Here is a 63,445-nt window from a genome sequence, read left to right on the forward strand (position 1 = left end):
TAAGTTTATCGATATACTAACAAAACATTATGTACACCTAGCGGCAGGTAACTTGGTCACGAAAATCAGAAAAGCAATCAAATTAATAGTTTACCTTTGATGGGCTTTGGATGTTTTCACTCACGGGACTCCCAGTTAGACAGCAAATGTTCCTTTTGTTCCATAAAGATATTTTTTTTATCCAAATACCTCAGTTTGATGCGTTATGCCTAGGAATCCACTGGAAATAGCGGTCACGACAACGCAGACAAAAATTCCAAATTATATCGATAATATTGACAGAAACATGGCAAACGTTTTTTATAATCAATCCTCAAGGTGTTTTTCAAATATCTATTCGATAATACACTGCTCAAAAAAATAAAGGGAACACTAAAATAACACATCCTAGATCTGAATGAATGAAATATTCTTATTACGTAGTTTTTTCTTTACATAGTTGAATGTGCTGACAATTTGTGTGATTTTGTTATCAATGGAAATCAAATGTATCAACCCATGGAGGTCTGGATTTGGAGTCACACTCAAAATTAAAGTGAAAACCACACTACAGGCTGATCCAACTTTGATGTAATGTCCTTAAAACAAGTCAAAATGAGGCTCAGTAGTGTGTGTGGCCTCCACGTGCCTGTATGACCTCCCTACAACGCCTGGGCATGCTCCTGATGAGGTGGCGGATGGTCTCCTGAGGGATCTCCTCCCAGACCTGGACTAAAGCATCCGCCAACTCCTGGACAGTCTGTGGTGCAACGTGGCGTTGGTGGATGGAGCGAGACATGATGTCCTAGATGTGCTCAATTGGATTCAGGTCTGGGGAACGGGCGGGCCAGTGGCGAATTTGCCAATCTTGGTGTTCTCTGGCAAATGCCAAACATCCTGCACGGTGTTGGGCTGTAAGCACAACCCCCACCTGTGGACGTCGGGCCCTCATACCACCCTCATGGAGTCTGTTTCTGACCGTTTGAGCAGACACATGCACATTTGTGGCCTGCTGGAGGTCATTTTGCAGGGCTCTGGCAGTGCTCCTGCTGCTCCTCCTTGCACAAAGGCGGAGGTAGCGGTCCTGCTGCTGGGTTGTTTCCCTCCTACGGCCTCCTCCACATCTCCTGATGTACTGGCCTGTCTCCTGGTAGTGCCTCCATGCTCTGGACACTACGCTGACAGACACAGCAAACCTTCTTGCCACAGCTCGCATTGATGTTCCATCCTGCATGAGCTGCACTACCTGAGCCACTTGTGTGGGTTGTAATACTCCATCTCATGCTACCACTAGAGTGAAATCACCGCCGGCATTCAAAAGTGACCAAAACATCAGCCAGGAAGCATAGGAACTGAGAAGTGGTCTGTGGTCCCCACCTGCAGAACCACTCCTTTATTGGGGGTGTCTTGCTAATTGCCTATAATTTCCACCTGTTGTCTATTCCATTTGCACAACAGCATGTGAAATGTATTGTCAATCAGTGTTGCTTCCTAGGTGGACAGTTTGATTTCACAGAAGTGTGATTGACTTGGAGTTACATTGTGTTGTTTAAGTGTTCCCTTTATTTTTTTGAGCAGTGTATATCAACCGGGACAGTTGGGTTTTCACTAGGACCAGGAGTAAAAATGGCTACCTCTCTGTTTAGCTCAAAAATCACACAGAGCCAACAACTGACCACTTATGCAATGTGGACGTTTACGCTCATTCTTCAAAATAAAGGCCCAAAACTAGGTCTAAAGGCTGTAGACACCTTAGGGAAGCCACAGAAAAAGGAATCTGGTTGATATCCCTTTCAATGGGCAATAGGGATGCATAGAATGACAGGGGTTTCAAAATAAGAGTCACTTCCTGATTTGATTTTTCTCAGGATTTCGCCTGCAGTATCAGTTCTGTTATACTCACAGACAATATTTTTTACAGTTTTGGAAACTTCAGAGTGTTTTCTATCCTAAGCTGTCAATTATATGCATATTCTAGCATCTGGTCCTGAGAAATAGGCAGTTTACTTTGGGAATGTTATTTTTCCAAAAATAGTGCCCCCTAGCTTCAAGAGCACACACATCCCTGGGTCGCTCCTCTTTTCAGGTTAGGAGTTAGGTTAAGGATAGGGTTAGGTAAAGGGTTAGCTAATGCTAAGCTGTTGCAAAGTAGTTAAAATGCTAAAATTTTCCATGATGACTAGCAACCTTTGGCTTGCTAGATGTTCGTTTTTGTACCGCGACCAAACCCCCTACTTTCACACTTGCCTTAAGTAACCATCTGTCTTATGTAATATACCAAACATAACACACCATACTAATTTGAGTGTCCTGATCTTACTATGTTACGTCTAGTCTATGAGACCAGGCTGAACTTGTTGGTACTGCTGCATGAGTGAAGGGTGTCATGCGCTGACGTCACATTTTTATGTACGTCTTGGGCATCCACGTTGGGGAACGTGCGCGCAGCTGAGTTTTCTGTATTCGACAGGAAAAGATGGCAGCGTCCATGTGCCGAGTCGGGAGCTCTGTGGGTCGAGCCCTCGCCAAATCCCGTAGCGTAAGTATTCAGCAACATATTGGTATTTCAGGGGTCTGTAAGAATAATTGGGTTGTTGGTTGGGATCTGCATTTCCTTTCCTTCAACTTTTACCGAGAAGCAGGCCTCTGTAGTTCGTTAGCTAGTAGTGCTAGCTATCTTATTGGTATGTAGCTAACACTGGTAACGTTATGTAACCAGAGCACAGTGATGGCTAGGCGGTTAGCATTAGCTTGGAGTTAGCGCAAGGTCAACTCACTGTCAGCGAAAGCGCAATGTCTCACTGTAAAAAACCGTGACATGAGTGGGCATTTTGACATCCATGTTTAACACTTTAGTCAACCTCTATCTGCGTTGCCTTATTCGCTTTTTAAAACTAACAAGGTCATTTTGACCATACTTCCGCGTTCTATTTGCCCTAACGTTAGCTAGCTAGGTAACTGGTTAGCTACCTACCTCTGTCTTGTCCAACTGGATGCGTAGCTATGTTAAATTGAACTCGCTACATAGTTAGTCGTTAATTGTGTGACCTCAGTTAACTTGAAAGTGTGTTTCCTTTGAGTCGTTTGACTTCAAACTGTGGTGTTGGGCTGCTTGGCTAGCTGGTGAAGTGTTGTTGATGGACCCTCAGTAAAGATAAAAATAGCCCCTCCTTACCTCCAACTTATTAGCTAGCTAAGGTCAACTGGTGGTATGTGTGAATTGGTGGCTGTCACTGTTGTTGTGTGGGATCAACAGTCAGCAGATCACCCCACAACCACTCTCTCTCCTTTTCTTGGTCATGATATCAAATCAAAGTTTATTGGTCACATACACAGTTTTGTAAAGGACACCAGCAGTATGATCTCTATTATTGAAGATCTTGATCATCTCCCTGATCCTCTCCCAGTACAGGGATGCAAACTAGTCACATTTCGGCGAAATTCGCCGTTTTTGAATCCTACGTGATTCGTGTAGATCCGATGAAAAAAGTTTGGGAGAGGCGGGGTGTTTGGATCACTACTGGCTGTAAACAAACAGGTGACACGCGTTTGGAGCAGTGCTGGCTGCTGTATCCAAGGCTCAGCCAATCGTTTACAAAACAGAATGCAGTGCAGCACGCGACTGAAGAGAGAAGAGAAAACCGATTTACTAGTTACAGCCTCAGCGCGCGCTCTGGAAAGGCAACTTGCCAGTTACAGCAGCGCGTCCCCTGAACGATAACGAAGAGGTAACGTTAGGTGAGAAGCCTGACAACGGAGACGGGGGTGAGAAGGTGATGAAGCGTACTTCATGATTCGGAAAGTTTGAGGGGAGGGAGAAAGTATTAGCATTGTTAACTGTCTTGTTAGCTAGATCGAATTCTCCGTAGCCAGCCAGAGAAATGCTGAGCAACATTAGCCAACTTATCTGATCAAATAATTTAGTGTGAAAATTTGCTTGCTAATAGTCAGACAGCAAACATTAGCTATCAAACGTTACAACACCAGATGAGCTAACATTAGTAACCTAACCAATTCGCTATTATACGACTCTAAATCTCCCCCTGTCAGAATTATCCCCACATTCGCCGCCTTCATTGCTGCGACTTGCATGATGGTTGAGATTTCTGCTCTTCACTCCGTTGTCAGTTTAGCCTACATTTCACTGAACTTAGTAGCAGAAAGCATTTTTGTCTGCAGTTTTCGTTATTTATTTCAATATGGCGCCCTGTGCGAACCCCCCTGCAACGCCCGCGTCCGCCCCGGGAAAGATGCTGCCCATACCTGATACTGATTTGTATTAGTCTATACATACATCTACACACATACATTAATGATTCATTTTGGTTTCCTAGCGTGAAGTTTGTTATATAGAAAGTATTTGTCTCTGATGTGTGCCACAGAACGTATTTGACTCTAGCCACAAAATTAAGGAAATTAGAACGGTGGGAGTATTCTGACAGGGGGAGTTTTTCGACACAGCACCGTTTTGCAAATTATAACGTGTTAGTTGCTTACTGGACCCTGGCAATCTGTGTTAAATGTTAACTAGCTAACGAACTAACCACTATGTTAACTCATGTTTTCCCTCTATAGTATGTGGTTATTTTTCAGAATGAGAGAATTAAGATTAAAATGAGGTGTTAAACAAGTGAATTCAGGGATCAAGTGTAGCTGGAGATGGGCCTAGCTTAAACTGGATGCCTATAGGGGTGAAAGGAACACCACACACTTTCTATCTTTCTCACTTTTGCTGGCACATTGCTTGTACATGTCTACGGGCAGAAAGTGTACAATGTAATAATATGTAGTTGAAATACATGATTTTTGTTGTGTTGAACTTCACAGTAATGTGTGTCAGGGGGGGATTATATATTTTACTCAGTGAGTGTTATTTTTGCACACATGCAGCCTTGTGTACTTGATCGTTGTCTATAGTAGCCACTATAATAGAGCAAAAAATAGAATGCCTGTTTGTTTTATTCTATTTCCACTTTAACTTCTTTGGGTTAGGGGGCAGTATTCGGAAGTTTGGATGAATGAAGTGCCCAAAGTAAACTGCCTGTTACTCAGGCATATAATTGGTAGTATTGGATAGAAAACACTCAAAAGTTTCCAAAACTGTTAAAAATAATGTCTGTGAGTATAACAGAACTGATATGGCAGGCGAAAACCCGAGGACAAAACATCCAGAAATGTTTGTTTTTTTCAGCTCACCTCTTATTACAATGGCTGGAAATGGGAATATAAAAGTTTCATGAATGTTTAATATTACGATTTCTGTAATTTGAATTTGGCGCTCTGCAATTTCACCAGATGTTGGCCAGGGGGACGGTAGCGCCCAATGATCCGTAAGAAGTTTAATGTTTTTTTCCCCAAGTGCAATATTTGTGTGTGGTCACAAGCGTTATATTATAAAGGCTGTCAAGGCTAACTGCAATATTAGTATATTGGGTTTTTTTGCAGTAAAGTCTAGGCAACAAATAACATTGGTTTGCTTTCTTTACATTTTTTTTAGCTGTGAGTTAGGTTCACATTAACCACTTTATTTTATATAGAGACTGATCATGTAGATCATATTCTTTGTTTAATTCGTTAACCTGCATTTCCCCCTAGCAGGGATTTATTTGCATGTTTCAGTGCACACAAAAAAAAGTGTCACCTTTTTGGGCCCTCACCAGTTTATATCCCTGCATGTGACGCGAGCCTAACAGACAAGCAAAACTACCTATATGCATGCGCTGACCAACTGGCAAGTGACTTCACTGACATTTTCAACCTCTCCCTGTCCGAGTCTGTAATACCAACATCATTCAAGCAGACCTTCATAGTCCCTGTGCCCAAGAACACTATGGTAACCTGCTTAAATAACTACCAACCCGTAGCACTCACATATGTAGCCATGATGTGCTTTGAAAGCTTGGTCATGGCTCATAACACCATTATCCTAGAAATCCTAGACCCACTCCAATTTGCTTACCGCCCTAACAGATCCACAGACAATGCCATCTCTATTAGAGGTCGACCGATTATGATTTTTCAACGCCGATACCGATTAATCGTCCAATTTATTTTTAATAATGACAATTACAACAATACTGAATGAATTAAGCTATTTTGAAAACGCAATTAAGGGAATTAACTGGAACGATCTCTTGTCCTATACAGACGTGGAAGCTGATAGTCAAGTTTTTCTATCCACAATCCAGACTACAATAAAAGGTTTCCTAAAGAAAATCAAATCCAAACCTGGCCAAAAGAGCACTCTTCCTTGGCTAAATGGAGAAATCTGGAAATTGATGAAAGAACAAGATTATACTCTAAAAATAGCCCTAAGATCCAAATTAGAGCATGACAGACGTAGGTTTACCATGTTGAGAAATAAGGTGATGAAAGAAATCAGACAGGCCAAGGCAAACTTTTTTTATTAACATAATTGGTGAAGCAAAGGGAAATTCTAAACTGATCTGGGAGAATCTAAAAAAGGGAAAGACCATATTAAGGGAAAGACCATAGTAACACTGCAAAAAGACTAGGAATCATGGTGAATAACAATCTAACACCGGATGCAGTCGAAATAGCAATAGCCTTCAATTCCTACTTTATTGACTCTGTCAGGGTACTGACACAACCCCTCCACTGGTTTCTTGGGCTCAGTGCTAGTAAATGATGCAAAACCTAAGGGAGGTTTCTGAGTCAAAGGTGAACAAGGTGATTAGCTCACTAAAGAACTCTAAAGCCAAAGATGTGTTTGGGCTGGACTCTACCTTTCTTAAAACTACAAAGAGTCACTCATTGGCCCAATTACTAAGGTCACCAACACATCTATTGGTCTCGGGGTGTTTCCAAGGGTATGGAAGTCGGCCATAACGCCATGAAACGCTATTAGCGCGCACCCCGCTAACTAGCTAGCCATTTCACATCTGTTACACCAGCCTAATCTCGGGAGTTGATAGGATTGAAGTCATAAACAGCAGAGCTGCTGGCAAAACGCACGAAAGTGCTGTTTGAATGAATGCTTATGAGCCTGCTGCTGCCTACCATCGCTCAGTCAGACTGCTCTATCTTATCATAGACTTAGTTATAACATAATAACACACAGAAATAAGAGCCCTAGGTCAGTAATATGGTCGAATCCGGAAACTGTAATTTCGAAAACAAGACGTTTATTCTTTCAGTGAAATACGGAACCGTTATGTATTTTATCTAACGCGTGGCATCCATAAGTCTAAATATTCCTGTTACATTGCACAACATTCAATAATTACGTAAAATTCTGGCAAATTAGGCGGCCCAAACTGTTGCATATGCACTGACTGCGTGCAATGAACGCAAGAGAAGTGACATGATTTCACCTGGTTAATATTGCCTGCTAACCTGAATTTCCTTTTAGCTAAATATGCAGGTTTAAAAATATATACTTCTGTGTATTGATTTTAAGAAAGGCATTGATGTTTATAGTTAGGTACACACTGGAGCAACGATACGCACTGCATCGATTATATGCAACACAGGACACGCTAGATAATATCTAGTAATATCATCAACCATGTGTAGTTAACTAGTGATTATGATTGATTGTTTTTTATAAGATAAGTTTAATGCTAGCTAGCAACTTACCTTGGCTTCTACTGCATTCGCGTAACAGGCAGGCTCCTCGTGGAGTGCAATGTAATCAGGTGGATAGAGCGTTGGACTAGTTAACTGTAAGGTTGCAAGATTGAATCCCCCGAGCTGACAAGGTAAAAATCTGTCGTTCTGCCCCTGAACAAGGCAGTTAACCCACCGTTCCTAGGCCGTCAATGAAAATAAGAATGTCTTCTTAACTGACTTGCCTAGTTAAAAAGATTAAATAAAGGTGTAAAAAATATTTAAAAATCGGCCAAATGGGTGTCCATAAATACCGATTTCCGATTGTTATGAAAGGGCTGATGTCAAGTTAATTAATTGGCCATTCCAGTTAATCGGTCAACTTCTAATCTCTATTGCACTCCACGCTGTTCATTCCCGTCCGGACAAAAGGAACACCTATGTGAGAATGCTATTCATTGACTACAGCTCAGTGTTCAACACCATAGTGCCCTCAAAGCTCATCAATAAGCTTAGGACCCTGGGACTAAACACCTCCCTCTGCAGCTGGATCCTGGACTTCCTAACGGGCCGCCCCCAGGTGGTAAGGGTAGGTAACAACACATTCAACATGCTGATCCTCAACACAGGGGCCCTTCAGGGGTGCGTGCTCAGTCTCCTCCTGTACTCCCTGTTCACTCATGATGGCACGGCCAATGCCAATGACACGACGGTGGTAGGCCTGATCACCGACAATGAGCCAGCCTATAGGGAGGAGGTCAGACACCTGGCTGTGTGGTGCCAGGAGAACAATCTCTCCCTCAATGTGATCAAGACAAAGATGATTGTGGACTACTGAAAAGGACCAAGTACGCCCCCATTCTCATCGACGGGGCTGTAGTGGAGCAGGTTGAGAGCTTAAAGTTCCTTGATGTCCACATCACCAACAAACTAACATGGTCCAAGCACACCAAGATAGTCGTGAAGATGGCACGACAAAAACTCTTCCCCCTCAGGAGACTGAAAAGATTTATGGGTCCTCAGATCCTCAAAAAGTTCAACAGCTTTACCGTTGAGAGCATCATGACAAGTTGCAGCACTGTCTGGTATGGCAACTGCTCGGACTACAGAGGATAGTGCGTACGGCCCAGTTTTTAAATGTTATTTTATTTCACCTTTAATTAACCAGGTAGGCCAGTTGAGAACAAGTTCTCATTTACAACTGTGACCTGGCCAAGATAACGCAAAGCAGTGCGACAAAACAACAGAGTTACACATAAACAAACGTACAGTCAATAACACAATAGAGAAATATATGTACAGTGTGTGCAAATGTAGAAGAGTAGGGGGGTAAGGCAATAAATAGGCCATGGAGGTGAAATAATTACAATTTAGCATTAACACTGGAGTGTTATGATGTGCAGATGTTGATGTGCAAGTGGAGATGCTGGGGTGCAAAAGAGCAAGAGGACAAGTAACAATATGGGGATGAGGTAGTTGGGTGTGCTATTTACAGATTGGCTGTGTACAGGTACAGTGATCAGTAAGCTCCTCTGACAGCTGATGCTTAAAATTAGAAAGGGAGATAGGGAGACTCCAGCTTCAGTGATTTTTGCAATTCGTTTCAGTCATTGGCAGCAGAGAACTGGAAGGAAAGGTGGCCAAATGGAGTGTTGGCTTTGGGGGTGACCTGTGAAATATACCTGCTGCAGCGCGTGCTACAAGTGGGTGTTGCTATAGTGACCAGTGAGCTGAGATAAGGCGGGGCTTTACCTAGCATAGACTTATAGATCACCTGGAGCCAGTGGGTTTGGCAACAAATATGTAGTGAGGGACAGCCAACGAGCACACAGGTTGCAGTGGTGGGTAGTACATGGGGCTTTGGTGACAAAACGGATGGCACTGTGTTGGAGGCTATTTTGTAAATGACATCGCCGAAGTCAAGGATCGGTAGGATAGTCAATTTTACGAGGCTATGTTTGGCAGCATGAGTGAAGGAGGCTTTGTTGTGAAATAGGAAGCTGATTTTAGATGTAATTTTGGATTGGAGATGCGTAATGTGAGTCTGGAAGGAGAGTGTACAGTCTAACCAGACACCTAGGTATTTGTAGTTGTCCGCATATTTTAAGTCAGTACCGTCCAGAGTAGTGAAGCTCGTTGGACGGGTTGGCACAGTGTCCAAGTACATCACTGGGGCCTAGCTTCCTCCCATCCAGGACCTCTACACCAGGCGGTGTCAGAGGAAGGCCCTAAAAATGGTCAAAGACTCAAGCCACCCTAGTCATAGACTGTTCTCTCTGCTACCACACGGCAAGCGGTACCGGAAAGCCAAGTCTAGGTCCAAGAGGCTTCTAAACAGCTTCTACCACCAAGCCATAAGACTGCTGAACATCTTATCAAATGGGTAAGATGGATGGGAGGAAGCTAGGCCCCAGTGATGTACTTGGACACTCTACCTACATGTACATATTATCTCGACTAACCGGTGCCCCCGCACATTGACTATGTACCGGTACCCTCTGTATATAGTCTCGCTATTGTTATTTTACCACCTCGACAACAGCCAGTGAAATTGCAGGGCGCCAAATTCAAAACAACAGAAATCCCATAATTAAAATTCCTCAAACATACAAGTATTACACACCATTTTAAAGATCAACTTCTTCTAAATCCAACCACTGTGTCCGAATTCAAAACGGCTTTACTGTGAAAGCACACCATGTGATTGTTAGGTCAGCGCCTAGTCACAGAAAACCATACAGCCGTTTTCCAGCCAAGGAGAGGGCTCACAAAAGTCAGAAATAGCGATTTAAATTAATCACTAACCTTTGAACTTCATCAGATGCCACTCCCAGGACTCCACGTTAGACAATAAATGTGTTTTCTTCAATAAAGTTCTCTTTATGTCCAAAAACCTCATTTGAAATTGGTGTGTTATGATCAGAAATGCATTGTCTCAAACAAACATCCAGTGAAAGTGCAGAGAGCCACATCAAATTACAGAAATACTCATCATAAACATTGATCTAAGATGCAAGTGTTTAACATACGATTAAAGAAACTTCTCCTTAATGCAACCGCTGTGCCACATTTCAAAAAAACTTTATGGAAAAAGCACACCATGCAATAATCTGAGTACAGAGCTCCGACACAAAAACAAGCCATACAGATATCCGCCATGTTGTGGAGTCAACAGAAGTCAGAAATAGCATTATAAATATTCACTTACCTTTGATGATCTTCATCAGAATGCACTCCCAGGAATCCCAGTTCCACAATAAATGTTTGTTTTGTTCGATAAAGTCCATTTTTGTCCAAATACCTCCTTTTTGTTTGTGCGTTTAGCCCAGTAATCCAAATTCATGAGGTGCGAGCACTAGGTCCAGACAAAGTGAAAAAGTTATGTTACAGTCCGTAGAAACATGTCAAACAATGTATAGGATGTTTTTAACAAATTTTAACATAAATCTTCAAAAATGTTCCAACCGGAGAATTATCAGAAATGCAGTGGAAAGCAGGTCGCTGTCATGTGTGCGCTCATGCCACTCTGGCAGAACTCTGGTTGAATCAGCTCTCATTCGCCCCCACTCACAGTAGAAGCCTCAAACAAGGTTCTAAAGACTGTTGACATCTAGTGGAAGCCTTAGGAAGTGCAATTTGACCCCACAGGCACTCTATATTCGATAGGCAATGACTTGAAAAACTACAAACCTCAGATTTCCCACTTCCTAGTGGATTTTTTTCTCAGGTCTTTGCCTGCCATATGAGTTCTGTTATACTCATAGACATCATTCAAACAGTTTTAGAAACTTCAGAGTGTTTTCTATCCAAATCTAATTATATGCATGTTCTTGCTTTTAGGCCTGAGTTGCAGGCAATTTACCCTGGGCACATTTTTATCCAAGCTACTCAATACTGCCCCCAGTCCCAAAGAAGTTAAGAACAAATTCTTATTTACAATGACTGCCTAACCCGGACGATGCTGGCCCAATTGTGCATTGCCCTATGGGACTCCCGATCATGGCTGGTTGTGATACAGCCTGGGTTCGAACCCTGGTCATTAGTGGCACCTCTAGCTCTGCGACGCAGTGCCTTGGACTGCTGCACCACTCAGGATGTTTGTAGACCTATGTAGCCAAATTGTATCTATGATGATATGCTATCCATTCAGGTTTTTTCTGTGTTCTGTTTATGTCTGAGAATTAACCAATGATATCAGGCCACACCTGGCCATGATTAGACACCTGTGTGTGTCCTTTGACAGTATATAAACTAGTGACCCGCAGTGTTTGTTATTATACACTGATGAAGACAGCTTGTCTGTCGAAACGTTGGTTATGAGGTTATTCAATTATTGTATCTGAGCTCCTAGTGTGCGGCTCTCCTTTTTCTTTTCCAAGTATTTTACTCTGCTAGCCAGCACCTCACCTAAACAGGTGTGCTTTTCTTTCGCTTCCACGTACACAGTTTAACAGATGATATAGTGGATGCAGTGAAATACTAGCTCCTAACAATGACATTGAGGCGATCATAAATTGCTAAAATGCATAATATTTTGCTAAATGTCTCTTCATTCCATTGCTACAGATTATTTTATCAATTTCATACATATCCTTACACCAGAACTATCAACACAACAAAATCAACCAAACTCAGAAAAAAAAGAAACGTCCTCTCACTGTCAACTACAGTTATTTTCAGCAAACTTAAGAACACATTCTTATTTTCAATGATGGCCTAGGAACGGTGGGTTAACTGCCTTTTTCGGTGGCAGAACGACAGATTTTCACCTTGTCAGCTTGCAACCTTACAGTTAACTAGTCCAGCGCTCTAACCACCTGCCTCTCATTGCACTCCACGAGGAGCCTGCCTGTTACTCGAATGCAGTAGAAGCCAAGGTAAGTTGCTAGCTAGCATTAAACTTATCTTATAAAAAATAATCAATCACTAGTTATAACTACACATGGTTGATGATATTACTAGTTTATCTAGCGTGTCCTGCGTTGCATATAATCGATGCAACGCTGGGGGATGATTTAACAAAAGCGCTTTTGCACAATCGTTGGACAACTGTACCTAACCATAAACACCAATGCCTTAAAATTAATACACAGAAGTATATATTATTAAACCTGCATATTTAACTAAGAGAAATCCAGGTTAGCACGCAATATTAACCAGGTGAAATTTCCGCGGCTTTTGTGGAGCGATGGGTAGCGCTGCTTCGAGTGTGGCTGTTGTCGATGTGTTCCTGCTTCGAGCCCAGGTAGAGGCGAGGAGAGGGACGGAAGCTATACTGTTACACTGGCAATACTAAAGTGCCTACAAGAACATCCAATAGTCAAAGGTATATGAAATACAAATGGTATAGAGAGAAATAGTCTTATAAATACCATATTAACTACAACCTCAAACCTCTTACCTTGGAATATTGAAATCTCATGTTAAAAGGAACCACCAACTTTGAAATGTTCTGAGCAAGGAACTTGAACGTTAGCTTTTTTACATGGCACATATTGAATTTTTACTACTCCAACACTTTGTTTTTGCATTATTTAAACCAAATTGAACATGTTTCATTATTTATTTGAGACTAAATTGATATTTATTGATGTATTATATTAAGTTAGAATAAGTGTTCATTCAGTATTGTTGTAATTGTCATTATTACAAATACATTTTTAAAAACGGCTTTTTTCGGTCCTCCAATAAACGGTATCGGAGGTGAAAAATCATAATCGGTCGACCTCTAATTGTCATGCTGGAAGGTCATGTCAGGATGAGCCTGCAGGAATGGTACCACATGAGGGAGGAGGACGTCTTCCCTGTAACACACAGCGTTGAGATTGCCTGCAATGACGACAAGCTCAGTCCGATGATGCTGCGATACACCGCCCCAGACCATGACGGACCCTCCAACTCCAAATCGATCCCCCTCCAGAGTACAGGCCTTGGTGTAACGCTCATTCCTTCGACGATAAACGCGAATCCGACCATCACCCCTGGTGAGACACAACCGCTACTCATCAGTGAAGAGCAATTTTTGCCAGTCCTGTCTGGTCCAGCGACGGTGGGTTTGTGCCCATTGTTGCCGGTGATGTCTGGTGAGGACCTGCCTTACAACAGGCGGCTTACAAGCCCTCAGTCCAGCCTCTCTCAGCCTATTGCGGACAGTCTGAACACTAATGGAGGGATTTTGCGTTCCTGGTGTAACAGTTGTCATCCTGTACCTGTCCCGCAGGTGTGATGTTCGGATGTACCGATTCTGTGCAAGTGTTGTCACAGTGTTGTAGGCTAACTATCCTCTCCCTCTCTCTCCAGCCCATCCTGCTGTCTCTGCGGCGTGGTCAGGCTACGGTGACCTACGCCCAGAGCCTTCTGGGAGCTCCTGAGACCCGTCTCACTGCCCTGGACAATGGCCTGAGGATCGCATCGGAGGAGACCGGACACAGCACATGCACTGTAAGGACCTGCTGTGTCATTGATCATACAATCCAAGCAGTCATCTTGATGGATTTGGGAAACATTGCCTAGTGCAGACATTCACTTAGTCACATTTCAGATGAACCTGACTTTGTTTGGCGCGTCATGGTATCTAGCTAAGTTCCACCTCTGTCTCTCAGGTTGGGCTGTGGATCGGCTGTGGAAGTCGCTATGAGACTGAGAAGAACAATGGAGCTGGGTTCTTCCTGGAGCACATGGCTTTCAAGGTACACAACAGCCCTGACATCTATGCAACCTACCTTCAGTCTCATAAAGGACTTCACACTTACTTTACTACTGCACCAGACTGGCCCAACATGGTTTCTCTTCCACCCCCCTTATTCCCCATGTTTATTTTCCCCAGGGGACAAAAAAGCACACCCAGATGGCCCTGGAGCAGCAGGTGGAGTCCATGGGTGCTCACCTGAGTGCATACACTTCCCGGGAGCACACTGCCTACTACATGAAGACCCTGGCCAAAGATCTGCCCAAAGGTGAGCCAACCAAACCACCTACCCAGCAAAGCAGACACTTCAATGAGGCAGGAATAAGGCATGGAGACTGTTTATAAGGTGATATGACAATTCAAGTGTGAGTACAATGGGTTGGGTTCTTATAAGCCCTTCTAATTCCACAGAGGTTGAGTGAGTGTTTATGTATCTAGTTGTAAAGCTCCTGTTTCCTTTTGGTGAATTAGTTTCTCATGCCTGTGTTGAACTTCCATTCCCATGGTCTCCAGTAGTTCTTGTCAATTGCTATGTATACTGAAGTGCCCCTCTCACGCTCTCCAGCGGTGGAGCTGTTGTCAGAGGTAGTGCAGAGCAATGCCCTGAGCGAGGCTGACATTGAGCAGCAGAGGAATGTGGTGCTGAGAGAGCTGGAGGAGGTAGAGGGCAGTCTACAGGACGTCTGTTTGGACCTGCTGCACGCCACAGCTTTTCAGGGTACCCCCCTGGGACACAGTGTGCTGGGACCGTCCCAAAACGCCAGGTACACACACACAGATCCTACTAGGGAATCCTATTGGGTCAGAGCAAGCTAGGCCAAACCAAAACACCAGGGAAACTCGTACATGTTATAGAATCCTGTTACATTTCACAGCACTCCCAGTTATTTGAGCAGTAAAGGTCTGTCTCTTCCCTCCAGGACTTTGAGTCGACAGGATCTGGTAGATTTCATCAGGAGCCACTACAAGGCCCCCCGCATGGTGTTGGCAGCTGCTGGAGGTACATTAGCACTGGCATGTTAAGGCTGTATATAGAGGTATTACATGCCAATACCAACTGGCCCTGAATGTTTTATTTTTTTTATTTGAGTGTAATTGTTGTCTGTTTGTAATGGCTCACTACCTGTGTAGGTGTGACTCATGAGGAACTGGTTGGGTTGGCCAAACAGCACTTTAGCGGAGTTTCCTTTGAGTACGAGGATGATGCCGTGCCTGTTCTGTCCCCCTGCCGCTTCTCTGGCAGCGAGGTGAGGAGCGCCCCTGTTTCAGTGTGTGTCCTAATTGACAGATGTTTGAACAAGGGCACAGGTATCCCATCAGAACTTTTATTTTTATTTGGAATGTTAATATGGTTAACCCTGTTGTCGTCTCCTCTTGCCCTCTGTAGATCCGCATGCGTGATGATGATATCCCCCTTGCACATATTGCTATCGCAGTGGAGGGTGCCAGTGCCACCAGCCCAGACATTGTGCCTCTCATGGTGGCCAACTCCATCATTGGCAGCTATGACATCACTTTTGGTGGTGGAAAGCACCTGAGCAGCCGCCTTGCTCGTCTGGCCTCAGAGGAGAGTCTGTGCCACAGCTTTCAGGCCTTCCACTCATCTTACAGCGATACTGGTCTGCTTGGCATCTACTTTGTCACCGACAAACACCACATCGATGACATGATGCACTGGTCACAGAACGCATGGTTAGTTTCCAATTTCCAATACATACACTTACAAACACAAAACATGGATACCCTCCTGGTCCAACACTTATCCTCAGCCTGTGTCATTTTACATATTTAATTTGATAGTATTGACCTCCCTCGTTTTCTTTCTCTTTCCCTGAAGGATGAACTTGTGCACCACAGTGACAGAGAGTGATGTTGCCAGAGCCAAGAACGCCCTCAAGGCCAGCTTGGTGGGACAGCTCGACGGTAAGAGCTCTATCTCCTCATGTAGCCTGTCAGACACTTAAACACACACACAAATACCTCTCCCTGTTCAACACTAACACTGCCGTACTGCTCTTGTGTAGGAACGACACCGATATGTGATGACATTGGCAGGCACGTCCTGAACTACGGCCGCCGTATACCCCTGGCTGAGTGGGACGCCCGCATCGATGTGAGTACAACCGCCTTCCATGCACCACACATACAGCTGTTACACCCTCCTCTACCACCTAGAGCAGAGGTATTCAACCTCCCCAATTAACAACAATTAACCTTTAATTCATTACATTTTCATCTCTTAAAAAAAGTGTTTTAACAAATAAATACTTATATTCAGTAAAATGCCATTTTTATAATCATCTTTCTCAACGTTAGTATATTGTCCCATACAATAATCTGTACGGTTAATTTTTATATTAAAACATAGATTCTGAACAAAAATATAAACGCAACATGCAACAATTTCAAAGATTTTACTGAGTTCCAATTCATAGAAGGAAATCAATCAATCGAAGAAAAACAGTTTGGCCCTAATCTATGGATTTCACATGACTGGACAGGGACGCAGCCATGGGTGGGCCTGGGAGGGCATAGGCCCACCCACTGGGGAGCCAGGCACAGCCAATAAGAATATATTTCCCCCCCAAAAAGGGCTTTATTACAGACAGTTCCCCCAGACCCGACTTTGAATACCACTGATCTAGAGGGTGCTTTTTCTGTCTCTCTCTGATCTCACTCGGCGTTCTCCCCCCCCACCCCTTACTGCATTCACCCCACATTTCTCACCACCTCTCCCCCTCAGGCTGTGACGCCCAGGATGGTGCGTGACGTCTGCTCCAAATATATCTATGACAAGTGTCCCGCTGTGTCTGCTGTTGGTAAGTTACCATACATCAGTATTCCTTCCAAGCAGCCTTTACACCTTAGTCCTCTTGTCCAGGATAAAGATAGCATATAGTCTTAAAGTCCAGCTAGTGGCTACCTAGCTTGGTAATGTTCTGATTCTTCAATCCTTCTCTCATCTCGTCTTACTGTCTTTCTCTCTGTTCCACAGGCCCCGTTGAGCAGCTGCCTGACTACAACAGAATGCGCAGTGCCATGTACTGGCTCCGCTTCTAAGAACCCAATAGTGTTGCTCTCTGCGTGTCCAATGTCTGCTCTTCCTTTCACTTTCCTCCACTCCCTTACTTCTCCCATCACTGCAAGATTGAGGAACTGAGGACTGCCTCAGCTCATCAGCACAGATCTGTATCGGCTCCATCAAAGTTCCCCCTCCTCCATCTCACCGCTCTATTCCTGCTATGTTAGTTTTAGTTGGTTATGAGGGAGAGAACCACTGTTGAGGGGGTGAATAAGTTCTGAGTGTTCTGTTTCCCTGTAATTATCAATAATTACTTATCGAGAAAGATTGTAATACAGAAGATTTTTGTTCATGTCACTGAGCCTTTTCATGCACCTGGTACTGTTCTGGGGAAGAGGGGAACACCTGAAGACATTCAGTGATACATACATATACAGTAAAATCAGGGCACTGTACAACCAGTTAATGTAGAGCAGAAGTATTTATGAATTGATGTAGTATTTTGTTTCTGTCCTATTGTACATAACAGAAGCTCTCATTCCGACAAATTGAAATAAAACATTGTAAAACACTTTGTTTTTGAGTCATTGTCCCACACACAGAATTAAATTAGTAAGACTTAATATGTTATATCCTTGTTTTGTAATTGACAAACATGTTTAGCATCTCCAGGCCTACAAGCCACCAATGCGCCACTTTGGACCATTACATTTAAAAAGGAGGGGGGAGGGATTATAAACTGACAGAATTGCTTTCAGATTGTCAAACCATGCATCATTTAGCTATTTGATTTTACATTTTAGAACCCCTTTTGGTGTAAAAAATATATAAAACATTAGATACAATATTGAAATTGGCCTTTTGAACCAAATCCCACAAACGCATTGAATAACATGAATTGCAAAGAAAATACCATTTATTTTTTGATTAAGGTTTAAGTGACTGATATAAGAAAGCTATAAGAAAGCTCAGGAAATAAAAATGTCCTCTCAACTGCATTTATTTTCAGCGAACTTAACATGTAAATATTTGTATGAACATAAGATTCAACAACAGACAAACTGAACAAGTTCCACAGACATGTGACTAACTGAAATTGAATAATGTGTCCCTGAACAAAGGGGGAGGGGTTAAAAGTAACTATCTGGTGTGGCCACCAGCTGCATTAAGTACGGCAGAACATCTCATGGACTGCACCAGATTTGCCAGTTCTTGCTGTGAGATATTACCCCACTCTTCCACCAAGGAACCTGCAAGTTCCCGGACATTTCTGGGGGGAATGGCCCTAGCCCTCACCCTCCGATCCCACAGGTCCCAGACGTACTCAATGGGATCCGAGTACTTCGCTGGCCGTGGCAGAACACTGACATTCCTGTCTTGCAGGAAATCACACACAGAATGAGAGTATGGCTGGTGGCATTGTCATGCTGGAGGGTCATGTCAGGATGAGCCTGCAGGAAAGGTACCACATGAGGGGGAGCGTTGAGATTGCCTGCAATGACAAGCTCAGTCCGATGATGCTGTGACACACCGCCCCAGACTATGACAGACCCTCCACTTCAAAATTGATCCCACTCCATAGTACAGATCTCGGCGTAACGCTCATTCCTTCGGCAATAAACGCAAATCCGACCATCATACCTGGTGAGACAAAACCGCGACTTGTCAGTGAAGAGCACTTTTTGCCAGTCCTGTCTGGTCCAGCGATGGTGGGTTTGTTGGCAACGTTGTTGCCGGTGATGTCTGGTGAGGACCTGCCTTACAACAAGCTTACAAGCCCTCAGTCCAGCCTCCCTCAGCCTATTGCGGACAGTCTGAGCACTGATGGAGGGATTGTGCGTTCCTGGTGTAACTCGGGCAGTTGTCATCCTATACCTGTCCCGCAGGTGTGATGTTCGGATGTACCGATTCTGTGCAAGTGTTGTTACATGTGGTCTGCCACTGCGAGGACGATCAGCTGTCCATCCTGTCTCCCTGTAGCGCTGTCTTAGGCGTCTCACAGGACGAACATTGCAATTTATTGCCCTGGCCACATCTGCAGTCCTCATGCCTCCTTGCACCATGCCTAAGGCACGTTCATGCAGATGAGCAGGGATCCTGGGCATCTTTCTTTTGGTGTTTTTCAGAGTCAGTAGAAAGGCCTCTTTAGTGTCCTAAGTTTTCATAACTGTGACCTTAATTGCCTATCGTCTGTAAGCTGTTACTGTCTTAACGACTGTTTCACAGGTGGATGTTCATTAATTGTTTATGGTTCATTGGACAAGCATGGGGAACAGTGTTTAAACCCAATGAAGATCTGTGAAGTTATTTGGATTTTTACAAATTATCTTTGAAAGACCGGGTCCTAATAAAGGGCCATTTTTTTTTGCTGAGTTTATATATTTTCACACATTTTACCTCTTTTTTGGGGGTAGGTACAAAACTACCTCCATACAGTGCCTTTGGAAAGTATTCAGACCCTTTGCCTTTTTCACATTTTGTTAAGTTACAGCCTTATTCTAGAATGGTTTAAATTTACCAAGAACTTGATGGTCACAGAGCTCCAGAGTTCCTCTGCGGAGATGGGAGAATCTACCAGAAGGACAACCACCTCTGCAGCACTCCACCAATCAGGCCTTTATGGTAGAGTGGCTAGACGGAAGCCACTCCTCCCGTTTGGAGATTGCCAAAAGGCACCTAAAGGGCTCTCAGACCATGAGAAACAAGCTGCTCTGGTCTTATGAAACCAAGATTGACTTCTTTGGCCTGAATGCCAAGCGTCACATCTGGAGGAAACCTGACACCGCAGGAGTAGCTTCGGGACGAGTCTCTGAATGTCCGAGTGCCCCAGCCAGAGCCTGGACTTGAACCCTATCTAACATCTCTGGAGAGACCTGAAAATAGCTGTGCAGTGACGCTCCCCATCCAAACTGCCAGAGCTTGAGAGGATCTGCAGAAAAGAATGGGAGAAACTCCCCAAATACAGGTGTGCCAAGCTTGTAGCGTTATACCCAAGAAGACTCAAGGCTGTAATCGCTGCAAAAAGGTTCTTCAACAAACTACTGAGTAAAGGTTCTGAATACTTATGTAAATGTGATTTCAGTTATTATATTACGCATTTTGCATTTTGTATGTGGACACCTGCTCGTTTAACATCTCATTCCAAAATCATGGGCATATAAAGTTGATCCCTCTCTTTGCTGCTATAACAGCCTCCACTCTTCTGGGAAGGCTTTCCACTAGATGTTGGAACATTGCTGCAGGGACTTGCTTCCATTCAACCACAAGAACATTAGTGAGATCAGACACTGATGTTGGGTGATTAGGCCTGGCTCGCAGTTGATGTTGAAATTCATCCCAAAGGTGTTAGCACAGAATCGTCTAGAATGTCATTGTATGCTGTAGCATTAAGATTTCCCTTCACTGGAACTAAGGGGACTAGCCCGAACCATGAAAAAAAGCCCCAGACCATTACTCCTCCTCCACTAAACTTTACAGTTAGCACTATGAATTAGGACAGGCAAAATTCTCCTGGCATCCGCTAAACCCAGATTTGTCCGTTGGACTGCCAGATGGTGAAGCGTGATTCATCATTCCAGAGTTTTTACTGCTCCAGAATCCAATGGAGGCGAGCTTTACACCATTCCAGCCAACGCTTGGCATTTTGCATGGTGATCTAAGGCTTCTGTGCGGCTGCTCTGCCATGAAAAACTATTTCATGAAGCTCCCGACGAACAGTTCTTGTGCTGATATTGCTTCCAGAGGCAGTTTGGAACTCGGCAGTGAGTGTTGCAACATAGGACAGACGATTATTACGTGGTATGAGCTTCAGCACTCGGTGGTCCAGTTCATTGAACTTGTGTGGCCTACGACTTCGCTGCTGAGCAGTTGTTGTACCTAGACGTTTCCACTTCACAATAACAGCACCTACAGTTGGCCTAGAGGCAAAAAAATTAAGGAGAAGCGAGAGATAGATAATCAAATGTATACATATATACAGTGCCTTGCGAAAGTATTCGGCCCCCTTGAACTTTGCGACCTTTTGCCACATTTCAGGCTTCAAACATAAAGATATAAAACTGGAGTTTTTTTGTGAAGAATCAACAACAAGTGGGACACAATCATGAAGTGGAACGACATTTATTGGATATTTCAAACTTTTTTAACAAATCAAAAACTGAAAAATTGGGCGTGCAAAATTATTCAGCCCCCTTACTTTCAGTGCAGCAAACTCTCTCCAGAAGTTCAGTGAGGATCTCTGAATGATCCAATGTTGACCTAAATGACTAATGATGATAAATACAATCCACCTGTGTGTAATCAAGTCTCCGTATAAATGCACCTGCACTGTGATAGTCTCAGAGGTCCGTTAAAAGCGCAGAGAGCATCATGAAGAACAAGGAACACACCAGGCAGGTCCGAGATACTGTTGTGAAGAAGTTTAAAGCCGGATTTGGATACAAAAAGATTTCCCAAGCTTTAAACATCCCAAGGAGCACTGTGCAAGCGATAATATTGAAATGGAAGGAGTATCAGACCACTGCAAATCTACCAAGACCTGGCCGTCCCTCTAAACTTTCAGCTCATACAAGGAGAAGACTGATCAGAGATGCAGCCAAGAGGCCCATGATCACTCTGGATGAACTGCAGAGATCTACAGCTGAGGTGGGGGACTCTGTCCATAGGACAACAATCAGTCGTATATTGCACAAATCTGGCCTTTATGGAAGAGTGGCAAGAAGAAAGCCATTAAAGATATCCATAAAAAGTGTTGTTTAAAGTTTGCCACAAGCCACCTGGGAGACACACCAAACATGTGGAAGAAGGTGCTCTGGTCAGATGAAACCAAAATTGAACTTTTTGGCAACAATGCAAAACGTTATGTTTGGCGTAAAAGCAACACAGCTCATCACCCTGAACACACCATCCCCACTGTCAAACATGGTGGTGGCAGCATCATGGTTTGGGCCTGCTTTTCTTCAGCAGGGACAGGGAAGATGGTTAAAATTGATGGGAAGATGGATGGAGCCAAATACAGGACCATTCTGGAAGAAAACCTGATGGAGTCTGCAAAAGACCTGAGACTGGGACGGAGATTTGTCTTCCAACAAGACAATGATCCAAAACATAAAGCAAAATCTACAATGGAATGGTTCAAAAATAAACATATCCAGGTGTTAGAATGGCCAAGTCAAAGTCCAGACCTGAATCCAATCGAGAATCTGTGGAAAGAACTGAAAACTGCTGTTCACAAATGCTCTCCATCCAACCTCACTGAGCTCGAGCTGTTTTGCAAGGAGGAATGGGAAAAAATGTCAGTCTCTCGATGTGCAAAACTGATAGAGACATACCCCAAGCGACTTACAGCTGTAATCGCAGCAAAAGGTGGCGCTACAAAGTATTAACTTAATGGGGCTGAATAATTTTGCACGCCCAATTTTTCAGTTTTTGATTTGTTAAAAAAGTTTGAAATATCCAATAAATGTTGTTCCACTTCATGATTGTGTCCCACTTGTTGTTGATTCTTCACAAAAAAATACAGTTTTATATCTTTATGTTTGAAGCCTGAAATGTGGCAAAAGGTCGCAAAGTTCAAGGGGGCCGAATACTTTCGCAAGGCACTGTATATATATGCAGTGCCAGTCAAAAGTTTGGACACACCTACTCATTCAAGGATTTTTCTAAATGTTTACTATTTTCTACATTGTAGAATATATATATATATATATATATTTATTATTATTATTTAAGATTTTTTTTGTGGGGCTCAAAACAGGTGCTGAACAGGCACTGAATGACGGATCGCCATTGATGTGGCTGCTATGAAAGTGAACTGTGATTGCGGTAATTAGGGGTGTATTAATTTTGCCGATTCTGTTGAAAAACTTTTCTTAAACAGAAGCAAATGGAACAAAACCGGAATAAATACCTGAATTTGTCCAATAGAAACTCTTGTTTCCAACTGTTGGACGAATGATTACACCCTAAATCAGCAAGATGCAGGCAAGAGTGTGCAAGGCGGTATTGAATGTGTCACTGTCTGTCACCTTGACTATTCACATTTTTCTCAACCTGTGCACCTACATTGTAAACTTTCATTTGTAGGCTAGGTTGTACAGTAGCAACCTCATGATGGGTATAGGAACATTTTTAATGTCATGTAATAGCCTAAATCTATCTAAATCTAATTAAATAATAGAAATAAGGCCATGTTCATAAACAAAAGATATCCTCTTCTCTCATCTTAAAAACTTCTTAAGGCTAGCGGAACCCCTCGACAACATCCACTGAAATGGCAGAGCGCAAAATTCAATTTTTTTAAATATTTTTTATATTTAACTTTAACACATTCACAAGTGCAATACACCAAATTAAAGCTTAACTTCTTGTTAATCTAGCCATCGTTTCCGAAAGCACACCATACGATTATGTTAGGTCAGCACCTAGTCACAGAAAAACATACAGCCATTTTCCAGCCAAAGAGAGGAGTCACATAAAGCAGAAATAGAGAGAAAATTAATCACTAACCTTTGATGATCATCATCAGATGGTACTCATAGGACTTCATGTTACACAATACATGTATGTTTTGTTCGATAAAGTTCATATTTACATCCAAAGATCTCAGTTTACATTGGTGCGTTATGTCCAGTAGTGTTGTGCCTAGAAAACATCCGGCGAATTTGCAGAGATCAACGTCAATTTACAGAAGTACTCATCATAAACTTTGAAAAAAGATACAAGTGTTATGCATAGAATTATTGATATAGTTCTACTTAATGCAACCCTGTGTCAGATTTCAAAAAGCTTTACAGAAAAAGCACACCATGCAGTAATCTGAGTACAGCGCTAAACCACAAAAACAAGCCATACAGATACCCGCCATGTTGTGGAGTCAGTAAAAGTCAGAAATAGCATTATAAATATTCACTTACCTTTGATGATCTTCATCAGAATGCACTCCCAGGAATCCCAGTTCTACAATAAATGTTTGTTTTGTTCGATAAATTTCATCTTTATGTCCAAATACCTCCTTTTTGTTAGTGCGATTAGTTCACCAATCGAAATTCACAAGGCGCGGGCAAGTCCAGACGAAAGTCCAGACGAAAAGTCAAAACAGTTCTATTACAGTTCGTAGAAACATGTCAAACGATGTATAGAATCAATCTTTAGGATGTTTTTATCTTAGCATCTTCAATAATATTCCAACCGGACAATTCCTTTGTCTTTAGAAATTAAAAGGAACGCAGCTCGCTCTCACGGCCACGCGCGTGACTTAGCTCAAGGCATTCTGCCAGACACCTGATTCAAACAGCTCTTATTCACTCCCCCTTCACAGTAGAAGCCTGAAGCAAGGTTCTAAAGACTGTTGACATCTAGTTGAAGCCTTAGGAAGTGCAAAATGCGCTGTATACTCGAAAGGAAATTACTTGAAAAACTACAAACCTCAGATTTCCCACTTCCTGGTTGGATTTTTCTCAGGTTTTCGCCTGCCATGTGAATTCTGTTATACTCACAGACATCATTCAAACAGGTTTAGAAACTTCAGAGTGTTTTCTATCCAAGTATACTAATAATATGCATTATTTAGCTTCTGGGCCTGAGTAGCAGGCAGTTTACTCTGGGCACGCTTTTCATCCGAATGTGAAAATACTGCCCCCTATCCCAAACAGGTTTTAAACAGCTATAAATGTCATTATGGGGTATTGTGTGTAGATTGATGTGGAAAAAATATTATTTAATCTATTTTAGAATAAGGCTAATGTAACAACGTGGAAATAGCTAAGGGGTTGAATATTTTCCAAATGCACTGTATACTTAACACCCAAATACCATCAGCTTGGGCAGGATCAGATGGCTGGAGACATGTCAGGACCGGAGATGTTTCTGTTGTACAACACTTCTTTACAGAGGACCATTGTTGGCTATGTCGACATCCCTTGATATGTCCCCCGATGCAGTATAAATAGTTTTTTTACCCAATTGCTACTGGCGAAACAAAAGAGGAAACTGAAATGCAGATGCACAAACATGCTCTCTTAACCTCATCTCCTCTCCCTTTATGTGTGCTTCAACTCCCCCTCCCTAACTGTATCTCCCTTATCCCCTTTTTCCTTATACTGTACATACCACTAGGTAAGGTCAACATTATTGGACCATGCTCCTGAGACAGTAAATCTACCGTTCTCACTGTCCAGACATGACTGGCTGGATGGCTAAACCAAACCTGAACCCTATTTATTTTAATTGAATTTAATTGAACCTTTATTTAACTAGGCAAGTCAGTTAAGAACAAATTATTATTTACAATGACAGCCTACCAAAAGGCAAAAGGCCTCCTGCGGGTACAGGGACCTGGGATTAAAAATGAAAAATAGGGGTCTCCAGAGTTGCGCAGTGGTCTAAGGCACTGCATCGTAGTGTTAGCTGTGCCACTAGAGATTCTGGGTTTGAGTACAGGCTCTGTCGCAGCCGGCCGTGACCGGGAGGCCCATGGGGCGGTGCACAAATGGCCCAGCGTCCTCCGGGTTGGCTGGCAGGGATATCCTTGTCTCATCGCGTACTAGCGACTCCAGTGGCGGGTCGGGCGCAGTGCACGCTGACACCATCGCCAGGTGTACGGTGTTTCCGCCAACACATTGGTGCGGCTGGCTTCCGGGTTGGATGGGCATTGTATCAAGAAGCAGTGTGGCTTGGTTGGGTTGTGTTTCAGAGGACACATGGCTCTCGACCTTCGCCTCTCCCGAGTCCGTACGGGAGTTGCAGCGATGAGACAAGACTGTAACTACTACCAATTGGATACCACGAAATTGGTGTGAAAAAAGGAAAAATAAATACCATATAAATATAGGACAAAACACACATCACAACAAGAAAGACAACACAACACTATGTAACGAGAGACCTAAGACAACAACATAGCAAGGCAGCAACACATGACAACATAGCATGGTAGCAGCACAAAACATGGTACAAACATTATTGGGCACAGACAACAGCACAAAGTGCAAGAAGGTAGAGACAACAATACATCACACAAAGCAGCCACAACTATCAGTAACAGTGTCCATGATTGAGTCTCATTCCAGTCGCTAGCTGCAGCAAACTGAAAATAGGAGCGACCCAGGGATGTGTGTGCTTTGGGGACCTTTAACAGAATGTGACTCAATGAACCCTTAACGCAACCTAACCATTCCATGCACAAAACAAAAAAATATCAGCATGTAATCTGTGAGCATGTTCTTCAAATCAGTCATCTCCAGGAACAGAACATGTCTGGATGGTTAGTCAGAGAAATGAATTCATTACTGATGAGTTGTGGCAAATTGCAGGCAAACAGCTCATTGGGGTTATCTTGTTTGGCATATCCATGAATAAAGCCCATTTAAAGCATCATTGTCAAACACCGAGCTGTGTAAAGACACACAAATCTGCTCCTGAATGATATGGACATTGTGACATAATCTCACATCCTTATGAGGGCGACATAAAGTATGCTCTTATCTACTACCGTGGTTTTCAATCTGTGGTCAACCGGAGTTTGACAGGTGCTCCATCATTTATTTTAGAAATGTTTTATTTTGAAGAATTTGTCTCTTCAAACAATAACAGTTGGGAGTATTAGTATTAACGGTGTAAGCAATTTTACCTTCCTTTTTACAATGCAAATACTATAGTTTATATTAATAATAATAATAAAACACCTTTAATCTGTTATAGTCACTGATAAAATTGACTACATTTAGGTGGGGAACCGCTGATCTATGACTAGGTCTGCTGGTGGAACTCAAGATATTCTTTCTGGGTGTTAGAATTAGGTTAATGTCGTCTCTATTTCAGGCTGTCCCTTTCTGTAGGTACAGAGACTAGGGGATAGCTTATGTATCGCCTCCACTTATCTGACTACGGTGTATGATGCGTACATGAACCCCATACAGGGGTCACTGACTGAGGCGGGGCCTTGTCTCTGTGGCCCTCAGGGTCCAGTCCCTTGGCTCAGGCTGTGTAAGTAAGACCATGGTTATCATTAGTCAGATGAGGATAATGGGTTGATGGGCTAGACGTCACAAAGGAAACGAGAGAGGCTTGTCTTCCTCTCTTCCTTCCGAGGTGGACAGCTAATTTCCCTTTTCCCTCTTCCTGAGGACTTTCTCTCCAGAGGCTCTTCTCTCTATCCCTATATTTTTGTTTGGCGTGGTTCCGGACTTTCTGTAAACCGACTTGCCGTGGCTAAAGATAGATTTCTGCTCATGTGCGCATGCAGGTGCTGCTGCTGCTTCGCCAATGAACGTCTTTGTCTGGTGTAGCCTACAAACTTCATGCTGTGCACAAAGGACAGGGACGATATGTTCAGACTATTGCATTCTATACCTCAGTAGGCTATTAAGCATAAGCGCAATTTCATGTTCTTTTTTCAGGAAAAAGGCTACATGCAGTTACAGGTATCTGCCAAAATAAAGGAAACACCAACATAAAGTGTCTTAATAGGGCATAGGGCAACCACGAGTCTGAATAGCTTCAATGCACCTTGGCAAAGATTCTACACATCTGGAACTCTGTTGGAGGGATGTGACACCATTATTCCACGAGAAATTCCATTATTTGGTGTTTTGTCGATGGTGGTGCCGCCGTGGAAGATACTGTCTCAGGCGCCACTCCAGAATCTCCCATAAGTCTTCAATTGGGTTGAGATCTGGTGACTGAGTTAGCCATAGTATATGTTTTACATTGTTCAAACCATTCAGTGACCACTCCTGCCCTGTGGATGGGGGCATTGTCATCCTATAATAATGGCCTGCCCAGCATTTCTATACATGACCCTAAGCATGAGGAGATGCTAATTGATTCATTAACTCAGGAACCACACCAGTGTGGAAGCACCTGCTTTCTATACACTTTTTATCCCTCATTTACTTCAAGCGTTTCCATTATTTTGGCAGTTACCTTTATTTTATATGTTGTGCACAAAAGACATGATCAACATGTTCGTACCCTAATTACAAACCTCAAGTGGGGAGTTACATGCAGCATATCAAACACAAACAAGACAAGGACAGTCTAATTAGCCATGTAATGTTATTTTCTAGTCATCACAATGGCTAAGCAGGAGGCAGACAGGCAGTCAAAGTAATAATGTTCCTTTTCAGCAACTCTGGCTAATGGCTACACTATGGATGGTAGCAACTACAAAAATGAGACTAACTCATCACATAAAACAGATTATTTTTTGCTCCAATACAATATGAAAACTTCGTATTCGCAGCCACTGCCTTTTTGTTTCTCCTCTTTCTTCTTCACGTGTTATCGGTACTGGTGCAGTTCAAGACAAGGATGATAAATGGGTCAACACGTCCTGAACACACCGAAGACATTGGTAATTGATCAGTTGATCTCATTGATAAATGGATTAACTCAGCTACAGTGAAACCCTAGTTGCATACACCCTCCAGTATACTGTTGGCAGGACTGACAGATGGAATCTGTCAATAGAACGGCTTTGCAGTCACAGCACTCAACAACACGATGATCATGAGTGGCAGGCAAAGTGCTGTGACAGGTGAATGGCCCTTCATGTGAAGTCAATCTGATCTGAGTATAATAACTAATAAATACTCTGAAAATTAGACAATCACATAGGCAAAAAGTTAATCATGATAACTTCAAAATCAGATATAGGGATCTGCACACCAATTTGAACCAGATGTTACAACCACAACCATAGTGTTGTTACTTGATACAGGTGGACCTAATGTTTTTTGCATTATGTTTTTCTCATACTTATCAAGAAAACTCAAAATACATGTGAATAATCTAGCATGTCTAAAGCATGGGAAAATATGTATTTATTATCTCTTTGTGAGTGAAGATGGGGGTAATATCCAATCTAGACAGAGACAAAATTGCACTTACCATCATGTTATTTTTAGACAAAGAGGGTGATAGCAAACAATGACAGAAAGGGAAATGAGACAAGATGAGAGGGGAGGGCAAGGGATGGAGAGATGTACAAGATAAACAGAGAGTAGGGGAGAGCTGTATGTGACGGTGCAGTAACACTCGGACGATAGAGAGGGAGGACGATAAGAGTCTTGGGTAACGAGAGAGAAGTCCAGTTGAACATCTGTGCTTGCATTACAGTGGTCACTTCTCTACTTGCTAGGCAAAGACTGACTGAGAGATACAGAGAGAACCAGAAGAAAAATACTTTGCCACCACCCTGCATCTAAGAGGAACAGGACAAGTGCCTTTTGGGGACCTTACCACTCCTAAGTTGTGACATTGGGTAAGGCCTTATTACTGATGATTACATGTTTTATACTTTCCAAGTATGATCCACAACTTTCATAGTAAATGTGATTCTGAAAGAAACTTTAAGGAACCATAATGTCTTTAATTATCAATTGTACAAATGTTGAATGGTCAGATGTACGCCTGAAATAGAGTTTGAAGACCAAAGCAACATTTATACACTACAGGTCAAAAGTTTTATAACACCTACTCATTCAAGGGTTTTCTTTGTTTTTACTATTTTCTACATTGCAGAATAATAGTGAAGACGTCAAAACTATGAAATAACACAATGGAATCATGTAGTAACGAAAAAAAAATATATATTTTATATTCTTCAAATACCCATCCTTTGCCTTGATGACAGCTTTGCATACGCTTGGCATTCTCTCAACCAGCTTCACCTGGAATGCTTTTCCAACAGTCTTGAAGGAGTTCCCACATATGCTGAGCACTTGTTGGCTGCTTTTCCTTCACTCTGCGTTCCAACCATCCCAAACAATCTCAATTTGGTTGGGGTCGGGGGATTGTGGAGGCCAGGTCATCTGATGCAGCACTTCATCACTCACCCTCTTGGTCAAATTGCCTTTACACCGCCTGGAGGTGTGTTGGGTCATTGTCCTGTTGGAAAAACCAATTATAGTGGGACTAAGGGCAAACCAGATGGGATGGCGTATCGCTGCAGAATGCTGTGGTAGCCATGCTGGTTAAGTATGCCTTAAATTCTAAATAAATCACAGACAGTGTCACCAGCAAAGCACCCCCACACCATAACCCCCCCCCCTCCTCCTCCATGCTCTATGGGGGGAAATACACATGCGGAGATCATCCGTTCACCCTCACCGCGTCTCACAAAGACACAGTGGTTGGAACCAAACATCTCAAATTTGGACTCCATACCAAAGGACAAATTTCCACCGGTCTAATGTCCATTGCTCTTGTTTCTTGGCCCTCTTCTTCTTATTGATGTCCTTTAGTAGTGGTTTCTTTGCAGCAATTCAACCATGAAGGCCTGATTCACAGTCTTCTCTGAACAGTTGAAGTTGAGATGTGTCTGTTACTTGAACTCTGTGAAGCTTTTATTTGGGCTGAAATCTCTGAGGCTGATAACTCTAATGAACTTCTCCTCTGCAGCAGAGGTAACTCTGGGTCTCCCATTCCTGCAGCGGTCCTCATGAGAGCCATTTTCATCATAGCGCTTGATGGTTTTTTGCGACTGCACTTGAAGAAACTTTAAAAGTTCTTGAAATTTTCCATATTGACTGACCTTCATGTCTTAAAGTAATGATGGACTGTCGTTTCCCTTTGCTTATTTGAGCTCTTCTTGCCATAATATGGACTTGGTCTTTTACCAAATAGGGCCATCTTCTGTATAACCCCCCCTTGTCACAACACAACTGATTGGCTCAAACGCATTAAGATGGAAAGAAAATTCCACAAATTTACTTTTAAGAAGGCACACCTGTTCAGTTAATTGAAATGCATTCCAAGGGACTACCTCATGAAGCTGGTTGAGAGAATGCCAAAAGTGTGCAAAGCTGTCATCAAGGCAAAGGGTGGCTATTTGAAGAATCTGGGGGTGGCAGGTAGCCTAGTGGTTAGAGCGTTGGACTAGTAACCAAAGGTTCCAAGATTGAATACCCGAGCTGACAAGGTAAACATATGTCATTCTGCCCCTGAACAAGGCAGTTAACCCACTGCTCCTAGGCTGTCATTGAAAATAAGAATTTGTTCTTAATTGACTTGCCTAGTTAAATTAAGGTAAAATATATTTTGATTTGGTTACTACATGATTCCATATGTGTTATTTCATAGTATTGAAGTCTTCACTATTATTCTACAATGTAAAAAATAGTAAAAATCAAGAAAAACCCTTGAATGAGTAGGTGTTCTAAAACTTTGGACCGGTAGTGTACTAAGTCAAGAATGTTCGGGAGTTAAGTAATCTATTAGAACCACTGATATGTAAATATATCACAGTGGGTAACCATTAGTCATGGCAAGTTAATACCGTATGAGGAAACATTAATGGTGTGCCATGCCATCATTACAAGGACCATGAGGGAACCATGCTATATTTAGAGCAAATTAACAAATCTGCTTCAAAATTGTATGATTTTCACTATAAAAAGTTTCCTCTCTGCCTTTCCTCCCTCAGATCAAGTGTGCTTACCATGCAAGGAATGCATCTAAGTCTGTGTCTGGCTCTGCTGCTGCCATGGTGCAACCAGTGCCAGAGAACGGACTCTGCCAGTGCCAAGCTGGGAAACGAAGACACGGGAAACCTGTTGGCTGTCAAACTCGTAAACCGCAGTGGCATCCTGGGCCCTCTGCTCCCCCCAGAGTTCCATCCAACACCCCGGCAGACCAGAGCCCCACGTCCGGCCTCCCAGGTCTCCAAGAGAGCCCAGCAAGGGTCCCGCTTCACCCTGTCCCTGGATGTCCCCACCAGCATCCTCAGTGTCCTCATAGACCTTGCCAAGAACCACGACATGAGAGCCAAGGCTGCTGCCAATGCAGAGCTGATGGCACGCATTGGGAAAAGGAAATAAGGGATGGGGTCGTATGGGCAAAGGCTAAGGGGGGCAATTCTCAACTCACCAGGGTGGGTTTTCAAAATCAGGTTAAGGGATGGATAGGTTATGGGAAGGAAGGGTTGTTTTTAGAGGAAAAGACACATCTTGAAGTCTTTAATTAGTTTAGCCCTTTATCTGTTTTATATTTCTATTGCATAATTCTTACCTGATTTTATGCCATAAAGATCCACTGTCTGCCTGTACAGAAACGTTCTATAAAAAGAATGATAGAACAAATTGTGCTAATTAAATGTCACATCAAATATAAGATGAAGCTGGTCTTTTGTCTCCGCTACAGTGGGCAAAATGTATAATTTGTGGGCAGATAATCTTCTGAAATAGTAATAGGCAGGGAACCATTTGGAGTCTGTTTATTGTTTTTATTTATATATGTAACAAACTAAGGAAAGGTTGGAAAATAAAATCAGATAATATAACCTAATTTCTTTGTGTACAGCTTATTTCTTCTGCATTGACGTCAGAGGCGTTTATTAATTACAAGCATCAGTAACCAATAAAGCACTAACGGATAAGTAATATCACCCTGCATCATTCCCAACAAGAAGACTGATAACAGGACTATGGCACAGGGAGGAAATTGACCCGAGACAGAGGTCCCTGTTAGAGATCATCCATCTAGTTGATTAATGCTTGATCCCAAGTCAATTGGATAATTAAAGCAGCAATTCTGAGAGTAATTTTTAGTCACAGCACAAACCATTACTTAACTCAGATAGATGCATAAGCAAATTACTAATAAACATTTGTTTGGACTCCTGGAAGTACTGGATGGTGTGCAGGTGGTGCAGTTTGTGAGGTAATATGGCCTACAAAACGCCAAAGATGATGGTACAAAAACAATCATGTTCATCAAAGAATATGTTTATGAAGGAAATATAGCCTGTTATCAATTGTTCAATAAAGGTATACATATATATCTACACATATATATAGAGAGAGATTTTTGTAGACCTCCATAAGTCTGGTTCATCCTTGGGAGCAATTTCCAAACGCCTGAAGGGACCACGTTCATCTGTACAAACAATAGTATGCAAGTATAAACACCATGGGACCATGCAGCCGTCATACCGTTCAGGAAGGAGGCGCGTTCTGTCTCTTAGAGATTAACGTACTTTGGTGCAAAAAGTACAAAACAATGCTAGCACAACAACAAAGGACCTTGTGAAGATGCTGGAGGAAAGAGGTACAAAAGTATCTATATCCACAGAAAAACGAGTCCTATATCGACATAACCTGAAAGGCCACTCATCAAGGAATAAGCCACTGCTCCAAAACCGACCAAAAAAAGTCAGACTATGGTTTGCAAGCAACTGCACATGGGGACAAAGATCGTACTTTTTGGAGAAATGTCCTCTGGTCTGATGAGACATCAGTCAGGAAGTTAAAGCTTGGTCGCAAATGGGCCTTCCAAATGGACAATGACCCCAGGTATACTTCCAAAGTTGTGGCAAAATGGCTTAATAAGGACAACAAAGTCAAGGTATTGGAGTGGCCAAAACAAAGATCTGACCTCAATCCTATAGAAAATTTGTGGGCAGAACTGAAAAAGTGTGTGCGAGCAAGGAGGCCTACAATCCTGACTCAGATACACCAGCTCTATCAGGAGGAATGGGCCAAAATTCACCCAACTTATTGTGGGAAGCTTGTGGAAGGCTACCTGAAATGTTTGACTCAAGTTAAACAATTTAAAGGCAATGTCACTAAATAATAATTGAGTGTATGTAAACTTCTGATCCACTGGGAATGTGATGAAAGAAATAAAAGCTGAAATAAATCATTATCTCTACTATTATTCTGACATTTCACATTCTTAAAACAAGATGGTGATCCTAACTGACCTAAAAAGAGGGAATTGTTACTAGGATTAAATGTCAGGAATTGTGAAAAAATTAGTTTAAATGTATTTGTCTAAGGTGTATATAAACTTCCAACATTAACTGTATGCCCCACTTTGGACACTCCTCCTTCTCTCCAATCCTTACATCTTATGGTTCCACAGGAAGAGGGTAACAGGATAATACTGTATAACCATTATTTCTCCCTTCAGGGGATCTGACCTGACCTCCTGACCTCAACCCCTCCTTTGCCTAATCCACAGATGTCCTCTCGTATCACCTATCGCACTCCCATGACTCTCTCCCGTCCACCCAGCACATTCCATAGCCAATCTGTCTTTCTACAGATCTCTCCTTTATATACTATGCGTCTGATCTATCATTTCTTTAACCTTTCTGGCGCAGGCATTCTGCTAGCAACCCACCTCGACAACATCCGGTGAAATTGCAGAGCGCGAAATTCAAATTACAGAAATAGAAGTGTCATACATCGAAATAAAGCTTAACTTCTTGTTAATCCAGCCGCTGTGTCAGATTTCAAAAAGGCTTTACGCCGAAAGCACACCATGCGATTATCTGAGGACAGCGCCCCGCATACAAAAGCGTGAAAAACATTTTTCAACCAAGCAGGTCGCCACGAAAGTCAGAAATAGTGATATAATAAAAGCGTTACCTTTGAAGATCTTCTTCTGATGGCACTCCAAAAGGTCCCAGCTACATCACAAATGGTCCTTTTGTTCAATAAAGTCCTTCTTTATAACCCCAAAAACTCAGTTTAGGTGGCGCGCTTCATTCAATAATCCACCGGTTTCCCTCCTCAAAATGCATACAAAATGAATCCCAAACGTTATCAATAAACTTCTCCAAACAAGTCAAACAACGTTTATAATCAAACCTCAGGTACCCTAATATGTAAATAAACGATAAAATGTAAGACGGAGAATCGTTATTGTCTTTACCGGAGATAAACAATAAATAACGAACTCTCATCCACGCACATGAAAACACTACAGCCATTTTTTAAATGGTTTTTCCTCTGGGCTTCACCTGCCATATCAGTGCTGTTATACTCACATACATTATTTTAACAGTTGTCGAAACTGTAGAGTGTTTTCTATCCAAATCTACCAATTATATGCATATCCTAGCTTCTGGGCCTGAGTAACAGACAGTTTACTTTGGGTATGCTTTTCATCCGGAAGTCACAATACTGCCCCCTAGCCCAAAGAGGTTAAAAGTTTAGCCCGGATCCAACAACACATACACACAACCGTTCAAAAGTTTTGCGTCACTTAGAAATGTCCTTGTTGTTGAAAGAAAAGCACATTTGTCCATGAAAATAACATCAAATCCATGTGAGAAATTGCCAAGAAACTGAAGATCTCGTACAACGTTGTGTACTACTCCCTTCACAGAACAGATTAAACTGACTCTAACCTTTGCAACTCTAGGCAAAGTTGCGAAGAAAAAGCCATATCTCAGACTGGCCAATAAAAAGTAAAGATTAAGATGGGCAAAAGAACACAGACACTGGACAGAGGAACTCTGCCTAGAAGGCCAGCATCCCGGAGTCGCCTGTTCACTATTTAATGAGGCTGCCAGTTGAGGACCTATGAGGCGTCTGTTTCTCAAACTAGACACTCTAATGTACTTGTCCTCTTGCTCAGTTGTGCACCGGGGCCTCCCACTCCTCTTTCTATTCTGGTTAGAGACAGTTTGTGCTGTTCTGTGAAGGGGGTAGTACACAACGTTGTACGAGATCTTCAGTTTCTTGGCAATTTCTTGCATGCCTTCATTTCTCAGAACAAGAATATACTGATGAGTTTCAGAAGAAAGGTATTTGTTTTTGGCCATTTGAGCCTGTAATCGAACCCACAAATACTGATGCTCCAGATACTCAACTAGTCTAAAGAAGGCCAGTTGTATTGCTTCTTTAATTAGAAAAACAGTTTTCAGCTGTGCTAACATAATTGCAAAAGTGTTTTCTACTGATCAATTAGCCTTTGAAAATTAACACAACGCGACATTGGAACACAGGAGTGATGGTTGCTGATAATGGGCCTCTTTATGCCTCTGTAGATATTCCATTAAAAACCAGCCATTTCCAGCTACAATAGTCATTTACAACGGTAGTGTATATATGTGTATTTATTTCTATAATAGCCTACCATAGGCTATACAGAAATAGTGTCAGCACAATCTGTATGATTACTTTTGACCAGGCCTTTTCATACAAACCTGAAGAATAAAATAAATGCCTTTAATGAACCAACTATTTAAGAAGGTCTCACTCCCCCATTTGGCTTCTGTTGTCATGTGTAGTCTACTACTACTACACCACCAACATAGACAACATAAGTTAGTTAACAGCTATTTTAAGAAATAGAAATGTATATTTGAAAAGAAAATACAGATGAGTCACTGAACCCTGGGGCCAAATTCTAGGGCACTTTCCTGCATAACCGAAGCCGCAGTTGACAGCTTATCATGTGGTCTACCATTTGTATACTACCCCAAAGGGGTCTGAGGTGCATCAGAGCAGTAGTGAATTGAGCAATTTCTGTGCTGTGACAGGTCATACTTGGGATCACATCTGATAGCTTCGACCGCCGTGGGATTCATTCGTTGCCCAGATGATGCAGTGCCTGATCGACAGCAGCCTCACGGGTGTCTCAAGGTGATTCATCATTTTTCCACATGATGTCGTTATTCACACAAAGTTGGATGAAGCATTGTAGCAATTTATAAACCATGCAAAAATACCATGATTATAAAAATACTAAGAACACCTTTAGTGAATTTCAGCGTTTATAGCGTTCAGAACAGGAATTATGTTTTATTACGTGATTTAAAAAGGTGCTGCCAATGATGGCTTGGTGGATGACACTCAGCAGACAGCCATAAGGAGAGGCTTTTTGACTCAAAGGTATACCAACAAGTAAGTTTGTTTTCATTGTAAATTGGTAGATTTATGTTTGCCCCTGACATTCATTGAAGATTTCGTAGGCCTAATGGAGCTGGGACCTCGTTTGCCCTGTAAATCACTACAGTAAAGTTACCTTTATATTAAAGATTCAGACTTTGCTCATCAATACCTCTTCAACAGAACATGCCAGGATGGTATAAATTACCTTTTGAATCGGCTGATGATAGCGAAGAAGCTACACCAGTAGTCAAGTTCTGTTTACAAAAAGTGATCTTCAAAGTCATTTCAATGGCAGATTCTCCTTGTACTGCAGTTTAGGGACCATCTTAAAGGTGCAATTTGAACCCACTGTTAACTGAAATTTCAACAGTTTTGAAATCTCATGAGAGAACTCTGAAACCAACTTTAATAAGTTCAAGGACCTGTCCTCTCCAATCAACACCAATCATTTTAATTGACTTTAAATAGGAAAAATACTTACTTAACTTCAATAGCTTAAACCCCATAATACTTTCATGGATACAACCAACTTTTATTGGTTCAGGGACTATATCGCTAATCAACGGCAATTACTTGAGTGTTTTTTTACTTTGTCAATTTTTTAATTGAATTTACATTATAAAAATTGAGAGAGCCAGGGAGAGCTGGGGCCACCCAGGGAGGGGAGGGGGCGACTCACAGCCAAGGATGCCAGGGTCACTATTCCAGCCAGCTCCCTGCCCCAGGGAAAGTGCCAGGGAGCACTGGGGGACCACCCAAGGAACCCTGCTCTGCACCCGAGAAGGACAGTGTCCGTCACCTACCGTAGGCCTCAGCCAGCCCTTTCACACTTGCCTGGCTACCCAGACTCCTTGCTCCGGCCAAACGCTATGCCATGCCCAAGGACGTTCGTTTTTTTCTCCGCAATGAGTCTGGTTCGGAGTATCTCCCTGACCCTTCACTGAATGCGAACACATTCAAGGACATCTGATTGGTCCAGCAACTGATGGGTTGGGCCAGAGCCAGGACACACATGGGTAAATCTGTACTCTGAAAATGTAATTGGCTTTGATACTCTAATTGGTTAGAGATTATCCAATCGCTGATGACTTTGTTTTGTACAACATCCCTCATGCCCCACGTCACCACAACTGACTTCAATGATGGCAGTCTCAGACTAAAGTAACTAGCGAATGACCAAGCAGCGGAAGAATTTAATGTTGCCAGGCTGCCCGGAAGGACAGTGTCACTCATAACACCTTCTCAAATGAGCCTTCTCCTTGGGGCCTACCTGACCTCCAGTCAGGCCCCCACTGACCTGGTGACCTCTCTGTGACTCGAGGCACCACTGTCTGGGCCTCACTCCTGCCTCACCCTCCTTGGTCCTCTCTGGAGGACCAGAAAGTCCCCCACTGACCAGGTGACCTATTCCCCCAGTCAAGCCACCCCTGTCTGGCCCTCACTGCTGCCTCACCCTTTCTGGAGCTCCACTCCTTCCACTGGAGTTCCACAAACTAAGTCCAGATCTCCAGGACCTACACTCCCTGCCCTGTCTGCCTGCCCTCTCCCTGGGGCTGAGAGTCTAGCTTACTCCCTGGACCTCCAGACCTACACATTTACTCTTCCTGCACAGGCAACACCCCTCTCCCTGGACATCACCCATAACTGCATTCCGGTCAGTCTCATTCACCTCCAGATCCTCACGAACCGGGGCACCTGCACTTAAGCCCCCACCACTAAGACCTCTATAGGCCCACTGCCAGGAACCACAGGCATCTGGTGTCCCAAGCACGCTCTCTGAACCTGGTAACCTCCAACAGGTTACAAGGTTCAGTCCCCACTATACACTCCTAACAATGTGTATAAAAGAATGGACAAAGCCATTGATCACATGACACCATTCCTTCCTATGTAAAGACTCGATAGTGCATTGTAGCCTAATGAAGTCGGTTAAGATGGTGTCTCATGGAGACATAACATGCCCAGTTTCAGCTACTCCAGGAAGTGAAGTTGCAGGGGGCAGTCGAGAGGGGGCAGTCGTTCTCCCAACTGTGGACCTATTGACCGCGCTCCATCTCTGGACTCTGAGTGCCCGTTTACTTTACTTTCAACGTAAACTCAATTAAAATAGTTTTTAAAATAGTTTTAAGAGTAAAAAATACAACGTTACTGCTTTTGATTGGAAGGATGAGGTCCCTGAAGCAATAACAGTTGGTTGTAATCATGAAAGTGAAATGAGGTTGAAGCTATTGACTTTTTTGGCAGTATTTTTATGTAAAGTGAATAAAAGGAAAATATCAAGTAAATAAAAATACTAATTGCCGTTGATATGAGAGAAGAAGTCTCTCTGAACAACGTCAATTGTTTTGAGAAGGTACTGACTTTTTTTATTAACATGCAATAGTAGGCGTTGCAGTTTTAAGATGGCCCTTTAACACTAGGAGCGCAACATGTAAGCTACATTTCCCCTCCAAAAAGTAAATATAGCACGGAATTGGAAAAACAAGGGGTATCACTTGTTCGTTATCGTCAGCTGATTTAGAATATGACATTTCCATCATCCTGTCATGTTCAGTTGAGGTATTGAAGAGCAAAATCCGAATCTTTAATATAAAGCTAACTTCACCACAGTTAATAAATCAGTCTTTGACTGGTATACAGTCTGAAACAAACCACTGCAAAACCGTGCAATTGTACCTTTTTTATAAGCCAAAATGTTGAATAAAATGACTCTACCGACTGTCTGTTTGGTTGGTCACCTCAGAATCTCAAAATTTTAGACAAAATACACACAGAAAAGTATTGTTGACCCGACTTTTTAGAATGCTGCTACTGACGTTGACCTGGCACATGGGAAAAACCATGTAACCACCTGTTAGTATGCTTGCGTGTACTCCAAGTCTTGTCCAAGTGCCTTCGGTCATGAGCAAACATTTTGATTGCCACACACATAGACCCGCGTTTTGAAGTCTGTTTAATAATAAATTTCTGCGCATAGTTTGACAAAATGTTCAACCAGCTGATTGACCAACACCACAGACAATCAATCGACAGAGTAAGTTCAAATATAATTGTATTCAACATTTGTGACAAACAAGGGATGTTTAGTTTATTCTGTGTAAATAAATGTGCGTGGCTTTGCCTACTCGACTGAAGGCATTGCCACTTTATGTGACTAGGACACGGTGTGAGTTGAAACATGAATCTACTGGACATTGTCCTGAGTTTGACCTTGAGTGTGTATATAATTAAATGTGTCTTATTGTGCATCTGCACACAACCATGATGCCATTTGCACACGTTCTAATGTACTGTAGCTTACATTGTCGAGCTCTGACTTGTCCTGACCCTGGCACTTGACCTATTTTTGACCCTCTGCAAGAAGGCAAGTGGTAACCTGGTACTGTGAGGTTGATCCGATTTACCCTAGCAGTATTACTGAGTCAGGGTTAATAGTGAAGATGATCCTGTAATGCCACTGTGTTTAATAATGCGCCTCAATCTTGCGTGATGAGGTGTGAGTTGTGACTGCATAAACAGTAGTGCATTTAAGCATTTTATCCCTCTGTCCTTAATCTGTTTATGCACTTTCCTTATTTGGCTGGCTCCCAGAGGGGGTGTGGGTGGGTGTGTGGTTTGCTTGTCTTTTAGATTTGAGATGCAGTTGAATTGTGTTTTTCATTTGAGTGTGTATGTTGTTAATGTTCCTGTGGTCCAGAGAGCTTGTCAATGCTCTGTATTGCTGTGGGGCATTTATGTGTGTCAAAGCTAGAGGGTCACAGACAGTGTGTGAAATAACTGGCAACAGAGAATAAATTGTGAAAGAGTAAATTCTCACCAAACTAAAGGACTGCAGGAGGTTTTGACACTGTGCTCTGTGAAATGTATTTTTTCAATTCTGTAACATGTGAAAGCCAAGGTGGGCGTGCTGCTATTCTCAGTTGAAGATGATACATTTTTTGCTCAGGCCTGGACAGATCAATGATCAGGGGTGTGAATATAATCCTGGTTGTGCAATGTGGATCGTCTGATAGAAGTTAAAAGGCAGGGCACTCCCACTCTATGATGTGTTATTAAAGGGATGTGTATGAGACATCGGTCAGATAACAACACCACGGTTGGACTGACATCAGTAGGCCCACTACTATTGCCATCTATTGATTCAGCACTGGGATTTGTTACATTTTATTTTTGGTAGTTTGAGAGAGTTGCTGAATATAACTGACTGTATACAGTCGACAGATTAAAACCAAAGTAAAAGAACCAGTGATGTAGGAAAGAGAGGGAGCAAAAAAAGAGACAGTGAAATCAAGGATCCGTTGATTATTAAATGATCAGAAATTGGACCTGTGTTTCACAGAGACGGAGAAGCGTGGCAAAAAAGGTAACCAAAACTCAATATACAGTCGTGGCCAAAAGATTTGAGAATGACACAAATATTAATTTCCACAAAGTTTGCTGCTTCAGTGACTTTAGATATTTTTGTCAGATGTTACTATGGAATATTGAGGTATAATTACAAGCGTTTCATAAGTGTCAAAGGCTTTTATTGACAATTACATGAAGTTGATGCAAAGAGTCAATATTTGCAGTGTTGAGCCTTCTTTTTCAAGACCTCTGCAATCCGCCCTGACATGCTGTCAATTAACTTCTGGGCCACATCCTGACTGATGGCAGCCCATTCTTGCTTAATCAATGCTTGGAGTTCGTCAGAATTTGTGGGGTTTTGTTTGTCCACCCGCATCTTTGAGGATTGACCACACGTTCTCAATGGGGTTAAGGTCTGGGGAGTTTCCTGACCATGGACCCAAAATATTGGTGTTTTGTACCCCGAGCCACTTAGTTATCACTTGCCTTATGGCAAGGTGCTCCATCATGCTGGAAAAGGCATTGTTTGTCACCAAACTGTTCCTGGATGGTTGGGAGAAATTGCTCTCGGAGGATGTGTTAGTACCATTCTTTATTCATGGCTGTGTTCTTAGGCAAAATTGTGCGTGAGCCCACTCCCTTGGCTGAGAAGCAACCCCACACATGAATGGTCTTAGGATGCTTTACTGTTGGCATGACACAGGACTGATGGTAGTGCTCACCTTGTCTTCTCCGGACAAGATTTTTTCCGGATGCCCCAAACAATCGGAAAGGGGATTCATCAGAGAAAATGACTTTTTCCCAGTCCTCAGCAGTCCAATCCCTGTACCTGTTGCAGAATATCAGTCTGTCCCTGATGTTTTTCCTGGAGAGAAGTGGCTTCTTTGCTGCCCTTCTTGACACCAGGCCATCCTCCAAAAGTCTTCGCCTCACTCTCACACCTGCCTGCTGCCATTCCTGAGCAAGCTCTGTACTGGTGGTGCCCGATCCCGCAGCTGAATCAACTTTAGGAGACGGTCCTGGTGCTTGCTGGACTTTCTTAGGCACCCTGAAGCCTTCTTCACAACAATTGAACAGCTCTCCTTGAAGTTCTTGATGATCCGATAAATGGTTGATTTAGGTGCAATCTTACTCCAGCAATATGTGAAGCCTTTTTTGTGCAAAGCAATGTTGATGGCACGTGTTTCCTTGCAGGTAACCATGGTTGACAGAGGAAGAACAATGATTCCAAGCACCACCCTCCTTTTGAAGCTTCCAGTCTGTTATTTGAACTCAATCAACATGACAGAGTGATCAAAGAGGGACTTCATCTGATCACTCTTCATAACATTCTGGAGTATATGCAAATTGCCATCATACAAACTGAGGCAGCAGACCTTGTGAAAATTAATATTTGTGTCATTCTCAAAACTTTTGGCCACGACAGGAGATTTAATGACAGAACTTTATAGCTGAATGAATGTATGAATGTTAAATGGATTTCATTAGCACCATTGTTATTTAATTGTGTGTATATAGTGAATAATTACCATACATTATTTTTGTAAAAATGTATTCCTTTTGGACAGACAGTCACGAGACTATTATAATGAAGTGTTTTCTGTGGTCGGATACATTAGGATACTGATATTTCAAGTGTCTATTGTATGTGACAAGACGTATTCTGTCTGTTAGTGGGCTGTCAAGGGTTGCCTTTTCTATCCAGAAATATTGCTGTTTGGAGCTGTAATTATGGTTTGCTTGTCTTTGTCAGTCATGTTTCTCTCATACAAATGTTTTAAATATTTGTAAAAAGATCCCCAGTATTGTGTTCAGTCAGTGTGATGGTAGCCTTCACTGCTGCTGATGTTGTTGTAACTGCAGTGTAAAGACTACATTGGTGAATTGTTCCCTGTTCATCCCCAAGGTGCTGTTAGCGGTGGATCCTGGTAGCAGTGGATCCAAAGGATGGATAATGCCATGAAGTCCCTCAGTCTCCTGTCCTCTGCTTTTCTCTCCAAGTAAGTGCCTGATGCCGCAGATGGGATAGGGCAGTGAGCAGTGCGATGGCAATTGCATCATCTGTGGACCTGTTGGGGTGGTATGCAAACTGAAGTGGGTCTAGGGTGGCTGGTAAAGTGGCGGTGATATGATCTTTGACTAGCCTCCTCAAAGCACCATGGTGATGGAAGTGAGGGCTACAGGGTAGTAGTCATTTAGTTCAGGTATCTTTGCCTTCTTGGGTACAGGAACAATGGTAGCCATCTTGAAGCATCTGAGGACAACAGACTGCGATCTGTTGCCAGCTGGTCTGCACATGCTCTGATGGGGCGGCTAAGGATGACGTCTGGGCCAACAGCCTTGCGAGGGTTAACATGTTTAAATGTTTTACTCACGTCAGCCACTGAGAAGAAGAGGGGGGGCCGCAGACTTTGTTAGCGAGCCGCGACGGTGGCACTGTATTATCCTCAAAGTGGGCAAAGAAGGTGTTTAGTTTGTCTGAAAGCGTAACGTCGGCATCCATGATGTGGCTGTTTTTGTAGTCCGGGATTTCCTTTAGACCCTGCCACATCGTTCTCATGTCTGAGCCGTTGAATTGCGACTCCACCTTGTCCCTGTACCGGCATTTCGCTTGTTTGATTGCCTTGCGGAGGGAATAAGTACACTGTTTATATTCAGCCATAATGCTAGATCTCTTCCCATGGTTAAATGCGGAGGATCCCGATTTCAGTTTTTTTGCGAAAGCTGACATCCATACACAGTTTCTGGTTAGGGTAGGTTTTAATAGTCACAGTGGTTACAACATCTCCAATGCACTTATTTATAAACTCACTCACCGATTCAGCATATAGATCAATATCATTCTCTGGAACATATTCCAGTCCGCGTGATCAAAACAATCTTGGAGTGTGGCTTCCGATTTGTCAGTCCAGCGTTGAATGGTTCTCGTCACTGGTACATCCTGTTTGAGTTTCTGCCTATAAGCCGGCATGAGCGTTGTGGTCGGATTTGCCGAAGGGAGGGCGGGGGAGGGCTTTGCATACATCGCGGAAGTTAGAGTAGCAGTAGTCGAGAGTATTAGCCAATACATGTCGCTAAATCAATATGATGATAACATTGAGGTAACATTGATCTCAAATTTGCTTTGTTAAAATGCCCAGCTACAATAAATGCAGCCTCGGGGTATATAGTTTCCAGTTTACATAAAGTCGAGTGAAGTACTTGGTGTTTGCTTGAGGGGGGGGATGTACACAGCTGACGAGAATTCTCTTTGTTGGTAGAATGTCTGGCATTTGATTGTGAGGAATTCTAGGTCGGGTGAGCAGAAGGACTTGAGTTCCTGTGTGTTGTTATGATCACACCATGAGTTGTTAATCGTAAAGCATACATACCCGCCCTTCCTTTTCGCAGAGAGGTGTTTATCTCTGTCGTCACGATGCATGGAGAAGCCCGGTGGCTGGACCGATTCCGACAACATATCCCGAGAGAGCCATGTTTCTGTGAAACAGTGAGAGAGAGAGAGCCATGTTACAGCCTCTGATGTCTCTCTGGAAGGCAACCCTTACTCGAATTTCGTCTACCTTGTTGTCATGAGACTGGACATTGGCTAGTAGTATACTCGTGAGCGATGTGCCCGTCTACGGAGCCTGACCAGAAGACCGCTCCGTCTGCCCCTTCTGCGGCGCCATTGTTTTGGGTCGCCTACTGGGATCCGATCCATTGTCCTGGGTGGTGGTCCAAACAGAGGATCCCCTTGGGAAAGTTGTATTCCTGGTCGTAATGTTGGTAAGTTAATGTTGCTCTTATATCCAATTGCTCTTCCCGGCTGTATGGAATAGGACTTAAGATTTCATGGGGTAACAATGTAAGAAATAATACATAAACTAAATACTGCATAGTTTCCTAAGAACGCGAAGTGAGGCGACCATCTCTGTCGGCGCCATCTGGAACCAAACCCTTTTGGAACAGTTTTTTCTGAGTGCACTTTCCTGGCATAGCAAGCGCCATGCTTTACCAACTGAGCTACAGAGGACCACATTTAGAGTCAAGATCAGCATAATTTTCCAATACATTTGACAGTTTTTGACTCTGTGTGTTTGCATGTGTCTCCACCAGGTGTGTGACAGCCAGTGTGTCAGCCAGTGCCTCCATGACCCAGCAGCTCCTTGTCAGGTCTCGTCGGCCTAAGCCCTTCCGGGTCACCAGCGCTGACCGCAACGTTGAAAGGGAATCATGGCTAACGGGCTACGAGACCTACTCAACAAGGTAAGGAGAACAAAGGAGGAAATGTGGAAGGGATGAAAGAGAAGGAAGAGGGTGCTTGAGAACGAGTACACATTTAATAAGAGAGAAGAGTGGTAGGTGGGGAGTTTGACTGGGGCGGTACACCTGTCAAACGGTAACGCAGGTGTCCTAAGGCGAGCTCAGGGAGGACAGAAACCTCCCATGGAGCAAGAGTGGAGTGATGGACAGTAAGGGAGGAGAAGGAAAGAGTCAGGTTACTACCTCTTCATCATAAATTTAAGCCACGGAACAATGTGACTCAGATGGTTAAAAGAATGGAGGACTGAAAGGATGGGTGAGTCAGAGACTTTCGAATGGAAGCAGAGAACTGGCAGAGAACTCATAGGCTTGTATGCTGCAGTACGTGCCAGTGGTGTAGGCAGAAATCCACTGATGGCAGGGCCAGCAAAAATGTTGGTGTGGCAAAAATTGGAGCACTCAAAATATTCATTCAACTATCATAAAAACCTATCCTATACACTAATGTAGTCGATCGCACACAACAAACCATCTAACGTGATTTCACATTACAGACCAAATAGTCTTGTAAATCAATGACTCTTGCAGTTAACATGCGACTCACATAGACCTACACATAATAAACCATAGGCCTATAGTTAATAGACTATGGGACTAGAACATAATGCCCTGCTATAACAGTAATAATCACAATAGGCAGCCATAGCCTATATAGACTAGAACAGTGGTCACCAACCTTTACTTAGTCGAGATCCCTTTGAGTCAAAATGCAAGGGGGGTGCAATTCCCAGTCGGTCGCGGGAGATCAAGTGTGATAGGAAATTTACATTGACTGGAAATATTGTTTCATGCAGAGAGGTCTGATTTTCTCCTTGTTGGCCTACCTCTTATTATAAATAACATGGACTCAAATCTTGAGGCTAGGCTATATGATGACACTGGTAATAGACCAGTTGTTGCAATTGCACTGGACTGATGGTTATGTTTCAGTGGAGTGAGGAAGAGAGTACGAGTTGAAGTGGAGAAGCATGTTTCGTGATTTCAAAAAGTGTTGAAAAAATGATCAGCACTACAACGCTGTATTTGTCTCTGCATGTATTGAAGGCCCTCCATTAGATCAATGCAATCAGTGAAAATCACTGATATCATTTAACTTGGCAAACATGCTAACATCCTCTTTTATGGACAGTCTCTTGAAAATGGCAATTGGACTTATTTCTGGCTATTGAGTCTTGGCTAGTTAATGGTGAGTAGCCTACACAGCGATAGCTACTGTTTACTGCATATGGTATCTGTGCGAAGTGACACATGCCAGAACCCGCCCATTATTTTGAAATTGATTGAAGTTCAATGTTTGTTTGTTTTTTAATGCTTTTAGGGGGGGTGGGGGGTAAATAATAGGCCTAAATGAAATAGTTTTTATGTACAGTACTAGATTTTATGTAAGATGGCCTTGAATGTCCTGAGGCATCTGACAAATAGCTTATTTTGTTACGTTACAGTCTTATTCTAAAATTAAATACTTTTTTTCCTCGATCTACACACAATACCCCATAATGACAAAGCAAAAACAAGTTTGTAGAAATGTTTGCAAATGTAAAAGATGTATAAAAAATAAATAACACATTTACATAAATATTCAGACCCTTTACTCAGTTGATTCCTCTTGGGTATGACGCTACAAGCTTGGCACACCTGCATTTGGGGAATTTCTCCCATTCTCTGCAGATCCTCAAGCTCTGTCAGGTTGGATGGGGAGCGTCGCTGCACAGCTCTTCAGGTCTCTCCAGAGATGTTCAAGTCTGGGCTCTGGCTGGGACACTCAAGGACATTCAGAGACTTGTCCTGAAGCCACTCCTGCATTGTCTTGGGTGTCTGCTTAGGGTTGTTGTCCTGTTTGAAGGTGAACCTTCGTCCCAGTCTGAGGTCCTGAGTGCTCTGGAGCAGGTTTTCATCAAGGATCTCTCTGTGCTCCGTTCAACTTTGCCTCGATGCAGACTAGTCTCCCACAATCCTGTATCGGAGCTCTACGGACAATTCCTTTGACCTCATGGCTTGGTTTTTGCTCTGACATGCACTGTCAACTGTGGGACCTTATATAGACGTGTGTTCCTTTCCAAATCATGTCCAATCAATTGAATTTACCATAGGTGGAATCCAATCAAGTTGTAGAAACATCAGTGTGATCAATGGAAACAGGATGCACCTAAGCTCAATTTTGATTCTCATAGCAAAGGGTCTGAATACTTATGTAAATAAGGTATTTCTGTTATGTTTAATACGTTTGCTAAAATGTCTAAAAATCAAATTTAGCTTTGTCATGATGGGGTATTGTGTGTAGATTGCTAAGAATTTTGTATATTTTTTTATTTGATTTAGCATGAGGCTGTAACGTAACAATGTGGAAAATTCAAGGAGTCTGAATACTTTCCGATGGCACTGTGTGTGTATACAGTACCAGTCAAATGTTTGGACACACCTACTCATTCCAGGGTTTTTCTTTATTTTTACTATTTTCTACATTGTGTGTAGATTATTGAGGGAAGAGAACAATTTAATAAATTATTAGAATAAGGCTGTAACCTAAGAAAATGTGAAAAAGTGAAGGTCTGAATACTTTCCAAAGACACTGTACAGTTTAAATAACCTCTGAGCCTTCTTCCCAGAGTCCACTAGGTGGTGCCATTACACTGGGTCACCCAGGTAGAATGGAGAAGAGGCCTCACTTCTGTGTATTATCATCACATTTTATTTGTCACATTCACCGAATACAACTGGTGTAGACATTACTGTGAATGCTTGCTTACAAGCCCTTCCCAACGATGCAAAGTTTAAAAATAAAGTGCAGGAGGAATAAAGGAATAAAATAAAATACCCAAGAATGGAGATCTATACAGGGAGTACTAATACCAGGTCAATGGGTAGAGGTACAAGGTATCTGAGGTAGATGTGTATATGAAGGCAAGGTAAAGTGACTAGGCATCAGGATGAATAATAGTAGTCAAATAAAGAACAGAGTAGCGGCAGAAAATATAAGTGTGTGTGTGTAATATTTTGTCAGTATGCTCGTGCGTCTGTAGTGAATGTGTGTGGGAGTGTCAATGTTTTTTTGTTTTTTTTCACCTTTATTTAACCAGGTAGGCCAGTTGAGAACAAGTTATCATTTACAACTGCGACCTGGCCAAGATAAAGCAAAGTAGTGCGACACAAACAACACAGAGTTACACATGGGATAAACAAACGTACAGTCAATAACACAATAGAAAAATCTATATACAGTGTGTGCAAATGTTGTAAGATAAGGGAGGTAAGGCAATAAATAGTCCATATTGGCGAAATAATTACAATTTAGCATTTACACTGGAGTGATAAATGTGCAGATGATGATGAGCAAGTAGAGATACTGGGGTGCAAAAGAGCAAAAATAAATAACAATATAGGGATGAGGTAGTTGGGTGGGCATTTTACAGATGGGCTATGTACAGGTGCAATGATCAGTAAGCTGCTCTGACAGCTGATGCTTAAAGTTAGTGAGGGAGATATGAGTCTCCAGCTTCAGTGATTTTTGCAATTTGTTCCAGTCATTGGCAGCAGAGAACTTGAAGGAAAGGCGGCCGAAGGTGGAGTTGGCTTTGGGGGTGACCAGTGAAATATACCTGCTGGAGCGTGTGCTTCTGGTGGGTGTTGTTATGGTGACCAGTGAGCTGAGATAAGGTGGGGCTTTACCTAGCAAAGACTTATAGATGACCTGGAGCCAGTGGGTTTGGTGATGAATATGAAGCGAGGGCCAGCCAATGAGAGCATACAGGTCGCAGTGGTGGGTAGTATATGGGGCTTTGGTGACAAAACGGATGGCACTGTGATAGACTACATCCAATTTGCTGAGTAGAGTGTTGAAGGCTATTTTGTAAATTACATCGCCGAAGTCAAGGATCGGTAGTATGGTCAGTTTTACAAGGGTATGTTTAGCAGCGTGAGTGAAGGATGCTTTATTGCGAAATAGGAAGCGGATTCTAGATTTAATTTTGGATTGGATCTGGAAGGAGAGTTAACAGTCACCTGGGTATTTGTTTTTGTCCACATATTCTAAGTCAGAACCTTCAAGAGTAGTGATGCTAGTCGGGCGGGCGGGTGCGGGCAGCGATTGGTTGAAAAGCATGCATTTAGTTTTACTAGCATTTAAGACCAATTCGAGGCCATGGAAGGAGTGTTGTATGGCATTGAAGCTTGTCTGGAGGTTTGTTAACACAGTGTCCAAAGAAGGGCCAGAAGTATACAGAATGGTGTCGTCTGCGTAGAGGGGGATCAGAGAATCACCAGCAGCAAGAGCGACATCATTGATATGTATAGAGAAAAGAGTCGGCCCAAGAATTGAACCCTGCGGCACCCCCATAGAGACTGCCAGAGGTCCGGACAACAGGCCCTCCGATTTGACACACTGAACTCTGAGAAGTAGTTGGTGAACCAGGCGAGGCGGTCAATTGAGAAACCAAGGCTGTTGAGTTTGCCGGTAAGAATGCGATGATTGACAGAGTCGAAAGCCTTGGCCAGGTCGATGAAGATGATTCCACAGTATTGTCTTTTATTGATGGCGGTTTGTAGTGTATGCATATCTGTGGCGGTTGGCACCATTTTGAGATTAGATAGGACATTTTTTATTATATGGCCTTATTTATATTACAGCATATTGGATGACTGTCATTTATATTCCATTCACCCAGCTCAATGTAACACTGATAGGTTTAGCCTATTACATAATACTCAAATGTTCCCTATGTAAATACCCATCATGAGGTTGCTACAACATAGCCCACAAATTTAAAGTTCATAACATAGAGAATCTGTCCCGAATGAGCCCTATGTGTTTCGATGGGCATAATATGCAGAGTTAAACTTGTCACCTGCTTCCCCGCCCTTGGTACCAAAACTCCCATTGTTAGGATGGAGACATGAGCACCTCGTCATTTACAGTAGGTGCACAGGTTGAGAGACAAATTGGAGTAATCAAGATGACAAACAGTGACACTTTCAATACAATCTTGCCTGCGTCTAGCTGATCTAGGGTGTAGACATTAGTCCTAACATTTGTAGACCAGAGTTTCTATTGGACACATTTAAGTAGGTTTATCCCTGTTTTTGTTCCTTTTGCTTCCGTTTAAGAAACTATTTTCAACTGAAAAATAATGAATCAATCACACATACAGTTCACTTTCATAGCAGCCACATATAAACAGCATCATCACTTTGCTCATTATATAATTCCTTCTCACATCTACGCACTCTCCTCCACTTACCTTTTCCCTTCGCTTATGGACTTCAGTGCACAACACAACAGCTATCTGTGACCAGACGAGAAAAAATCCTTTCCAAGTCAATCCTTCATACCATAACCACTAACCACTACACACAGCCTACATTGTTGTCAATTTCACCATATGGGCTAACGTCATAGTCAACATTGCTACTAGAACTAAGGCGCTAGTAAACCGCTACAATTACGCAGTGCAGTTTAGTAGTTACACCCGGTGGCAATAAATTCATAAAACCAAAAGCTTACCTTGAGTTCCTGTGATAGCCGTAGCCAGCTAGCTAACATAAATGGCATTCCTCTTTGTTTGAGCTGGGTGTTTTGAGTAGGCTAAATTAGCAAGCTGCATTAGTTAGCTGTGAACGTGAGAAAAATATAACTAGCTCACTCTCTCTCTCTCTCTCTCTCTCTCTGCTGCTTCTCCTTCATTTTTGAATAAATTTGTTCAAAACTGTCCCAACTGTTTTTCACTCTCTTAGACTCAACTACTGCTTATGCTTTCAGTACTAGATTCATTCTCTGATCCTTTGATTGAGTGGACAACATGTCAGTTCATGCTGCAAGAGCTCTGATAGGATGGAGGATGTCCTCCGGAAGTCATCATAATTACTGTGCAAGTCTATGTGCAAGTCTATGGAAGAGGGTGAGAACCATGATTCTCTGAGCCTGTTGGTCAGAGAGGTCTGAATACTTATGTAAATAAGGTATTTCTGTTGATTTTTCTCCTGTTTTTGCTTTGGCATTATGGGGTATTATGTGTAGATTGCTGAGGATATATATGAAAAAAATATCTCAGAATAAGGCTGTAACGTAACAAAATGTTGAAAAAGTAAATGGGTCTGAATACTTTCCAAATGCACTGTAGGACAATTTTAAGTCTCCCCCCATTAGTCTCCACCCACCAGAAATGCTGCATCTGGGTGAGCAGTTTGTTGTTTGTTTATGGCCCCATACAGTTCGTTGAGCTACAGAGTGGTCTTGGCATGTGGAGGGATGTAGGCAGACGTGATGAGAACTGTCTTGGTAGATAAAAGGGTCTGCAGCTTACCATGAGGTATTCTAGATCAGATTATCTTCACACTTGAAGCAGCACACCAGTTGTTATTTATGAAAAAACACACTCCACCTTTAGAATTTCCCGACGTCGCAGTCCGATCCTGCCACGGCATGGAAAATCTGCCGGTACTATGTGCATAGCAGCCGCAGCATAAGCATTATCATCCAGACATATTTCAGTAAGACCTATCAATGCTGATGTGTTCTCAGATGAAGATCCAGTTGTATAACCAGTCGTTTAGATAAGATGGAACAAAAGAGGTATTCTACTTCCATATTGCATATCAGAAATTATTCCGTTCAGATAAATGCAAAAGCATTCTTATTCTGGGCGAAGAGTTGAGGAAAATTGTCTGACATACTCACCCGTCAGTTTATTAGGTACACCACCCCGTTCACAAAAATGGATCGCTCCTGCAGACAGTGAGTCTCGTGGCCATGACTTGCTGTATAAAGCATGCAGACAGGCACCAAGGCATTGTTACTGTTAGATTGAATGTTAGAATGCGCAAATCTAGTAACCTATGCGACTTGAGCTTGGTATGTTTTGTCGGTGCCAGGCGCGCCAGATCCAGTGTCTCAGAAACGGTCGCCCTCCTGGGCTTTTCTAGGGTTTACCAAGAATGGCGAGACAATCTAAAAACATCCAGTCAGCGCAGTCCTGTGGGCAAAACCGCTCTTTGATGAGAGGTCGAAGGAAAATGTCACGAATTGTGCAAGCTAACAGGCGGGCCACAAACAGACAAATAACGGCGAAGATCCTTGTCATGGGTGGGCTATTGCAGTAGATAAACACCGGGTTCCATTCCCGTCAGCTAAAAACAATAAGAAGTGGCTTAAGTAGGTATGCAATCATCAACACTGGACAATTGAGGAGTGGAAAAACATCGCCTGGTCTGACGAATCCCGGGGGTGTCAAAATCAAAAGTAACAGTCGGTATCTGGTGTGGCCACCAGCTGCATTAAGTACTGCAGCGCATTTCCTCCTCATGGACTGCACCAGATTTGCCAGTTCTTGCTGTGAGATGTTACCCAAATCAAATCAAATCAAATGTATTTATATAGCCCTTCGTACATCAGCTGATATCTCAAAGTGCTATACAGAAACCCAGCCTAAAACCCCAAACAGCAAGCAATGCAGGTGTAGAAGCACGTGGCATCCCACTCTTCCACCAAGGTACCTGCAAGTTCTCTGACATTTCTGGGGGGAATGGCCCTAGCCCTCACCCTCCGATCCAACAGGTCCCAGACATGCTCAATGGGATTGAGATCCAAGCTCTTCGTTGGCCATGGCAAACACTGACATTCCTGTCTTGCAGGAAATCAAGCACAGAATGAGCAGTATGGCTGGTGGCATTGTCATGCTGGAGGGTAATGTCAGGATGAGGCTGCAGGAAGGGTACCACATGAGGGAGGAGGATGTCTTCCCTGTAACGCACAGCGTTGAGATATCCTGCATTGACAACAAGCTCAGTCCGATGATGCTGTGATACACCGCCCCAGACCATGACAGACCCTCCACCTCCAAATCGATCCTGTTGCGGAGTACAGGCCTTGGTGTAATGCTCATTCCTTCGACGATAAACGCAAATCCGACCATCACCCCTGGTGAGACAAAACTGCGACTCGTCAGTGAAGAGCACTTTTTGCCAGTCCTGTCTGGTCCAGCGACGGTGGGTTTGTGCCCATAGGCGACGTTGTTGCCAGTGATGTCGGGTGGAGACCTGCCTTATAACAGGCCTACAAGCCCTCAGTTCAGCCTCTGTCCGCAATAGGCTGAGAGTCTGAGCACTGATGGAGGGATTGTGCGTTGTAACTCGGGCAGTTGTCATCCTGTACCCGCCCCGCAGGTGTGATGTACCGATTCTGTGCAGGTGTTGTTACATGTGGTCTGCCACTGCGAGGACGATCAGGCATAACTAATAAACTGGCTAGTCAGTGTATATGATAAATCATAAACCCCTCATTTAGTTACCTCTACAATTTTGGGTATAATAAAAGTACCATTTGAGCAAGAGTTGAGTGGTGTTTGTTTATCCAAAGCAGGTAATTTTCATATTCATTAAATGATGAGCTGCCACCTGAATGGCATCACACTGTGTGTTTACTTGGCTCCTGTCATGCTGAGCGTCTCTCATTAACATAATGCCATTTAATCTCCCGTTGTCCATCCACTGTTCAGAATGAATTAATCTGTATTCTAATGCTCATTATTTTCTTTTGCAGATGACTGAAGCCCTTGGGTGGAGGGGTGTGTGCATGGGGGATCTAACTAGTCTTGCATTCATTTATCTTAGTTTGACAGCCAGTATAAGAGGTTTCCCATCAAAAATAAGATGTTGGAGACCAGACTTAATTCCTGGGAGAAATTGATTTGCTTTTGTTTCTCTTTCTCTCCCCATCTCAATATTTCTGCACCCCAGGCAAGGAAAGATGTGGCTAAAATAACCTTTGACCTGTACAAGAACAACCCTCAGGATTTCTTTGGCTGTCTGAATGTGAAGGCCACCCTTTATGGCATCTATTCTGTCTCCTACGACGTGCGCTGCTACGCTGCCAAGAAGATGCTGAAAGTGAGTGATCTGTAAGTGTGTGTCACTGTCTGTTTATGTGTGTACACAGAGGTGTGGCGGTTAGACGTAGGAGGAGGTTATTGATATGTTCAGATTAATTTTGGAGGATTATGTCATCCATACTGAGCCCTGCCGATTTTCGGTTTAGCTGAGTGGTTGTGACAGTGAGGATTTAAATTGTGCAAAATCGACAAATAATGTTTTCTAGGCTCCTTTATTTTCCGCTTGTATTGTTCTCTATAAAAAGTCAGTGGAAAGAGAATGGAAGTTTTATCTAAACTAGGAGAGATCAAGGAGATGCGGGTTCCATCCCTGCACCGTTAATCCCACTGTGATTCCCATCTGTCTGACTCTGGAGGCCACTAATTTGTTGGTGTTTCTCCATTTGCCTTACTATATGCTTATGTCTATCGGTTTGCCCCTCACCTGTCTGATCACTGATCTACAGTCCAGGTATTAGTGTCTGTCTGTCTTGCATCTGTTTCCCTGTTCCTGTAGGGAGGCTCTGAGATGGACCCTGTTCTCCATGCAGGCCACAGGCCACGTCCTCCTGGGCTGCTCCTGCTACATCGAGCAGCTCCTGTACGAGGATGACCGGGCAGACAGGGGTCTGCCACCACTGCCACAGGAAGGCAAGGTCAAACAACAACAGAGCATCCTGATGGGCTGGACTGCTGTGATGGGCAAGACTGTTGTTTGACCTATTCCAATACTATTAACTTGCATCCTTCCCTTCTCCCTAATAATTCCCATCTAAGTTGATTGTGCAGGTGAAATAGAAAGTTCCACCACATGGCTTGTCCAGTCATGGCAGATTAGTGGTCATTTCATGGAAGGGAGAAAGGCAGAAAGGATGGATATTCAAACAGGGAATTGACTGTGCTAAAAACAAATGGGTACACAGTGTTGCATCAGTCTGATGATGTCATGGTTACTGCGGCAGGTACACGCCTTTTGGTTAGGTCACTCCTCTAGATTGACTTTTGGGATAGGAAATGCTATGTTGTCCCACACTATGTAAATACCTGGCTGCAGTCACTTGTGCTTTGTTACACATGTTTGTGTATATGGCTTGCAACACCACACAAGAAAATGCCTACTTTTCTATTGCAGTGACTGCTTCTGGACTATACTTTCAACTGATATTCATATTAATAAGCAAAAATAAATCATATGATTATCAACCTTTTGAGTGACTTTATTCCCCATTCAACATAGACATGTGTGCATGCACACACAATCCCACCTGGCTCCACAGTGTTGGAGGTCATTATGGATGACATGTCTGACTGGCTCAAGGCACACTAATTGGCATAAGGTATGGTTGTCTCACCCACACTCCTCTAATTGTCCCCCAGCCAGTCCTGTCCTGCCAGCTGGAGCCCATCCTTCTTTGGCCTGCCAGGGGGTGGGAGAGGGCCAGGGAATGGCACCCAGCTGTAGGGGGCTGAGGGGGCCAAGGAAATGAGCCATTACATAGACACACAGAGAAGATGATGCTTTTGGCAGCAGCAGCACCAACAATAGGCCCACTCTCCCTCTACCATCTCAAGGAAAATTGTGTAATTTACTTCAAACGAATTTTAGAACATTCTAGCCAACCTGCCCGACTTCATGCGTCTCATTATTTCTCTCCATTGACTTCAGACACTCCGATGTAAAACTAGTGGCTACTGCTCTGATCATCGTAGCACTTGATGTTACTCCAAAAAAATGACTATTCCAATATTGAAGTGGTCAATAATTGTTTCCTTTCAGGGTTATTTGATGCGAATCATGAAAGCAATAGAAAGGAACGGATGTAACTACAAACCCAGACACTTCAGACTCTCTTCCTCACATTTACATAATCCTTTTGCTATTTGTTCTATTGATGAAGCCTCCTCTCTCCCCTATAGACACACACATACACACGATCAGTTGGTACAGTAAGTGGCCACTTTACAAGCATTTACCTAATGCTCCATGAGGCTGGTTTGTTTGCATTGTTCTGAGGAGCGAGAGAGATGGCCACAGTAACATGTAGAGGGCCTCTCTAACCCAATTCCGTCCAGCTGACATATCTTAATGCGATTGTGGTTCATGGAAACACGTATTTTGAATATAAACCATGCAAAAATGTGTTCACATGGATGGTTTCTGTGTACTGTTACAGCCAAATGTACAGTCGTGGCTGAAAGTTTTGAGAATGACACAAATATGAATTTTCACAAAGTCTGCTGCCTCAGTTTGTATGATGGCAATTTGCATATACTCCAGAATGTTATGAAGACTGATCAGATGAATTGCAATTAATTGCAAAGTCCCTCTTTGCCATGCAAATGAACTGAACCCCCCAAAATCATTTCCACTGCATTTTAGCCCTGCCACAAAAGGACCAGCTGACATCATGTCAGTGATTCTCCTGTTAACACAGGTGTGATTGTTGACGAGGACAAGGGTGGAGATCACTCTGTCATGCTGATTGAGTTCGAATAACAGACTGGAAGCTTCAAAAGGAGGGTGGTGCTTGGAATCATTGTTCTTCCACTGTCAGCCATGGTTACCTGCAAGGAAACACGTGCCGCCATCATTGCTTTGCACAAAAAGGGCTTCACAGGCAAGAATATTGCTGCCAGTAAGATTGCACCTAAATCAACCATTTATCGGACCGTCAAGAACTTCAAAGAGAGCGGTTCAATTGTTGTGAAGAAGGCTTCAGGGCGCCCAGGAAAGTCCAGCAAGCGCCAGGACCGTCTCCTAAAGTTGATTCAGCTGCGGGATCAGGGCACCACCAGTACAGAGCTTGCTCGGGAATGGCAGCAGGCAGGTGTGAGTGCATCTGTACGCACAGTGAGGCAAAGACTTTTGGAGGATGGCCAGGTGTCAAGAAGGGCAGCAAAGAAGCCAATTCTCTCAAGGAAAAACATCAGGGACAGACTGATATTCTGCAACAGGTACAGGGATTGGATTGCTGAGGACTGGGGAAAAGTCATTTTCTCTGACGAATCCCCTTTCAGATTGTTAGGGCATCCGGAAAAAAGCTTGTCCGGAGAAGACAAAGTGAGCACTACCATCAGTCCTGTGTCATGCCAACAGTAAAGCATCCTGAGACCCTACATGTGTGGGGTTGCTTCTCAGCCAAGGGAGTGGGCTCACTCACAATTTTGCCTAAGAATACAGCCATGAATAAAGAATGGTCCCAACACATCCTCCGAGAGCAACTTCTCCCAACCATCCAGGAACAGTTTGGTGAGGAGCAATGCCTTTTCCAGCATGATGGAGCACCTTGCCATAAGGCAAAAGTGATAACTAAGTGGCTCGGGGAACAAAACATTGATATTTTGGGTCCATGGCCAGGAAACTCCCCAGACCTTAATCCCATTGAGGACTTGTGGTCAATCCTCAAGAGGCGGGTGGAGAAACAAAACCCCACAAATTCTTACAAACTCCAAGCATTGATTATGCAAGAATGGGCTGCCATCAGTCAGGATGTGGCCCAGAAGTTAATTGACAGCATGCCAGGGAGGATTGCAGAGGTCTTGAAAAAGAAGGGTCAACACTGCAAATATTGACTCTTTGCATCAACTTCATGTAATTGTCAATAAAAGACTTGAAATGCTTGTAATTATCTTCACAGGATACGTGGGATGCTAGCGTCCCACCTGGCCAACATCCAGTGAAATTGCAGTGCGCCAAATTCAAAAACAGAAATACTCATTATAAAAATTCATAAAATATACAAGTGTTATACATCGGTTTAAAGATTAACTTCTTGTTAATCCAACCACTCAGATTTCAAGAAGGCTTTACGTCGAAAGCATACCATGCGATATTCTGAGAACAGCGCCCAGCAGACAAATCATTACAACAGTTACCAGTCAAGTAGAGGAGTTACACGTCAGAAATCGCGATTAAAATAATCACTTACCTTTGATGATCCTCATATGGCTGCACTTTGTTCAATAAAGTCCCTTTTTATATCCAAAAACCTCCATTTTGTTCGTGCGTTTTGTTCAGTAATCCACACACTCAAACGCAGTCACAACAGGCAAACGAAAAATCCAAATAGTATCCGTAAAGTTCGTAGAAACATGTCAAACGATGTTTATAATCAATCCTCAGATTGTTTTTAGCCTAAATAATCGATAATATTTCAACCGGACAATAACGTTGTCAAAATAAAAGGTAAACAAGAAAGGCTCGCTCTCGGTCGTGCGCATGAAAAACCTCTGGGACACTGTAGGGTCCACTTATTCAGAGTGGTCTTACGCCCTCATTTTTCAGAATACAAGCCTGAAACCATTTTCAAAGACTGTTGACATCTAGTGGAAGACATAGGAAGTGCATTTTGAGTCCTAAGTCATTGGATACTGTAATGGCATTCAATAGAAAACTACAAATCCTGAATGGATTTTTCTCAGGTTTTCGCCTGCCAAATCAGTTCTGTTATACTCACAGACATTATTTTAACAGTTTTGGAAACTTTGCGTGTTTTCTATCCAAATCTGCCAATTATATGCATATCCTAGCTTCTCGGCCTGAGTAGCAGGGAGTTTACTTTGGGCATGCTTTTCATCTGGAGGTGAAAATAGTGCCCCCTACCCTAGTGAAGTTATACTTCAGTATTCCATACTAACATCTGACAAAAATATCTAAAGACACTGAAGCAGCAAACTGTGGAAATTAATATTTGTGTCATTTTCAAAACTTTTGGCCACAACTGTATATGCACCCTTGCACTGAAACAATTCTCAATTTCTTCTAAAATAATACAAAAAAATGTTTGTTCTCCTCCACACCTTGTTATTGGACTTTAAACATTGCAGATGCAATTTTATTTCTGTCAACTTAAGTTTACAAATGTAATTTAAGGAAATGGAAGTACTAAATTATTGGCATCCCAGAGCTAGTATTTGGTCGCACAACCATTGGCCAAGAACTGCAGACCCACAGTTCTTGTAGCCATCAGTGAGCTTGCTGCACCTTTCTTCTGTCCATTTGGTTCACTCTTTAGCAGCCAACTGCTCTAATTGGTCAATGTTTGAGGGGTGCCCACCACCAACTGCTATTTTCAGCTCTCGTCATAGGTTTTGGATGTGATTCAGATCTGGCCTCTTCGTTGGCCACTCTAGAACAGTCCAGTGTTTCTTCTTGAACCGTTCCTGGGTGCTTTTTGACGTGTGTTTGGGGTTGTTGTCCTGTTGGAAGACCCACAACATTCAATAGAGACTGAGTTTTTGGACACTGGGTTGAATATTGGACTCCAAAGCACCTGATAATCTGCTGATTTCACGATGCCTTGCAGTTCAAGGCCCTCAGTACCACCACACAGCACATTTGAGATCAGAATTTTAACATAAATTGTGACCCACCAAAATCGTGTTAAACAGAGAAGGAAACTGAGATTTTGCAGAAAAAGATCAGGGTGCCTTGTGAGGATCAGGCGACGAGTGGCTAATCTGCCTTTACCTTCCGTCCTGCTTTTCACTTGAAAATAAATGGGACGAATTAAAAGCACGTATATCCTACCAGCAGGACATTAAAAAGTATTATAATTAACCAAATCGTGGCTGAACGACGACATTAAGAACATACAGCTGGCGGGTTATACACACTATCGGCAGGATAGAACAGCAGCCTCTGGTAAGACACAGGGTGGGGGCTTATGCATATATGTAAACAGCTGGTGCAAGATGTCTAAGGAATTCTCAAGGTTTTGCTCGGATGAGGTAGTGTGGTCTACAGCTTATCATGAGATACACTATCTACCTAGAGAGTATTCATCTGTATTTTTGTAGCTGTCTACATACCACCACAGACCTATGCTGGCACTAAAACCGCACTCAATGAGCTGTATACCACCATAAGCAAAAAGGAAAATGCTCATCCAGTGGCAGCGCTCCTAGTGGTTGGGACTTTTTTTTTTTACCCTTTTTCTCCCCAATTTTGCGGTATCCAATTGGTAGTTACAGTCTTGTCTCATCGCTGAAACTCCTGTACGGACTCGGGAGAGATGAAGGTCGAGAGCCATGCGTCCTCTAAAACACAACCCAACCAAGCCGCACTGCTTCTTGACACAATGCCCACTTAACCCGGAAGCCAGCCGCACCAAGTTATAACTTGGCTTGCTCTCTTCGAGGCAAGTAACACTGAAACATGCATGAGAGCATCAGCTGCTCCGGACAATTGTGTGATCACGCTCTCCACAACCGATGTGAGTAAGACCTTAAAACAGGTCAACATTCACAAGGTCGCAAGGCCAGACAGATTACCAAGACGTGTACTCTGAGCATGCACTGACCAACTGGCAAGTGTCTTCACTGACATTTTCAACCTCTCCCTGTCTGAGTCTGTAATACCAACATGTTTCAAGCAGACCACCATAGACCCTGTGCCCAAGAATGCTAAGGTAACCTGCCTAAATGACTACCGACCCGTAGCACTCACGTCTGTAGCCATGAAATGCTTTGAAAGGCTGGTCATGGCTCACTTCAACACCATCATCCCAGAAACCCTAGACCCACTCCAATTTGAATACCGCACCAACAGATCCACAGATTATGCAATCTCTATTGCACTCCACACTGCCTTTTCCCACCTGGACAAAAGGAACACCTATGTCAGAATGCTGTTCATTGACTATAGCTCAGCGTTCAACACCATATTGCCCTCAAAGCTCATCACTAAGCTAAGGACCCTGGGACACCTCCCTCTGCAACTGGATCCTGGACTTCTTGACAGGCCGCCCCCAGGTGGTAAGGGTAGGTAACAACACATCCACCACGCTGATCCTCAACACAGGGGCCCTTCAGGGGTGCGTGCTCAGTCCCCTCCTGTACTCCCTGTTCACTCATGACTGCACGGCCAGGCACAACACCAACACCATCATTAAGTTAGCTGATGACACAACAGTGTCACCAACAATGATGATACAGCCTATAGGGAGGAGGTCAGAGACCTGACCGTTTGGTGCAAGGACTGCAACCTCTTCCTCAACGTGATCAAGACAAATGAAATGATTGTGGACTACAGAAAAAGGAGGACGGAGCATGCCCCCATTCTCATCAATGGGGCTGTAGTGGAGCAGGTTGAGAGCTTCAAGTACTTTGGCGTCCACATCACCAACAAACAAACATGGTCCAAGCACACCAAGACAGTCGTGAAAAGGGCACGACGAAACCTATTCCCCCTCAGGAGACAAGATTTGGCAGGGGTCCTCAAATCCTCAAAAGGTTCTACAGTTGTACCATCGAGAGCATCCTGACGGGTTGCATCACTGCCTGGTATGGCAACTGCTCGGCTTCCGACAGCAAGGTACTACAGACGGTAGTGTGTACCGGCCCAGTACATCACTGGGCCAAGCTTCCTGCCATCCAGTACCTCTATACCAGGCAATGTCAGAGGAAGGTCCTAAAAATGGTCAAAGACTCCAGCCACCCTAGTCATAGACTGTTCTCTCTGCTACCTCACGGCAAGCAGAACAGGAGCGCCAAGTCTAGGTCCAAGAGGCTTCTAAACAGCTTCTACCCCAAAGCCATAAGACTCCTGAACATCTAATCAAATGGCTACCCAGACTATTTGCATTCCCCCCCCCCTCCCCCCAACCCTCTTCTACGCTGCTGCTACTCTCTGTTATTATATATGCATACTCACTTTAATAACTCTACCTACATGTACATATTACCTCAATTACCCCAACACCCGTGCCCCCGCACATTGACTCTGTACCGGTACCCCCTCTTTATAGCCCCGCTATTGTTATTTACTGCTGCTCTTTAATTATTTGTTATTCTCCTCTCTTACTTCTTTTTGTTGGAATTTTCTTAACTGCATTGTTGTTTAAGGGCTTGTAGGTAAGCATTTCACTGTAAGGTTTCACCTGTTGTATTTTGATAAACTAACACCCCCAGAATTTTGGGTCCCTAACACTGTGGATGTTGCAAATTCCAACTTAATTAACACTTTATTCGAGCTGATGCTGTTACACTTTCTCAGTGTTGGTGAATAACACATGTAGTGTTTGTTTTTTTGTTGTTCATCAAAGTGTATTTTTAAGGTGGCAAAGCAGTCAATGACACTGTGGCTTAGTTGCCCAAGAAGTTCACCCTCAATGGACATGGCTGGAAGTCTTTTCTGACCCATTGTCTTACTCAACCAGGAGTGCAGCCGGCGCAGTGCACTAAAGGACCTTTCACAGGAGCAGCTGCTCACTGGAATTGTGAGGACAACCTGAATGATTTCCTTCAAAGAAGGAAACATATCATCATCCAGGAGGTTATGCACAGCAAGCATGTGTTTGGAAGGACATCCAACCTCTCTTTTCAGGGCAAGTAAGTTTCTGGCCACCAACATCTCTTCTGTTTTAACATCAATACCGTAGCAAACTCAGTTAAGCATGATGTATCTTGGAAGTTTTTTGAGTTGGGGCTGCATGCCTGTATGCCTTTGAGCAGACTTGCGTCTACAGTCGACAATATCTGGTCAGGCTCACAAACCATCCTGTCCAAGCAGGGTAGCAACAACCCTGTTTTCATTGTTTGGGAACATGACAATTATGTGCCTAAACCCAAGGAGGTCTCCACTACAAAATCTCCCATTTTCCTTTGGTTGCATTTTATTGCTGCATCTGCCTCTGGAATACTGTGAATTTCACAGAGTGCTTTGGTTCTGTCATAAAATTCTGTGGCAAATGCATCTGTGTGTTTGCCTATCAGTGTCACATACAGCTTATTTGCCGAAACAAGCTTCTGCCAGGTCTACAGTCTCTTTCTGGAGGAACTTATGAAGTCCCTCAGTTATAGAAAGAAGAGACGGAAACATCAGTAGCAAATACACGGTGGAGAACATATGAAGCTTTGCTCTCAGACCGACAGCCATGGGGGATCCAATGGCACAAAGACAATCAAAAATAGCAGTTAGTGTCCAGGACTGCTTTTAAGGACCGCAGCTGGCATGCCCAGAGAGTGTTTGAGAGCTGTCCAAGTTCAGCTGATGCTCTTCCAAGTTTGGACTGAGATTCTTTGAACTTGGTGGTTAACTAGGGATGTACTGAAA

At 43.0% G+C, this 63,445-nt stretch overlaps 3 protein-coding genes across 3 annotated transcripts; all 3 read left to right on the forward strand.

Annotated features, from left to right (window-relative positions):
* The first annotated feature begins 2,362 nt into the window (after window positions 1-2,362).
* LOC112219492 (cytochrome b-c1 complex subunit 1, mitochondrial) lies at window positions 2,363-17,831 on the forward strand. Its single transcript, XM_024380788.2, has 12 exons — window positions 2,363-2,518; window positions 13,849-13,989; window positions 14,151-14,237; window positions 14,375-14,504; window positions 14,802-15,000; window positions 15,157-15,236; window positions 15,368-15,483; window positions 15,624-15,928; window positions 16,074-16,159; window positions 16,261-16,349; window positions 16,980-17,055; window positions 17,232-17,831. Exons 1-12 carry the CDS (start codon window positions 2,456-2,458, stop codon window positions 17,294-17,296), a joined length of 1,437 nt encoding a protein of 478 aa, XP_024236556.1. The 5' UTR covers window positions 2,363-2,455; the 3' UTR covers window positions 17,297-17,831.
* A 13,862-nt stretch (window positions 17,832-31,693) lies between these two features.
* On the forward strand, window positions 31,694-32,403 carry LOC112262457 (urocortin-3-like). Its single transcript, XM_024438102.2, has one exon. The coding sequence runs from the start codon at window positions 31,700-31,702 to the stop codon at window positions 32,075-32,077; it is 378 nt and encodes a 125-aa protein (XP_024293870.1). The 5' UTR covers window positions 31,694-31,699; the 3' UTR covers window positions 32,078-32,403.
* A 10,774-nt stretch (window positions 32,404-43,177) lies between these two features.
* Window positions 43,178-55,109, forward strand: LOC112263006 (cell death activator CIDE-3-like). The gene is given in 5 exon segments (XM_024438950.1): window positions 43,178-43,230; window positions 45,326-45,429; window positions 45,432-45,475; window positions 54,260-54,420; window positions 54,908-55,109. Coding segments are annotated over 5 exon segments (564 nt in total).
* Window positions 55,110-63,445: the final 8,336 nt, after the last annotated feature.

This window comes from Oncorhynchus tshawytscha, linkage group LG02 (assembly GCF_018296145.1).
Source record: "Oncorhynchus tshawytscha isolate Ot180627B linkage group LG02, Otsh_v2.0, whole genome shotgun sequence".
Lineage (NCBI taxonomy): Eukaryota > Metazoa > Chordata > Actinopteri > Salmoniformes > Salmonidae > Oncorhynchus > Oncorhynchus tshawytscha.

Coding starts and splice junctions, on each gene's coding strand:
- LOC112219492 (XM_024380788.2), top strand. CDS start 2,456: ATGGCAGCGTCCATGTGCCGAGTCGGGAGCTCTGTGGGTCGAGCCCTC. Junction 15,001..15,156: donor GGACCGTCCCAAAACGCCAG/GTACACACACAC, acceptor TCTTCCCTCCAG/GACTTTGAGTCGACAGGATC. Junction 15,484..15,623: donor GCCGCTTCTCTGGCAGCGAG/GTGAGGAGCGCC, acceptor TGCCCTCTGTAG/ATCCGCATGCGTGATGATGA.
- LOC112262457 (XM_024438102.2), top strand. CDS start 31,700: ATGCAAGGAATGCATCTAAGTCTGTGTCTGGCTCTGCTGCTGCCATGG.